This window comes from Amblyomma maculatum, chromosome 10 (assembly GCF_055883805.1).
Source record: "Amblyomma maculatum isolate TAMU_Amacu chromosome 10, ASM5588380v1, whole genome shotgun sequence".
Lineage (NCBI taxonomy): Eukaryota > Metazoa > Arthropoda > Arachnida > Ixodida > Ixodidae > Amblyomma > Amblyomma maculatum.
The window spans coordinates 141,526,720-141,598,808 of NC_139353.1; the positions used below are offsets into that span (position 1 = coordinate 141,526,720).

The following is a 72,089-nucleotide window of genomic DNA, read 5'->3' on the forward strand; positions in this document are numbered from 1 at the left end:
CGGCCGCAAGTGGCGTTGAGCCACCAGTCCCTGCCCCGTAGGGCCAGAAACAGCCACCGGTCACCCCCCCCCCCCCCCCTGCCCGCCGATAAGAGGCAATGATGAAAGGCAAATGATAGAAGAGGAAGAGTAGGCTTTCGGCATTCGCCTCTTAACAGACATCTAAGAATTCCTTTAATTTTGTGTTTATTTTAACAGCACATCCATACTCATGATCACATGACTTGGTATAACGTCTAATGACTGCTTATTATGCTATATTGCACAGCATTATACCGATAAATACGATAGATTAGTGATGAGACGACATATCCCTTCACATGACGACGTGTTATTTCGGGATCATGCTCTGTAGAATCTTCTGGTGACGCCGTTTTTGACTTGTCAGATATAGAGTTTCGGCTTAAAATTTGTACACTTGCTTTCGAACAAATATAGATAGAGATTTATTGTCTATGAGAGAAAGGAAAGAACTGCGCATACGGATGCAATGCAAGCGTAGACTTTAAGATGTAACTGAATGCAATCGTTAAAGTGTACGCTGTGCACTCGGATACTTAACATACGATGGAGCGATGCTAGTGCAGCCGAACGAGAAAAGTGCGCATGGACAAAGAGGTAGTGTGAAAAAGATGGACTCTGAAAAACGTGTCGGACAAGATCCTGGAGCACTGTCGTGTAGCGGCCACAGGAATTGCTTGATAACGTGTAGTTCCTTACCGAGACTTGATGACGCTTACGCGTTCTAAATTTAAGAGTGGTATTCACAACGCTAACTGCGCGCCTACCTAGATTTCTCAATGCGTTTATATAGATTTCTCAATTTACACCCCAGAGAGCCACAGGCCCTATCGCGCTATACCTTCTAATTTTTTTTTCTCTCTACCGCAAGCGCCTGCGGATGCCTGCGCCTACCAAATACTGCTTGAAATCTTATTTGCACACAATGGCATCGTCTTGCAGACAGCCTCGGAAGCATTTCAAAAATACCAGGGTCCATGCTTGTAACGTAAACAGCCTAGAGTACATTATAATTAATTGCAATACTATCGTACGAAATATAATAGAATTCCGAGGTTGAGCAGAGATGTTGCGGCGGACAGTTCAATGCTAGTGTGCGTGAATGTTAAAATATTTATGTTTTGACGCTCATCTTGCGTTTGTGTCCTGCAGAAGCAACTATAGAAACGCCGGATTGTTGTAGGAGGAGATTCAGGGCTTGCATAGTTTACAAGTACGTAGATAATATGACATGTTTCTCTGCTATAAAAACGTACACCAAAACTGTTCACGCAGCGCATCAATTTTAAATAAAGTATTGAGAAGGCGTACTCCTGCAGCCTAAGTGGCACAATAGCCCCGCTTCAGCTGCTTCAGGTAGAACGAGAGGAAGAAGATGGCTCACATGGTATGAAGGAGCAGTGAACAGGGGTAAAAGGCGGACGCCTAAGTTCACAGGTCAAGCCATTTCATTTTCGCCTGGCACAGCTGACTAGCTACAAGCAATGTATCTACACCTATTTCTCAAGTAAAATGCGCGCGAAATATAGCCTGCTATTTTTGTGACCTTGCGGACATCTTACCGCCAGCACAGGAATCGACGGCAGCAGCAGTGAAAACGGTGTGTCCACGTAAGTAAGGTTTGCAACTGGGCCGTAAGCAACCAAAAGGTTGACCTGCATGAAGAGGAGTAACATCGGCTGATGTCGACGAACATATCAAATATACGCAGGTAATCAAATATTAAGTGCACAAAAAATGCCAGAAATTCGGTATCCTGAAAACGCATGAGTGGGCACGGGAACAGTGACACCGGCATGCCTCAAATGCTTCGCTTCTTTACCGTGCAGGCTATGCTGGCGCTCGCCATATCAACTTCGCCGGCTGCAGGTACTGACTCGACGTTTTTCCCTGGTCCGGTGGTTGCAAGATCTGGGCTTCTGTTCACCGGCAACTTCAGCGTTCCACCCAGCCAGGCTTTCCCGCTCATCGAATCCCTCGTCCACACCCGTCCAGCGTCATCGACGATGGCATCACCACCCACCCCGGATTTAAAGCGACAAACACGCTGGCTTTCCCTTCAGTGGGCACGGGAACAATGACATCGGCATGCCTCCAGTTGCTTCGCTTCTTAACCGTGCAGGTTGGTACGCGCTATCCCTTACACGCTAGGAAATGCGACGATCGCTGTTTACTTCTGTTCCCGTGCCCACGGGTGTGCTTTCATGTTGCTTGTGAATGCATTTCAATGATCTCTCTGCTTTTGCGCTCTGGCGACATCGAATCTAACCCGGGTACGATGACTCGCTCCGAGACCTCCCTTGACATAGATAACCTGCCAGACAATCCGTCCGAACAAATGAAAGTTATGTTTAGGCTGCTTAAGGATGTACATTCTCGCACGTTGCAAAGCTCGAAAGATCAGGCCGAATTAGCCTCTGATATTAAAGACATTACGAGTAGTCAGAAGAACATTGATTCAAATTTAGCTGGCATGCACAAGAGGCTCGATGAACTCGAGAAAACGACAGAAATTCGACGACATGGATCGGGAACTTTCATCTTTAAAGAAATCTGTAGAAGATCAACGTACTCGAAATGATTTGCTGCAGTCTCGCCTTGATGAAGCCGAAGATAGATCGCGACATGAAAATCTAATATTCAGGGGTCTACCCGATGAGGAAGAGACTTGGGCAGATACTGAATCTAAACTCTTGGAAGCCTTGACTAAGATTGTCGAGTCCAATTCCCTCGAGTCCAATTCAGCGTGCACATCGCTTGGGTGCTTTTCAGACGGCAAGTGCCGACCAATCATAGCTAAATTTTCTGAAACTAAAATGATAGACAAGTTATTAACCCTTCGTAACCAACTTAAAACGGATAACATCACTATCAGTGAAGGTTTCTCATCGGCTACGCGCCATGCTCGGAAAAAACTTTTTGATTCGGAAATTATCATGCTGGCCCTCGCTCTTTTAAGATACGCTATAACAAGCTTCACATCAATAAAAAATGCTTCATGTATAACCCTACCTCGGACACTGTTGAAGAAATCACGGAGAATCGTGAAGAAAATGAAGAAATCGTGGCACGTGGCGAATCGTCTGGATCGGATTCTGTGGCTCTATCTTCCGCTTCACCGTAGAGAATCGCGAGGGGTAGTGGACAGTCGATATCTGTTCTTTATACTAACGTCCGCAGCCTACTTAACAAGCACACTTCTTTATCCTCTGCCATAGACACATGCTCAGCTGACATCATAGCGCTAACGGAAACCTGGCTCCCAACGCATGTTTCAGATTCCGAAATTTTCCACAACGCTCATCGCTACTCGGTATATCGTTGCGATAGAACAGGCAAACGTGGCGGCGGTGCTTTACTTGCGATTTCTAAATACATTCCATCTTCATGTATCCCTGTCTTCAGCGAATTAGAACTAATTTTTGCGTCGATAGTGATAGGTCATCTTAAGTTGATTATTGGCGTCTGTTACCGTTCTCCCGCTTATTCGTCTACATTCACTAACGACCTTCATGATGCTCTAAATCCCTGTTCGCGCACGATTTCCTTCATCACCACTTTTTCTACTTGGGGACTTTAATTTTCCAACTATTTTATGGACTGCTCAGCCGCCTTCTTCATCTCCCCCCTCGTATCAAGCTAAATAATTCTTACATCTATGCACCATATTTTCACTAACTCAGTAACAAAAACCACTAGGACGCTAAATAACGCTTCGAACATTATTGATCTAATTCTAGCGACTAATCCAGAGTTAGTTACTAATATAACATATCTTTTAGGCATCAGTGATCATGTCCTGCTTAATTTTTTCATTAATATACCACGTCCAAAAGCGGAAAAAATAAAAAAAATTCATCCTAGATTACAATCGCGCCAACTTTGCCGCTATTAACCATAAACTCTGCATATTTGTTGATTACTTTATTGCAAACTTTGACTACTGCTCTGTCGAGGAGAACTGGATATCATTCAAAACGAAGGTTCACAAACTAACTGATAAGTATATCCCTAAGCGCATCGTCACCTCTAATCCACAATCATGTTGGCACAACTCTTACACCAGACGACTATCTAACAAAAAGAAACGTTTATACCGCCGTGCGAAGCTTTCACCATCTAACACGCGATGGGCGAAGTACAAGTCTGCTTCCGACGCTTACGTCAACGCGATCAAACTAACAAAAAATAACTTTTTGTCTACCACATTACCAACTATTTTGAAAACTAGTGTTAAGAAATTCCAGTGCGTTATACACCCGGCGACTGACCCATTAATTAGACTACAAGATGCCTCCGGTAAACTTATCCCCAGTAATCTTCGTGCTTCCGTGCTGAATGGCACATTCGTTGAAAGCTTTTCCTCCCCTTCAAGCGTTAATCTGCCTTACATACAGCACCACAGGTTCCCGACAATGCCACCTATAACAATCGAGCCACCTGGCGTAGCCTAATTAATTGACTCTTTAAAAATTGATTCTTCACCTGGTTTCGATGCGATTAGCGCTAAATTCTTAAAAAATACTTGTGCTTATAGTTCAGTTATACTAACCAAACTTTTTCAACAGTCACTCGACACAGCAAGCCTTCCTAACGACTGGAAAATTGGGAAGGTGGTTCCAATTCACAAGTCCGGTGGTAAGCACTCCCCTCAAAACTTTCGTCCCATTTCCCTCACAAGCACATGCTGCAAATTACTAGAACATATCATTTTCAAGCATGTCGTTACCTTTCTCGATGAGAATTCATTTGTCACACCTGCGCAACATGGTTTTCGTCAAACATACTCATGTGAAACTCAATTACATGCCTTTACTGATAAGCTATACCGCATACTTGACAACTCATGGTTTGCTGACTGCATTTTTTTGGATTTTTTCAAAGCTTTTGATAAGGTATGTCATAAATTGCTGCTACATAAATTGAGCCATCTTAATCTCAATCCTAACGTCTTCGACTGGATTAAATCTTTCCTTCTTAACCGTTGGCAATCTGTACATGCTAATGACACTAATTCACCGATTACTAACGTGCTATCTGGTGTTCCACAGGGATCAGTCCTCGGACCCCTCCTATTTTTAATCTATATTAATGATCTCCCTTCTGCCATATCCTCTAACATTCACCTTTTTGCTGACGATTGTGTAATATTTCGGGAAATAAATAACGTTAACGATACTGACACTCTCCAGTCAGACCTCAGGTGGGTGTCAGACTGGTGCAATGCATGGAATATAGAATTAAACATTAGTAAATGTAAAGCTTCGCGTGTTTCCCGTGCATCTAACGCTCTTCCTTCATATTATCTTAATGGCACTCCTCTCGACTGGGTAAAAACATACAAGTACCTAGGTATTCATATCACTCAAAATTTAACATGGTCTATTCATATTGACTACGTTATTAATAACGCTAACCGCATGTTAGGATACCTACGTCGGAATTTCTCTGCCGCTCCCTCATCTCTTAAGCTTTTACTGTATAAAACACTTATACGTCCTAAACTTGAATACGCATCATCAATATGGGACCCTACACATGAAAACCTCATATATTCCTTGGAACTAGTCCAAAATAATTCCGTCCGCTTCATTGTTTCAAATTACAATCGTACGGCAAGCATCACAGCCATGAAATCTAACGTTTCACTTCCACCGTTACAATCTCGCCCTAAAATTGGTCGCCTAACGCTATTTCACAAGCTATATCATCACGTTGCGCTTCACGACTGTTTCATGTCAACCCCCAGAATACATTTCACATCGCATCGATCACCGCCACAAGGTTGGCATCCGAACATGCCACACCAAATCTTCTTTTCAGTCATATCTTCCCCACACATCTGTGGAATGGAACCGCCTTCCCCCCGATATTGCAGCCATTTCAGATAACAAAACCTTTCATGACGCAATAGCTAACAATGTTTATTCTGAAGGAATTTGATCATATGTTATACCTGTTTCCACTGTGTTGTGTAAATTGATTTTATGTTATTTACGCTTTGTGAATGTTGTTTGTTTTATTCTGGAGGAATTTTATTTTGTACTACTTGTTTTCACTCTATTATATTCATTGTTCTGTATCATAATTAACCCACTTCCCTCTGTAATGCCTTTGGCCCTGAGGGTACAATAAAAAATAAGTAAATAAATATTCCAAATACTCTCAGTGTCTCGCGAGATCATATTTTTAGGGAGTAGTGGCAAGCGCCAAGAATGCAATGTAGAAGGCTATACACGAATAAGACAGAGACAAGAATAATAATAGCTTGTCTACACCTACCCTTCAACAAGCCAATAGGATTCATTCAAAGCAAGCAAGTGTTCAAAATTATTGACACAATAGGCAAAATCGTAACCGCTCCTGTATTATATCTACCACCACCTGCAACATTTAAAACAATGCTTTTCTGTTTCGTATTCTGCGTTTTCGCCACCTATGTAAAACAGTATAGTTCAGTTCTCAAGATGGGGGGAAAATACTTGCTATAGATGCTAAGGTGGCATCCTTGTTTTGCACTGCATTCTGCGAATGTGGTTTCATTTCAGTTTACTGCTCTCAAGCAAATACGTTTCCTGCACACACACACACACGCGCACACACACACACACACACACACACACACACACACACACACACACACACACACACACACACACACACACACACACACACACACACACACACACACACACACACACACACACACACACACACACACACACACACACACACACACACACACACACACACACACACACACACACACACACACACACACACACACACACACACACACACACACACACACACACACACACACGCACACACACGCACACACACACACACACACACACACACACACACACACACACACACACACACACACACACACACACACACACACAACAGCGTAGGTTCACTGCTCAAACGCAGGGGAAAACGTTTTGTATAAAGGTGACAACCATTATTTTAGTTTTGCTTCATAAAAAGACGATTTCTCAGCTCGCCAGTAACTACGACGTGCGCCCGTATCGAACTTTTCTTTTCACCGTTGCTGAGGAAATTTCCAGCATTTAGAGCCTCTCCGAAAGGAGAAAGAAAGTTATGAGCGCACTATCAAGCAGTACAGGAGACGAAGCTTTTTATAAATTGCTCTCGAATGTCACCACTGCAGAGCAGAATAGCACCACTCGTTAGCGCGGGAATCTGTTTTTTTTTTTAATTTTTTAATGATACCGAAGTTTAGCATAAGAGTGGTTTGGTCGTTTTTTAGGGTTTGATTTCCCTAAGCGCTTTGGCTATGAGGGACACGTAAGTGGAAAGCTTCAGTAGTGTCGACTTCCTGCAGTTTTTTAATGTGCGCTGTTACTGCACTGTACATGGGGGCCTCGTTTTTGCTTGTATCAAGAAGATGCCGCCGCGGACAGAATTCGATGCGCGTCGTCAGGTTTACTAGTCGACCGCCATAACCACCCAGCAAGGAGGAGCTCTTTAACGTTTAATACTTGTTTCTGGGACAGTAGCGAACAGAACATGCCCTTTATATTTCTTCTTTCTGCCATTTATACAGGGTGCCTAAGCTAACACTATCCAGTGTTAAAAAATCAAACATTTCAGGTAGACCAGAAAAATAAACTGTATAGTTAACAGCCATCTGGCGCACCACAGGCAATGTTTTTTTTTCTCATTAACTAATTATTTAGAGACGCATCTATTTATACATTAGTGTCTTTAGAAAATAAATCTGATTTCCAAAGTTTGAGAGCACGTTCGTAAGCTCCCATTTGATTTATTCGCGATAAAGAAGGCATCACGTGCATCTTTTTTCCAAGCTCTAAATAAGGCCTGCGAAATACAAAAAAAAAATCACGTGACCAACGCATTCGCGCGCCAGTTTTTGGTGCTCTCAATCGTGGTTTAAGAGAACAATATCAGCTGCGACTGTGACTCGACAGCCCGTTGACAGCGGTAGGCAACGTTGGCGACGGTTGTAGCGAACGCGGTGAGCTCGCTGCAGCTTGCACCGTCATGTGCGCCGACTTATCAGACTTATCAGCATGCCGCTGCAGGCCATGAAGCTACGGCCGCAGCTGGTTTGAACGTTCAATCAAACCATTCTTCAGCGCAGCACATTCGAGGCTCCCGAATGCCCCAGTCACACGATATTTTTCAGCACTTTGAGGGCTTTCTTTAGAGCTTCATACACGTGAGAGTTTTCTGATGAGAAATAAATCGTATGGAGGCATCACAAAGGTGCTCTCCAACTTTGAAAATCAAATTTATTATGTAAAGACAGTAGTTAGTAAGATAAAAAAATATATTAATTTCTGAGTATTTATAATTGCAAAATATAAAAATACCTGTGATGCGCCAGATAGCTCACATTTGTATAGATTTAGTATTTCTGTCTATTCGAAATGATTTAATTTTAACCCATAGCTAAGGTTAGCTAGGACACCCTTTATATTGTCAAGTGGTGGTTACCAGGGTCAATGACACAAATGAAGAGTCGGTGATTGTACTGAAGAAATTGTTTATTGGGCTGACTTGCACCCGCAAAAGAACTAATCAACTCAGCGGCGGCGATAGCAACAAACTGGCTATATTCGGTCGTCGAACAAAGAATGCCGGTCACACTCGTCAACGCTGAATTCAAAGGCTCCTCAGAAAAATATGGATAACGTCGCCAACTGCTACTAGTACAACCTGGAACATTGTAGAAACATACGCAAGTGATCGGGATCTCCGAGACAGACCTCGGCGCATCGTTCGCGACAAAGAAAATTATAACGCGTCGTATCGCGACAACGAGTATGAACAAACACGGTATACAGAACTGATATGCGATCCAGAATCAGAGTGATAAGGCCGCATGCCCGCGGCTGTTAAAAAACAACAAATACAGTCTTGATGGTTTCGTGCCATTACTCCCTCCTTAAAGAAAACATCGCCTCGATGTTCCAAAACAAACAAAGCATTTAAACAGAAACATTACAAAGTTTAAACACCACGGATTCATTAACGCGGGTAATAAGGCTTCAGACGAACAACATGTACAATTTCTGGGTGTGCGCGTCGCCGTTGTGATGCTGACGTTCCGTCGGGAATGACTTCATAGTCCAGTGGTCCGACGCGGCGAATTATTTCGTACGGCCCAAAGTATCGACGCAACAGCTTTTCACTTAGTCCGTGACGGCGAATTTGTGTCCAAACCCACATTTGATCCCCTCAATTGTACTCTGCGTGGCGTCGTCGTAAGTTATATCGTCGGCTGTCGGTGCGCTGTTGGTCTTTAATACGCAGCCGTGCGTGTCGTCGGGCTTCCTCTGCACGCTGCAGGTAGTCGGTGATGTCAAGGTTGGCCTCGTTGGTTACGTTCGGCATCATTGCGTCCAGCGTCGTTGTGGGCTCCGTGCCGTACACGGGCTTGAACGGGGTCGCTCCGGTCGTCTCCTGGATTGCTGTGTTATACGCGAAGATCACTTACGGCGAGATGGCGTCTCGTCTTGTGTTCAGCGTCGACGTATACATAGCGTTCATGTCCGCAATCGTTTTGTTCAGGCGCTCCGTAAGGAGATTGGTCTGGGAATGGTACGCAGTTGTTCGTCGATGGCTTTTATGAATGTATTCTAGGATGGCTTGCGTCAATTCTGCCATAAACGCCGTTCCCCTGTCCGTTATGAGCCCATCTTGGGCGCCGTGTCGCAAGAGAATTTGTTCGACAAAAAATTTGACAACTTCTGCCGCGGTACCATAGGGTAGTGCTTTTGCTTCGGCGTAACGGGTAAGGTAGTCAGTGGCCACATTGATATATTTGTTACCCATAGACAAAGCTGGAATGGGGCCAAGGAGATCCATCCCAATTTGTTGTAAGGGCAGGTGTTGGGTCGGAATCGGGTTTAGTAGTCCTGCTGGTCTGATAGGCGACGTGTTGTGTCGTTGGCCCTCACGACATTTCTTCACGTAGTGGGCAACTTCGGCAGGCAGTCGCGGCAAGTCGTACTTCTCCTGGATTCAACGCAACGTGCGTGCAAACCTGAGATGGCCTGCTATGGGCTCATCATGCAACGCCTGCAGAATTTCCTGCCGGGGATTTTTAGGCACTTCAAGAAGTTGCGCGGTCCAGTTGGGTGCGAAGTTCTTCATGAGGAGGCCATTGCTTAACGCGAACGATGCTAAATGTTCCCTGAACACACCAGGAGGGGAAGCGGTGTTTCCGTCTAAGTAATCGGCTAACGCTTTCAGCTCAGGGTCTGATCGCTGTTGTTCGAAACTGGTGGCGCTTACCGGTCCCAAAAAGGTGTCGTCGTCATCGCCCTTCTGGGAAGGTCGACGGGAGCGCATGATAAGCAGTCTGCGTCGGAATGCTTTCGGCCCGACATATACACTACAGTCAAGTCAAATTCTTGATTTCGTAGGCTCCATCTGGCAAGGCGGCCGGAGGATCTTTCAAATTAGCCAGCCATCAGAGCGCGTGATGATGGCTTACCACCCTGAAAGGTCGGCCGTATAGGTATGGACGAAACTTAGAAGTGACAAGATGATCGCGAGGCACTCCTTCTCGGTCTTCAAGTAATTGACCTCGGCTTTTGTGCGGGACGTGCTAGCGTACGCACTTACTTTCTCCTGTCTGGCACCTTCTCGACAAGAACGGCTGCTAGGTCCACACTGCTCGCGTCGGTGTGAATTTGGTCTCGGCGCTTTCATCAAAGTGGCGAAGTACAGGAGGGCACTGCAGGCGGCGCTTGAGTTCATCAAAGGCTTCCCCTTGCGGCGCTTCCCATTTAAAAAGTACGTCAGCCTTTGTAAGCTGCGTCAACGGTTCGGCGATGTGCAAAAAGTTTCTGACAAATCGTCGATAATAAGCATATACCCCAAGAAATCGGCGCAATGTTTTCCTGTCGACAGGCGGTGGGAATTGCGTGATTGCAGCTGTTTTCTCCGGGTCTGGGCTAACACCTTCCTTATTAACGATGTGGCCTAGGAACCGTAGTTCTTCGTAGGCGAAGTGGCACTTCTCTGCTTTTAGTTTTAGTCCCGATGACTTGATGGTTTCCGGCACTGCATGTCTGCAGTCGTTTTAGGTGGTCTTCAAAGTTTGACGAGAAGAAAACAACGTCGTCCAAATATACCAAACAAATTTGCCACTTCAAGCCTGCCAGGACTGTGTCCATTGCGCGTTGAAACGTGGTTGGTGCGGAGCAGAGGCCAAATGGCACGACTTTGAACTCAAAAAGGCCATCTGGTGTTATGAATGCGGACTTCTCGCGATCTCTTTCGTCGACCTCAATTTGCCAATATCCGCTCTTCAGGTCCATCGATGAGAAGTACATTGCATTGCAGAGCCGGTCGAGAGTGCCGTCGATGCGGAGAAGCGGGTAGACATCCTTCTTAATTATGCTATTCAAGCGGCGGTAATCAACGCAGAAGCGAAGTGTGCAGTCTTTCTTCTTCACCAAAATTACTGGTGCCTCCCAGGAGCTGTTCGAAGGCTGAATTGTGTCATCACGCAGGATTTCCTCAACTTGATCGCGTATGGCCTGGCGTTCTCGCGGTGATACACGATAGGGGCTTTGGCGCACAGGTCGGGCGTGTTAGTCCGTTATAATATGGTGCTTGGCCAGTGCTGTTTGTGGTACCTTCGAAGATGACGAGAAGCACTCCCTGTAGCTTCGAAGAAGACTGCGAATCTGGTCTTTCCTGATGTGGGTCAATGCGGGCTGATGTCAAATGCGGGCTGACGGAATTGGTCCGGTGCGTCTTCCAGTAGTTGATCGTGGAAGGAGAATACGCTTTAGAGGTTCGCTAATTCGTTGAGAAAAGCGAACGTCGTGCCCTTGTTGAGGATGCCGGTATTCTTCGGTGAAGTTTTTTACCAGCGGCTGAGCGTGTCCTCTCCCGAATTTCGCGATGCCTTTTGCGATGCCAACACCTCGTTCCAAGAGCAAATCGATATTTTCTTCGACGATGCCTTCAGTGGTTTCGATGTCTGCGCTACCCTCGCTGACTGCGACGCTTGATCGGGGCGACAAGGTCAATTCTCCGGCGAGGACGTTTAGAGCGACGTGTTGCGTCGAAGTCGTCGTAGCAGGTATGGCTTTGTCTGCAGAGAGCTTTATGAGCTTGGCTTGGAGGCCGATGATAGCCCTATGTTCATTTAGGAAGTCCATGTCTAAAATGACGTCTCGGGAGCACTGCTGCAAGACCACAAAGCTGGTTGTGTAAGTACGTCCATGTACGGTTATTCTTGCAGTGCATCGTCCCGATGGAGTAATCAGGTTGCCACTTGCGGTGCGAATCAGCGGGCCATCCCTAGCGGCGGTAACTTTCCGGAGCTGAGAGGCTAACGGTCCACTGATGACTGAATAGTCGGCTCCGGTGTCTACTAAGGCAGTGACTCTGCGACCGTCGACATCAACTTCAAGGTCGCTTATTCGCGTCCTCGCATTTCACGTGCGCCTTGGTGTCCGATCTCGGCTTCGTCATTTCTTGAGGTCATGGCCGGGGCATACCGTTATTTCGCTGGGCGGCGGTGTCCGCTTGCACTATGGTCGTGTTGTCATCGATGTCGTCGTGTGGAGCGCCAATGAAATGGCTGCGTCGTCGTCAGTGGTCGTCGGCGGCGGAGGATCTTCGCCTTTTCACCGTTGAGCAACTTCACCTTCAAAGATTGCTGCCTTTAGTTTCCCCTATGGGGGCTAGGAGACCGTCCTTGCAAGTAACCACGGCTCGGCGACGCAAATCGGAGATTTTACGGCGATGGGGAGTGTGACAGACGCCTTGGTGACGAGTGCTCTCTGCTGCGCAGGAAGTCATTGATTTCCTTTGGTCGTTCACCAGGACGGGTTCGTGGGGCGTCGACAGCGAAACCACGGAGGCCGATCCGCCTGTACCGGCAGTGACGGAGGATGTGTTCTGCCTCACCATTATGGAAGCAGAGCGATTGGTTGTTAGATGTCCTCCAGGCGTCGCATTTCCTGGGGCTTGGAGACCGTTGGTAGACTTGACGGGCGGGGGCCAAGGGGCGGCGTTCGAGGGCAGGATGGTAGCGACGAGGGCTTGGAAGGTCGCGTCGGGGTGCAGAATGACATAAGGCAGCAGCATAGTTCATCGCTACTGATTCATGCATTGGAGCCGTTGGAGTCATCGCTTTAGGAACGCCCAGTGCCTGCTGGACTTCTTGACGTACGGCGTCCGCGAGCGTCGCCACCTGGGGTTGTTGTGATGATGGCAGCAATCGGCGGAGCTCCTCTCGCACGATATCCCGGATGAGGTCCCGAAGATTCTCTCCGCTTGCAGATGCGCTGAGGTAGTCACTAGGCTTGAGTAGTCCGGTTGAAGTGGTCGCTCATAGTGGCGCATCCAGGTGTCCAACGCCTTCTCGATGGTAGACGCTTCCGTTTCAATTTCCGCCACGGTTTTTGGCGTATTTAGGACAAGACCTGCAAAAAGCGATTCGTTACGCCTCACATTAAAAATTTGACTTTCTCACCGTCGGTCATGTAGGGTCGGCGCGGCGAAAGAGGCGCTTCATCTCCGCAACGTACGCCAGGACAGGCTCGAAAGGGAGTTGGCCTTCTTGCCGGAAGGAGGGCCTGCGCTGTTTCTTTTCACACGACGCTTCTAAAGGCTGCAAAAAACGCTTCTTTGAATATCTCCCAATCCTTCCTAGCTGCCTCATGATTTTCGGACCAAACTCGGGCATGTCCTTGAAGAACAAAGTAGACTTGCCTGAGTTTCGCGCCGTCGTTCCAGCCGTTGATCTACCACACGGTCGAAAATGTCCATCCAGTCTTCCGCATCTTCACTGGCAATGCTTGCAAGATGGGGGGCTCCTTTGGTTGCATGAAGACGACTAGTGCTGTTGACTGGGCCATTTCCAAAGTTGATGCCTTCCGGAGTCGAACGGGGTCAGGCAGGAGGCTGTGTTCGGGTTGTAGGCCTTGTAGTCGGTGGCTGGCTCGGTGACCTGTAGGCTGGTCTTCCAGGGCGACAGGAACAAGAACAAGGCTGAGGTCTTCGCTTGAAGGATCAAGGCAGCACATCCACCAGATGTCACGAGGTGGTGACCAGGGTCGATGACACAAATGAAGAGTCGCTGATTGCACGGATGAAACTCTTTATTTGGCTGACTTGCGTCTGCAAAAGAACTTAGCAACTCAGCGGCGGCGATAGCAACAAACGTACTCGTCGACCGTCGAACAAAGAATGCCGGTCACACTCGTTAACGCTCAATTCAAAGGCTGCTCAGAACAATCTAGATAACGTCGCAGACTGCTACTAGAACAACCTGGAACAATGTAGAAACATACGCAAGTGATCGGATTCTTCGAGACAGATCTCGGCGCACCGTTCGCGACAACGAACATGATAATGCGTCGTATCGCGACGACCAGTATGAAAAAACACGGGATACAGAATTGTTACGCACGTTAGGATCACAAGCATGGCTGTTAAAAAAAAAAAACAAATACAGTTTTGAAGGTTTGGCGGCAAAATGATTCTTCCAAAAGTTTCCTCAGTTGCGTGCTTCTGCTTATTCAGAAAATAGCCCCTCTTTACTTTATGCAAATAGATATGCCATATAACATTAGTAATATGCAACAAGCATTAGAAGATTAAATACCTGTCGCAAATGGATTAAAGCTGGCTGCTTTCATACGACGATCAAATCGTAAAGCTTACTTTTGTTCTCGGAACATGGGGAATGTTTCACTCGACTAAAACTTCAAGACGCTCAGGCGTGCCCAAAAATTCATAGAAACTACAAATTGCCATTTGAAGATAACAGCGTTGGGTCTTGTTAGGCAGTTTTAGGAAAAAAAGCAGTTTTAGGCAAAAAAAACCTTGTTTATTTAATAAACTCTCAGAACAATGTGTGTGACACTGAATGTTAGCTTGTGAGGCACATATTAGTAAATATTTGAGAACTGTTTTACCTACCGAACTAATCAGTACTGTTGCGAAAATAGGGAGAGGTAGAGCAGATGGAGAATTTTAGAAATTCATTACGTAAATGTGTTTGTTGAAAACCTCATCAAAGAAGTAAAAACTCTCACCTTCTCATTGTACTCTGGCCTTCTTGAAAGCAGGACAAGAGATACCATCACTCCTTGCGAAAACCCCAAAATCGTAATCTTGGGAGAGCCGCTAATGTTGCAGATGAGATCGACAGATGCTGCAGTGTCAAAGCGTCCCATTTCGTCGAAACTGCGGCAAAATCAGAAATATAAATTAAGAAATAATAATGTAACAATTGGTTTAGAGAAAAGGGAAAGGCGCAGTATCTGTCAAACTTGTTGCTGTGGACATCTGCACCGCGAAGTAAGGGAAGGGAGGAAGGTGGATGTGAAAGTGCAAAGAGAGAAAAAGAAGCCGTAGTATAGGGCAACGGAGTAATTTCGACCACCTGGGGACCTTTAACGTGTGCTGAAATCGTACAGCACACGGATACCTCTTCGTTTCGCCGCCATGAAAACGCAGCCGCCGAGGTCGGGATCGAACCCAGGTGCTCCGTAAGAAGGGTTTTCTGGCGTGGTAGTTGGTGCTTATCGTTCATGATTAAACTGCGCGAAAAAACACCGACAGAGATAGAAAACACGCGCACACACAGAGCGCAGAACTTCCAACTTTTATTCGAAAAACGCTTCGAGCATTCCTTTTATACGCTCAAAACAACGACCGCATGACAAAGCCGGGATCAAAAACAGATAATTATTGACATATACGTGTACATGATGCTCGGACCCGCCAGGGCGCCAATCTAAACTACATCAGTGTATGCAAGCTTGCGCACAATTGAACCTTGATAAAAGGATAACAAGCAACCAGAAAAATAAAAATCCTGATAGTGAAGATACAACCAATACTACGAATGAGCGCATCAGCAAAACGCTGTATTACTAGCGAAACTAATTCAACCAAATGGGATGAGACTCGGAACCGCCAGTAATAGCAGAATACGATGAAGATGCATAGCCACTAAAAGACGTAGGCTGAAAAAACTAAGAACTAAGAACACCGCCGAGGCTAAAACTGTGAAACAGAGTGAAAAATGGAGACAACAGAAAACAAAGGTAGAGACGACGCGAGTAATGAAAAGGCAAAAGACCGGGCTAAAATCTATTAAGGATGAAAAAAAAAACAATTAACAAGAGTACAGGTGCGGGTTTAAAAAGAACTGTTTAAAGTGTTCCTTTCTAAATACGAGATTTCTTTATCAGAAAGCATAATGGACGGTGTGCTTACGCATTTCTTCGAATTCTTTGCGATTAGGAACACCTCAATTATCTCCCTTTCCGTTTTAGTTATAGCCGTCGCTAAGAACTCTGTGCTTTTAATAAACGGGTGGTTGGTTGGTTGGTTGGTTCATAGGAAGGGAAAGGCGCAGTATCTGTCACACTTGCTCTGTGGACACCTGAACCGCGCCGTAAGGGAAGGGATGAAGGTGGGAGTGAAAGTGGATAGAGAGAAAGGGGGGCCGTAGTGGAGGGCTACGGAGTAATTTCGACCACCTGGGGATCTTTAACGTGCGCTGACATCGCACAGCACACGGACGCCACTTCGTTTCGCCTCCATCGAAACGCAGCCGCCGAGGCCGGGATTCGATCCCGGGAACTCCGGCACAGTAGTCGGGCGTCTACCACTGCACCACCCCGGAGGGGCGAAGAAACGGGTGGCAATCAGGTTTTTCGCACTTCTTACAATGTAAAGCTAAATTTCCTCCTGAGTTGGTAGACAGGTACCGAACATGTTCAGCCGCCCTCTTATTAAAAAACATCGGCGAAAGTACTGCGCCTTGCGCCATGCCACGATTTCCCGGAGAGATGATGGAAGAATCTCCCGTGCCGGCTTTCAGTTGCACTGCGCGGTTGGTGAGGAAGTTTCGGATGTACGCATACGTGCGCTGTCCAACATCGAGAGCCTGAAGTTGTTGAAGGATCGCTTCGTGAAGGGCGTTGTCGAATGCCTTGGCAACATCGAGGCTGACGATGACTTTCGTATCTAGTGTACGTCTCATGACTACCTGATGATGGAGAAGAAGCATAATGTCCTGGGCTGCTAAATGAGGGTGCAAGTCGAACATTGTGTCTGGTAGAAGAAGGTTGTCTTCAAGGTATCATGAGGGTCTGGTCTGGATAACGTGTTCCATCAGCGTCCCAACGCAGGACGTGAGAAAGATGGGACGGAGGTTGGCTAAGGTTGGTGATTTGCCCGGCCTAGGAATGAGGACTAGATTGGCGCATTTCCACTCCTGGGGGATGGTACGCTGGCCCAACATTCTTGGAAATAGTTGGTAAGAGCATGAATGGATGCGTCGTCTAGATTTCTAAGCATTTTATTTTAAATGCTGTCAAGGCCGGCCGCCGAAGTCGTCTTGAGGCGATTGAGTTCTGCTTGGGCCTCCAGAAAAGTGATTGGAGCGTCTAGACAGAGATTGTCCGCGCCCTGATAGAAGGAGAGGTTGGTTGCTGGTTCGGGGCGGATGTAAGTATTTACAAGCTCTCAGACGTCAGACGTGCCAGGATACTAGTGGAAGATTCGCTCGAGCTGTTGGCTTGTTTGGAGTTAGCCTCAATCTGGGTCGAGTAAATGTCGAAGGAGGTTCCACGTGCTACGAGCGTTTGGAGTCTTGTTCATCTAGTCACAGATGCTGTGCCAGCTCTGTCGAGTGAGTTCTATCGCATAGTTTTTGATATTCCTATGTGCGCACGCCAGTCTGCGTCGGATATCGCGGTCCCATTTCCGAGTGGCAGATAGAGCTTCGAGGTACTTATTGCGCTTCCACAGATGGGCGTAGAAGCGGTCGCAGTGTGGGACACTGTCCTCTAACTCGACGGTTTTTGTGGCGTCGGCCACTTGTTTGACAATTTAGGGTGTCCACGCCTTGAGGTTTGTCCTGCTGTTTCCTGTGCGTCCGGAAGGAGTTCCGGTCAATCACATGAGCCGGCCGCGTACATTGTCTGGTGGGCTCGCGTATCACAATTTCGACTACGAAGTGATCACTCCTAAAGTTTTCGTGAGTATTACACCAAGTCGCTTTAACTCCGGAGGTTGTAAAGGCAAGATCCGGCGTTGCATCACGGCGTAGGCCCGTACAGTATCTAGTGGGGTAGAACAGGTCCGTGATAATGATCAGCTGGTGCGTATGCCAGTCATTCCAAGGCGTCGATCCTTGGCATAGTCATAGTGGTAGCCCCAAGCGCGGTGATGCGCGTAAAAGTCACCTAGAATGAGGAGGCGTTGCCCCTGCGCCGGCTGCTAGGCTTTATTGAAAAGGGGACCGTAGATGTCCTTACGGGCTAGGGGAGGGCTGTAGACATTAATTATGAACAGACTAGCTCAACGTTTACGCGCGGGTCGAGGTAATGTTTCTAAGAAGACGCATTCGGGGAAAGTTGGATCTCAATTCTGTTCGAAGACAGTGAGATTACGTTTGACGAGAGTAGATATTCGAGGATTTACTCGTTCCGATAGGTATGCACTGTAACCGGCAAGTTTCGTGTCCTTGTCGCATTCCTGGAGAGCTATTAGTTCGGGGCGATTACTCGCGGCGAGGAACTGCTGGAGGACCAGACGCTTACGCGCGAACCCACGACAGCTCCACTGCTAGATGGTGGTGTTACCCGAGCTGCTCGCCATGATTAGGCTGGGAGAGTTGTGGGGTGTGAACGTGTGTCAACGCAGGGGCCGCGGGTACCACGTCAGCGAGCCGTTTGCCTTGTGTGTCTATAGCTTTGCTCAGCATCTCAAATTGTTGCGTGACCTGTGAGCCGATTGTGTGGAGTGAGCGTTCGATGTGTGCTTCTGAAGCCTTGATGCGAATTTGACTGAGATTGCAGCTTTCCTAAACTTTGGCAAAACGCACCTGCCAATCCTCCGCGGGTGTGCCGGGGTCGGACGTTGCTTTGCGCTTTTGTTCGGATCGGTGCAGACTGATAGGCCTGCCGAAGCTACTGGCCGATATCCCTCACCTGCATCACAGCATTTATGCTTCTACCTCACTCATTCGATCACGCGCGGCAGTGACAGCCAGATTTAAGAGACTTCACAGACCGCCATCGAACGGATTGGAGATTATCTAAGTACAGTTGGCCTCACCCGCTTGGCGACAAAGTCCGAGTATATCATCATTCCTTCTCCGAGACGACGCTCTCCAAAGGTACTTCCTCACAGCAACCTCCGGGTGCAAGAAAAACCGATTCCTCGAACAGATAACATCAGGATCTTGGGCTTACACCTGCAAGCTAACAGCAGCAACATCACGCTCCAACGCACCGACCAGTCGGTGGTACAGATCGGACGCCTCATTAAGCGAATCTCCAACAATCATCATGGCATGCGAGAGTCCAACCTCCTGCGCCTCGTTCAAGCCTTCATCTGCTCCCGCATCACCTACTCTGGACCTTACTCACGTCTCACACGTGCCGAAAGCGAGCGGCTAGAGGCGTCACTTCGAGAAGCATACAAGACGGCCCTAGGTCTTCTCATGTCTACAGCTATCCATAAGCTCATATGGCTCTCGGAATCTCCAATACCGTGAGCGAACTGATCGAATCAACCCTTACCGCCCAGTATGAGCGGCTCTCACTCACACATGCTGGCCGAGCCGTACTGCAGCAAGTTGAGATCTCGCCGAGATCGACCCCAAGTTACGCTGAACTCACACCGGAATATCGCCTAAATCTCCGCATTCCTCCCATTCCCAAACGGATGCCCCCGGAACACCACGCCGAGAGACGGATCGACCAGGCTTGTCAATTTGAGAAACGATTCAGCGGATGTCCGGACGTCACGTATTCGGACGCCTCTTACCATCCATCGAGGCCAGCGATGGTGGCGGTAGCTCTCGCCCTTCATCGCAGCTGGTACACAGCCTGCAGCATCCGCAATGCAGAAGCAGTCACCGCAGCTGAGAAGGTTGTCATTGCGCTAGCGCTAGCTGACCCTAATGTCAGAGTCGTCATCAGTGATTCTCAACAGGCTATTCGCAACTACGATGCTGGCCGTATCTCTTGCCAGGCGTTACACATTCTACGTTGTACAGCACCATCTTTCACATTTTGCTTACTTCTTTGGGCTCCAGCCCATGAGTCGTTCAGCGGAAGCGCCCAGGCGCACACTCTCGCTCGTGATCTCAGCTGCCGAGCCGAGAGTATGATCAGCCACCCTGCTTCCGCTGACACCAAGATCTCACGCGCTAACACGGACATACTCCAGCACTACCGACTCCAAAGATGCACATATCCTTCCGCACACCGCGATCTAACAAGACGCGAGGCCGTCCAATGGCGCAGACTACAAACTGGCAGCTTCCCGTACCCCATCTTATACAGCCGGATTTTTCCGGAACATATTGCCCCCATGTGTAAACCCTGCTCAATTCCGGCCACTCTCATACACATGGCGTAGACCTGCACCTGCTCAACACAGACAACTCAAACACCCCAGAGACGTGGGAGTCTATCCTGCGTACTTCCGAGCCAGCAGACCAACGCTGGCTTATCCAATGCGTGGTGGAGGCCGCGGCATCCCAAGAGATCCCCGCCGAACTCCTCTAAGCCAGCGCAACCGGTCCTTTAACTGGTCATCTGTTTTTTGGGGCAATAAAGAGTTCACCACCACCACCGCCCTCATCATTGAAACATCACAGGGTTTGACCGATGTACATCTTGCCACAGGATAATGGCACCTGATAAATAACTTCTCTGACACATTCAGTGTACTCAAGGCTGTGATTTGAGGTGCATCTTTGCTGCCTATCATCCCGGCTCATGATTGCACACAGTTTAGCGAGCTTACACGGCGCCGCAAATACGAGTCGGACGCCGTATCTTCCTGCGGCTCTCTTTAAATTGTGAAACACTCGGTGCAGGTAAGGCATAACACACACTGGTTTTCAGTCTTCGTTCATTTGGCGGTTCAAATTGTTGATCCTCTGCAGCAGACTTTCACAAACACAGGCTATCGGCTGCGGCGGATACCCAGTGGCATACATCTTCTGAATCTGAGGGCTAAGATGTCAAACCATTCTGTGCTCACATGACTTTTCTAGGGCCGAACGGAGGCTAGGTGAATAATCGCGGTTTTGCCCAACTTTGAATGTGCACTGTCAAAGAGTAGTGACTGCTCGTTCATTCTGGTGGGGGGCGGTTCCGCTCATCATGCACACGTATCTGTCACTAATTATCTGCTTTTGATCCAGGCTGTGTCATATGGGGTTTTTTTGAGCGTATAAAAGGCATGCTCGAAGCGTTTTTCGAATAAAAGTTGGAAGTTCTGCTCTCTATGAGTGTACGTGTTTTCTGTCTCTGTTCGTGTTTTTTCGCGCAGTTTAATCATGAACTCTGGCGAGTAGTCGGGCGTCTTACCACTGCAGCACCCCGGCGGGGCTCAAAAATTAAGAAAGAAATGAAATTCACGCATCTGATTACAGAACAGGGATGATAAAAGACAATGGCCATACATATTGCGGGTATTAATTGTTAATCGAGTTAGGCATATCTAGCATCTTAAAGCAAGTTTTCTCGCCTGCTGAGTGGCGGGTACAGGAAATGTGGCTCCAGAGTGTTACGATTGTTGGTTAAGGACACATAGAAGATCCACTTTCGAAGAAACGTGGTGGTGGTGGTGACAACCTTCATTAAAAATAGTTACATGGAGGTCGCTCTAGGGTCAGGCTTAGTGCCCTTCCCCTCAAAAACACTAGGTGGAGTCCCTAGCACGGGACTCCAGTGGTGTCCGCTGCCGCCATTGCTCGTTTGACCAACGCCTTTAGGGCTTTCAGGTCGGAGCACGCAAGTAGGGTTGCCTCTCAATCCTCCCGGGTGGGGTTTGGGTTAGGCTCAAAGGTTAGGTTTATGATACACAGAAAAGAGTCCACTGTACTAGAAATATATTGTAAGAGTACAAGGCAGAGAACACTGAACGGATCCGTTCCACGCTCTGTACACAGTTTCGTCTTCTTTCTCGGGTCCGAGAAGCACGCGGCATTACACCCTCTTCGAAAGCGGCGACTCGACGTTGGGAGTGTCATCAAGCTATATGCACGCAGGAGAAGCAGGGAACCCAAAGCTGCACATGCGCAAAACGTCGCTGCCTCTCATATTACGGTTTCATCCGCACTACATGAACAGTTTAAGCATTTGAGCGCCGCCGTATTGAGGGTCGTTGACCCCGAGGGACAACATCGTATGTCACGTTACTAAGACGTCAAATGACCTCGTATGGCCCAAAGTAACCGCGAAGTAGTTTCTTGGAGAGGCATCGACGGTGCACAGGTGTCCACACCTATACAAGATCGCTAGCTAGGCTGGTAGTGAACGTCTCGGTGTCGGAAGTTGTACCGACTGGGATAGCGGTGTAGTCGATGTTGAATACGGCACCCTGCGAGCTGGCGCGCTTCTTCTGCCCGCGGCAGAAATATGTCGACGTCCGCATAGACGTTGGTGGCATCGTCGCCGTGACTTATGGGTAGCATAGTATCCAACATTGTGGTGACGGGATGACCGTAGACTAGCTGCAATGGCGCAAGACGCTTCGTATCCTGTTCAGCCGTATTGTATGCAGAAATTGCATATGGAAGGACTTCATCGCACGTGCGAGGTTCAACGTCGACGTACATGGAAATCATGTCTGCAAGTGTGTTCTATTAAAGCGTTTTGGTCATATACTGATAGCGCCTGTGCCGCGCGTCATGTGTCTGCGTTATCGGATGCCTGACACATTGTCCGTGACGTCACTGGTGACATGAGTGCTTGCTATATAAAGATGCTGTTTGCGTGAAATAAAGGGCTGTTGTTATCGTGCCGGGATCGGGGCCAGTCTCAGTTCCTTCCTGCCCGCTGCCCCGCCGCGCTCGGCGTCCGGCAAGGGACCGAATGCTACACGGCCGCGCTCGGCGTCCGGCAAGGAACCAAACGCTACACGGCCGCGCTCGGCGTCCGGCAAGGGACCAAACGCGACATGGTGTCAGAAGTGGGGTCCTCTGGCTTTTGAAGGGCGTTGCCTTAACTTCGTCAGTGGGCGCCATATCAAGAGGACAACGCAGTCAAGCCCTCCCACGGCATGTTCGTGGTTCCAGCTTCGCCAATGTTTGACTTCGACCGGACGTCCGAATGACGTTCTTGGATCCAACTCTTTGATGACTACGGCTTCGCCTCGGGACTAAATGAGCGGAATGAAGAAGCGCAGGTCCGGACTCTACTTTGTACGATGGGCCGGCAAGCAAGAGAAATCTTCTCTACTTTTTCATTTCCCGAAGAAGAACAGAAGCAATACGAAGTCGTCAAAAAGAAGTTCGACGAGCACTTCGTCGCCGCAAGGAACCTTGTTTATGAGAACGCGTGCTTTCACCGTTGCACTCAAGAACCTGGAGAGTCAGTCGGCCAATTCGTTACCGCGTTGAACACGATGACGGACCGGTGCGACTACAAGGAAAAAGAACGCATGTTTCGCGACAGGTTCGTGGTGGGCCTCAGGGATGCTAAGCTCTCTGAGTCGCTCCAAATGGATGCGAATTTGACTCTTGTCAGCGCTTTGGCAAAAGCGCGTTTAAGAGAGACCGTCCAACGACAGCAGCTGCAACTGCGAGAAACCGGCGACGAACCCGTGGTAACGGCGACCGGCAATCTTGACGCGGTCAGCAAGCAAGGGCAGCCCAGAAAGTATTCCTCAGGACATCACTAGGACAGCTCGTCAAATAACTGTTCATCTGGAATACAAGGTACACGACCCAGAGTCCAGTCCTACCGACCAGGCACTCCTGAGTCATGCCCCAACTGCGCTCAAGAAACGCACCCCAGAGCGTCGTGCCCGGCAAAAGCAGCCAAATGCAACTAATGTGCTTGTTTCGGACACTTCGCTGCTGTATGTCGAAAAAAGGCTGCACGTGATGGAATACACATGTGGATACCGTAGTTGCAAAAGCCGCCAGGACCTTAAACTTGATACTGCGAAATCTGAAGCACGTGCCGCCTTTTTTGAAATCAATAGCCTACTTAACGTACGTTCGACTACTGCTCGAATACGCTTGTGCCATGTGGGACCCTTGGTAAATAACACTGAGCAATAAAATTGAAAACATCCAAAATAGAGCAGCAAGGTTTGTCCTGTGTCGGTACTCGAGAACTGATAGCTGCACCGTTATGAAAAATGAATTAGGACGGGAAACCCTCTCCTCTCGCAGAAGGAAATTACGACTTAAACTGTTGTACCAAATTTACAACAAAACAGGAATTCGAAAGGAAATATACTTACATAGGCCACATTATGTTTCTGCTCGCACAGATCGTTGTTTAAAAATTTTGGAATACAGTGCCAGAACTAACATGTATGCCAGTTCCTTTTTTGTTCGATCCATCAGTGAATGGAATCGACTTTGAAGTCGTCAAGTGTGCTTCCTTAATGGTGTTTTTTTTCACTCTGTAAAGCCCTGCTGTAGCGCCCTCGGGCTAAGCGGGGTAATCATTCAATAAAGAATAAAGAAGAAAAGAAGGTGCAACTTTCTTCTCTCCATATGGACAAGGGGGCATACTTCATTGGCGCGGTGAACGGGGAGTACTCTAATTCTCGGTATGTACAGGTCGTCGTTAACGACACTCCGGTGTTCGCTAAAGTTGATTCCGGTGCCGAAGTTCCTGTTGTGCCCTTAACGTTTCTCGGTTTACCTACCAGGCAAGAAAAGTGCGACCTTATCTTAACAGGCCCGTCGAATGAGCCACTGAATGTTTTGGAAAAGTTTCATGTCACTATTCAGTGGAAACAAAACACTATGCAGTAAATCGTGTACGTGGTTTCACCATTACGCTCCGTACTTTTGGGTCTCCCAGCGCTTGAGGCTCTGGAAGTTATTAAATTTGCGGACTCGGTCAGTAGCGCAGCAGCCGTCGAAGCTTCCTACCCGCAGCTTTTCAGTGTTCTAGGAGCGATAAAAGGAGAATACAAAATTAGACTAAAGCCGAACTCGACATCTTTTGCAATTCATGTTGCGCGTCGCATAGCTTTACCCTTGCGTGACCGAGTTAAGCAAGAGCTCGAGCGTATGGTGCGAGATGGCGTGATCCGCAAAGTAGTAGGACCAATAGAATGGTGTGCAGGAATTGTGCCAGCACTCAAACCATCTGGAGCGGTTCGTATTTGCATTGACTTGACAAAATTAAACAAAAGTGTACTTCGCGAACGCTTTGTCATGCCGACTGTGGATGATAGCCTCTGTCTTTTAGGTGGTGCCTCTGTGTTTTCGAAGTTGGGCGCCAACTCTGGCTTCTTTCAGATTAAGTTGTCGCCCGAAAGCCAGTTGCTAACTACGTTCATAATGCCAGTTGGACGATACTGTTTTCAAAGACTGCCGTTTGGAATAACGTCGGCACCCGAGATCTTTCAGAAGAAAATGTCACAGATACTTGAAGGAATCCCAGGCGTGATAAACCTGATGGATGATGTGCTCATTTTTGGCAACTACAAGGCTCAACATGACGAGCGCCAGCGTCTAACTTTAGATCGTCTCGCCAGTGCCGGTGTTACGCTAAACAAAGAAAAGTGTTCCTTCGGGGTAACTGAGATAAAATGTCTTGGCTGTGTGCTTAGTAAAGATGGCATCAAGCCGGATCCTGAAAAAGTTCGTGCTATCAAAGTACTGGCGACGGCAGCTAACGTGTCTGATGTTCGACGACTGCTCGGTATGGGTCATCATCTGGCAAGATTCATACCAGATTTGGCTTCGAAAACGGCGCCATTACATCACTTCCTTTTGAAGGGTTCCGAATGGACGTGGGGACCAGCCCAAGAGCAAGCGCTGTCGTACGTCTAAGACGTTATCTCTTCGAAGCGCGTCATGGCTAACTATGATATAAAGTACCCTACGATTCTTTCTGCTGACGCGTAATCATTCGGTTTGGGGGCCGTATTGAAACAAGTTCAACCAAACAATGAAAAAAGAGCTGTTGCATTTGCGTCACGCTCGTTGACGCCTGCCGAAACCAGATACACTCAGATTGAGAAGGAAGCGTTGGCAATGACTTTGGCGGCAGAACGATTCGAAGGGTACATCAAAGGTCTTGAAATGTTGCTTTAAACCGACCACAAACCACTTGTAACGTTGTTGGGAAAATCACATTTACATGTTTTGTCTCCCCATATTCAGCGCTTTCGCATCAGACATATGCGGTTCAGCTTTACGGTTGTGCATGTCCCGGATTCTGCATAGAGAAAGTAACAAAATTCCCATAAAGAAAGGTGTTAGGCAAGAAGACACAATCTCCCCAGTACTATTCACAGCTTGTGTAGAGGAAGTATTCAGAGACTTGAAATGGGAGCAGTTAGGGATAAGGGTAGATGGAGAATACCTCAGTAATCTGCGATTTGCTGATGACATTGCCTTGCTAAGCAACTCGGGGGATGAACTGCAAATAATGATTGATGACCTATACAGGAAAAGTAGAAAGGTAGGCTTGAAATCAATATGCAGAAGACTAAGGTAATGTTCAACAGCCTCGGGAAGGAACAGCAGTTTACATTAGGTAGCGAAATACTGGAAGTAGTAGGCGAATATGTCTACTTAGGACAGGTAGTAACCGCCGATCCGGACCACGAAAAGGAAATAACAAGAAGAATACGATTGGGATGGAGCGAATTTGGCAAGCACTCGCAGATTATGACTAGCAGCTTACCGGTATCGCTCAAGAGGAAAGTATACAACAGTTGCATCTTGCCTGTACTCACCTATGGGGCTGAAACGTGGAGGCTAACAAAGAGAGTTCTACTTATTTGAGGACAACCCAGAGGGCTATGGAACGAAAAATAGTAGGGGTAACATTAAGAGATAGAAAGCGTGCAGAGTGGGTCAGAGAAATAACTCAAGTTACCGACATTCTAGTAGAGATATTCTAGTAGAAATTAAGAAGAAGAAATGAACATGGGCAGGACATGTAGTGCGAAGAAAGGATAACCGATGGTCGCTGAGGGTAACAAACTGGATTCCAAGGGAAGGAAAGCGTAGCAGGGGGCGGCAGAAAGTTAGGTGGGCGGATGAGATTAAGAAGTTCGCAGGGGTCAAGTGGATGCAGCTAGCACAGAACCGGGTTAAGTGGAGAAATATGGGAGAGGCCTTCGCCCTGCTGTGGGTATAATCAGGCTGATGCTGCTGCTGCTGATGATGATGATGATATCCCGGGTAAGAGCCTTGTTACTGCAGATGTATTGTCTAGAGCCCCAATTCAGGAAAACCAAATTGATGCTCATGCTCTGAGTATTGGCGAAGTCGCCAAATTCGTTTCGGGCTGTGTGACAAATGCCGTCGAGGCTAGCCTTTTTGAACGAGTCAAAGATGAACAAGCAGTCGATGAAGTCTGTCAAGCTCTCGTAAAATTCAGCCTGGAAGGCTGACCCAAGTTCTCATCGCTGTCGATGGTCTTGCATCCATACTGGCAGGAAAGAGCAAAGCTGACAGTCGCTGAAGGCTTGCTACTCAAAGGTGTGCGGCTGGTGATTCCACAAAAATTACGCGCAGAGGTCTTGACGCGCTTGCACGAGAGTTACCAAGGAATGCAGAGCTCGAGCCAACGAGTCCGTATGGTGGCCTGGGTTGAGTTGACAGCTGAGAGCTTTGATGACTGATTGCCCAGTGTGCGCGGAAAACAGGCAACAAAAGTCGGAACGAATGAATACGACAACGACTCCACAGCGTCCTTGGCAAAAGCTAGGTGCTGATCTCTGCCATATTGAGGGAAAATGGTATTTGGTGGTAGTAGATTATTTTTCTAGATACGCAGGGGTAGCCTTGCTATCTTCGACAGAAAGTGTCACTGTCATTATGCACCTCAAAAGTTTCTTTGCAAGACATGGCATACCAGAGGTTGTCATCTCGGATAATGGAACTCAATTTGTATCTCAGGAATTTCAGTCGTTTGCTCGCGACTATGGCTTCCGCACTGTGACGACGAGCCCCAGATACCGTCAGGTAAATAGGGAAGTAGAAAGGATGGTCAAAACAATTAAACGGCTGATTAAAAATCTAAGGACCCCTATCTTTCGCTGCTAGCGTACAGGGACACCCCAGGGCCACTGGGAAAAAGGTCTGCAGAGCTTCTGATGGGCGGGCGGCTGCGCACAACAGTCCCTGTTCCTCCCAAGAGCCTTCTGCCCCAGAAGGTGAGCCTGAAAAAGTTCAGAGATCGCGATGTAACCATCCGACAGTGGCAGCGTAGGTACTTCAATAGTCGTCATAGGGCTCTTCCGCTGCCAGTCCTCAAACCAGGAGCGGAAGTATGGGTGACAGACTGCAAAGTGAAAGCGCGAGTCTTATGTCCTGCACAACGTCCGAGCTCGTATGTAGTTATGTAGTTTAGAACTTCTACGGGTGTAGTTCTAGAAAGAAACAGGAAATTCCTGGTTCGCTTTGTTTCCCAGCCGAATGACTGCGAGGAAGGAGGTGGTAGCTATGAGCTTCCGCAGGCATATGATAGTCGGGTTGAAATGGAACAGGAAACTAATTCATCTAAACCGAAGGAACCTGCCGATCTATCTAATACCCCCTTGCCACAAACTAGCCCTCCTGGATATAGAACACGATTTGGCCGTCATGTCCGACCGCCAGACCGATATGGGTTCAGTAACTGACGGCTATTTTGTTTTGAGCATTGGTTTCATCCATTAAAATGTGTTCATCCTTTGTTGGCGGCAGTTCTAAGTTTGTTGCAAATGCCAGTGTATCTTTTCAGGGAAAAGGGGAGATGTGCTGATAGCGCCTGGGCCGCGTGTCATGTGTCTGCGTAATCGGATGCCTGAAACATTGTCTGTCCGTGACGTCGCTGGTAACATGAGTGCTTGCTATATAAACATGCTGTTTGCATGAAATAAAGGGTTGCTGTTGTCGTGTCAGGATCGGGGCCAGTTTCAGTTCCTTCCTTCCCGCTGCCCAGCCTCGCCCGGCGTCCGGCAAGGAACCAAACGCGACAGGTCACTTTGTTTGTTTGCGAATGGTAAGCAGTAGTCCTACGATGACTTGGGCGGGTAAGACTGAAGAGAGCCGGCATTATATCGGCCGTAAAGGCTGATCCACGGTCAGTAATAATACTTGATGGGGCACCGTGGCGCAGTACGATGGTCTTGAGAGAAAACTGGGCTACTTTAGCACCAGTTGCACGGGAAAGTGCCTGTGGCTCGGCATATCGCGTTAAGTATTCCATCGCCGCTACTATGCATTGGTGCCCTGATGCGGACGTTGGGAAAGGGCCCAGAAAATCCACGCCCACTTGCTTGAAAGGTGTTGTTGGCAGAGGTATCGTCTGAAGGAGCCCTGCAGGCTTCAGCAGAGGTGTCGTTCGCCGCTGGAGATCTCGGCATGTTCTCACGTAGTGCTGGACTGAAGGCAGGAACTTAGGCTTTATAGTACTTTTATCGAAAGCGTGCCTCCTAAATGAACAGCCGAAGGCTCATCATGGCATGTGTGCAAGATTTCTGGCCGGAGGTCGGACGGCACAATGAGAAGAACGGTTTGCTTGTTGGGCTGAAAATTTCTCTTATACAGGAGGCGATTGCGATGCTGTAGGAGTATAAACCCTGTTCGAAAGCACGTGGGACAGCTACATGAAGTCCTTCGAGATGCTCAATAAGCGGGCGTAAACTGAGGTCAGCCCATTGACGCTGGGCAATGTCGGTAGTAGTGACTACAGCGAGAACCGAGAAGTCGTCTTCGCTGTCAGGAGGGGCAGCATCAACTGGTGCACGCGACAAGGGTCGTTGTGCTTACAGCCGCACTTGTATACAACCTTAATGCCGTCTTCTTGGAGACGGAGTCTGTACCTTGCAAGCCTTCCAGAGGGGTCTTTGAGGTTGGCTAACCAGCATAACGAATAGTGGTCGCCCACAGCCCTAAAAGGGCGGCCGTAAATAAAGGGTTGAAACTTAGTTATCGCCCAAACTACCGCGAGACATTTCTTTTCCGTGGTTGAGTAGTTTGCCTCTGCTTTTGAAAGAGAGCGACTTGCGTAAGCGATAGCTTTCTCAGTGCCATTTTGCCCCTGAATCAGAACGCCACCGAGTCCAAAATTACTGGCATCGGCATAAATATCCATAGCAGCGTTTTCTTCAAAATAGGGAAGTATCGGGGCGGCCTTCAGTCGCCGGCGTAATTTGTTAAAGGCTTTCTTTTAATCTTCTTGCCACGCAAAAGGAATAACCTTTTTCGGGTAAGAAGCGTAAGAGGCACGGCAATCGCTAAAAAATTCTCGACAAAACGCCTGTAATAGGCACAAAAACCAAAACCTTCTAATTGACTTTTTGTCGCTTTGGCGTAAGAAGGTTTCTACAGCAGCAGTCTTGTCGAGATATGGTTTCACGCCCTCAGCACTAATAACATGGCCAAAAAAGCGGAGCCCCTTGAATCCGAAATGGTATTTATGTGGTTTATCGTCAGTTGGACTGAACGCAGCGCCTGTAGTACCATTCGCAGCCTGTCGGGGTGCTCCTCAAAACTAGCCGCGAACATCACGGCATCATCGAGATACATTAGGCACGCTTGCCACTTCAGTCCAGAGACAACGGTGTCCATCATTCGCTGGAAGGTTCCTGGTGCAGAACAGAGACCGAAAGGAAGCACTTTAAATTCATAAAGGCCGTCGAGGGCGACGAACGCTGTTTTCTCTGTCCCTTTTATCCACTTCTATCCTCCAGTAGCCATTCTTGAGGTCAAGCGACGAGAAATATTTGGAATTGCGTACCCGGTCCAATGCAGCATCAATACGTAGGAGTGGGTATACGTCCCATTTCATTACCTGATTAAGTATTCGATAATCGACGCAGAAACGCAAGGTATTGTTTTTTTTCGTCACCAATACTACTGCCGAAGCCCAGGGGCTGGTAGACGGCGGCACCACGTCGTCGGTAAGCATTTTCTTCACCTGGTTTCGGATAGCCTCACGTTCCGTTGAGGACACGCGGTATGGCTGTTAGGAAATCGGCTTGGTCTCCGCGTCAACCATAATGCGGTTTCTGGGTAATGAGGTGCGCACAACGTTCGAAGACGTTGCAAAGCATCCAGTAAAATCCTGAAGGAGCTCTACGAGTCGCCGTCGCTCAAACATCGGCAGATTGGGATTAATGTCCACAGTTGTTAGAATGTCGGGTGCATAACATCTGGCTGGCGACGGTGGCGCCAAAGTACAGATATTCGCTGGCTCAATAAAGTCGGCAGAATAAGTGATGGTCGTTTCTTTTGCAATATGCTGAAACTCGCTCCTGAAATTCGTAATCCAGAGCTTCGCACAATAGTCCCGCAAGCGAACAAGTCCTCTTGCAGCGCAGATTCCTTTCTCAAGAAGCAGGCCCACGTTCCTCTTGCCAGTACGTCGCGGTCACATGGTGCGTCGCTTTCTACCATGAATATAATGCTGCACCTTGGCGGGACCGTACCGTCAGCACCTGCAATACGTAAGGCGGTTCGTGAACTGTCGAGCCGAGTATGACGTCTCGCGAACAGTGGGTAAGAACAACTAAGTCGCCAACATAAATAAATCTGTCAATCGCAACTCTCGCAAAGCATCTTCCCATCTTCCAGCCGGGGTAATAAGGTGTCCCCCTGCCGTGCGAATCTGAGGCCCAGTCCACTCGGTTAAAACGTTCTTCAATTTCCTGGCTAACCCAGTGCTCATAACTGAATAGTCCACCCCCGTATCAGCTAAAGCAGCAATGAGAAAATCACCGATAGAAACCGGTATGTTCGAAGCTGCGCAGTCAGGTTCATTGTTACTTGAGGCCGCCCATAGCCGTTATCTTGTACTAAACTTGATGAAGGATGTTCAGCACTTCGCTTGCCAGCGGCCTCACCTCCGCATGTCGCTCTTCCTAGTTTTCCCGATGGCTCGGGGAGCGCGGGCCAGGCGAGTGGAAAGTACGGTATGTAGAGGGACGTGGACTTGGAGAACGATGACGGGAAAAGGTAATGACGCGGGACCCGTATTGTGGGACGTCTAGAGGATCCGTATGGGCCGCCAGGTACTCTTCGATTTCTGATGTTTGTTCACCACTCCGAGGACATCGTGCACGCGGATGGAAGCAGTGATGTTAGGTTCGTGTTCGGCAGGTAGAGAAGCAGAAGACGATGATCTGATGATGGTCAGGAGGAGATATATATTTACAGAAGGAAAATAGTATACATAGGCAAAGTTACAGCAACAAGTCACACAGACAACTGTAACCTAAAAGAAAATGAAGACTCACACTCAGAGAAGTCACTTTACAGGCCCTTACTTTCCTACCGAGCGTTTCGGTTAAAGCCTAGGGGTTGTAAATACGTGCTAAGCACGGAACCTCAATCTTGACTGTCGAACATGGTCCGAGGACCGCTTCTGGATACCAGACATCAACAAAGACCCAAGGGCGGTTACCTTAGGTGATCCGCCCCGAAAATGAAGCAGCCAATCAAATTATTTAAAAACATGCCACAACCCCAGTTGGTTAGGAATAATCTCGGAACCAGGTCCTTAATTACGTCAAATAAAAATACAACATTCAAAACACACACTCTTTCCACCCGGCGGTCCCCAAACCTTCTCGCACGGCGCCTGTCTTTGCCTCCCCTCCTCAGCGTGTTTGCGACGCGACCTTGCAGCTGGCGCCTTTGTGAAAAAAAAACGCCGCGGGGGATCTGGAGGCTAGGCCACTCAGCCGTTCCGTTCGAGGAAAAGGGGGGGGGGGGGCACTGTCCCAGAGCAGTGCACAGTCGCCGTCGCTCGGACCCAATCTCTCGCGACACAGCGGGAGGCCGCTGGGCTGATTGCCTACTTGGGGGGGCCAAGGGTCGCGCCTATTGTCGCCTTCTGCAGGACATTTAGTGAGCGCTTGTGGCAGTGCAAAAAGCTTCATTAACGACGTCTCCGTGCACCCATGCTTGGCGCCACGGCGGGAGATCGTAAAGTGGTTCGCAGAAGCGTGCCACTGTTGTTCCCGGCTGATAATTGGATGCGTCTGTCGTTCGCTTCTCGGCGACGCCTCGGGGCGAAAAGACGAAACAAACCAAGCCTCGCGCGCGCCCGCGCCCAAGAAGAGGGAAGAAAAGGAGAAAAAAACATCAGCGCTCGCTCCTTGGCCTCGGCGCGTGGGGGGTTCGACCGCCAGCTCGACTCCACGTGCGAATCGCTTTTCACTGCGGCCTTACAGAAGCCACGAAGTCCGGCGCGGCGGTACGGACAGAACCTCAACATGTGACGCCCCATCACAGTTGTAACAAACGGGCCGATTGTCAGGGACATGCCAGATGTCAGTGCTCCGAAACCGCACCTAGGCTAGAAGAGGAGGATGGCGCGGGCTTGGGTAAAGAGTAGGGGTGTCCACTCTGGCTCGGGGAGAGTCGTACCCAATATGATGCTGGTTTGTATGAGGCACAGCGGTGTTCGCTCTTGGAGAATCACAGAGGGTATGCGGCTGATGCACAGACGCGTACATTTGCACACTCGGTAGCGGTGGCTGCACACCAGACACAGACGGTTTCAGGACGACTTGCCTAACTTCCTCATGAATGACCTCCGCGAGTGATGGATGCCTCAACGACGACGTTAGACCCTGTAGCTGAATTTGTCTCTGCTGTGCTCTGACCACAGATCAAATAATCTCACCTAAGGCATCATCAGAAACGTTGAAGCAGGAACAATAGACAACCGGTGACATGAAGGACACGTTACAGTTATAGTGCTGAGCCGTGTGTCAAAGTGTTTGTTCTATCGTGGTGGCCTCCGTTAGAAAATCTGATACCATGCCAGGTGGATTGCGCACAAGCCCAGCAAATAGTTCTTGTTTCACCCTGCGCATTAGATGGCACACTTTCGTCTCCTGAGGCATATTTGGGTCAGCACGCCTGAAAAGGCGGATCATGTCCTCGTAATACATTCCAATACTTTCGTTAAGGGCTTGGCAGCAAAATTGCAGGGCCGACTCCGCATGCTCTCTTCGGTCGTTGGCGGTGTAGGTCGCCAACAGCTGGCGACAGAAGAGGTCCCATGAGGGTAATGTCGTTTCGTGGTTCACGAACCACGTCCGCGCTGAATACTCGAGAGCAAAGTACACATTATGAAGCTTCCTTTGCTCATCCCAGCCGTTGTAATTGGCGACCCGTTCGAATTGGTCCAGCCAGTCTTCAGCGCCCTCATAAAGCTCGCCATGGAAGGACGGTGGCATTCGAGACTGGAGGAAGACGAACTGGGGTAAAGACTGTTCGTTAGCCACAATTTTCTTGTTCGATCTATTCATGGTGGCCACAGGCGTGCAGGAAAGAGGCCCAAACTCTGGCGACTGACCTCGAAGGCGGCGGCTTCAACTGCGATGAACCGGTGTCAAATCCGTGGTAGCTCTGGGTTGCCTTTGAGGGGTGGAATTTAGCAAAAAGGGAAGTTTTACCCGGCTGCTAAACCAAAAAATGTAACGAGTACAAGGCAGCGAACGCTGAATGGATCCATTCCACACACTACACTCAGTTTCGCCCTCTTCTTTCTCGGTTCTAGAGCCACGCGGCAGTTCATCGTAAGTTCAAGGAGGAAGTCTGAACTTCGAAAAAGGTGTGCATGAGGTTTTATCCTTATTTCGACAACATGATAGTGGCTTCGATGTTACATGTGAGCGACCCAAGGGCAATACATTGTAGTTTTTTATATGTTAGTATTGAGTTCTGTGAGGATCGTGTTTGTTGGTGATATTGCCGCTTGAAAAACAAAATGGGTTTCTGCATATGACTCTACCAATTCGAAGGTAATAAATAGGGGAATAGCAACACTTAGCCTAGAAACCGCCCTCAGGAAGCCATGCCTTCACAAGATGCATGCAAGCTTTGATAACCAATTAGCAAGGCTGTTTTCAGCTGGGTTGCATTATTCGCTTATGACTGACGAGGGTCGCCAAAAGTCTTCTGCAGAAGATGAAAACGAAGACATTGAGAGCAGGCGAAGACGTTACTCAAAAAGAGGCAAAGAGACCTGTGGTGCTGCCCTACATTCACAAGGTGGCCGACAATTTAAATAAGGTTGCGAGCAGGCATGTGTGCGGCTCGTATTTTCCGCGCCTAATAAGCTAAGAGGTGATGTATGAAATCTCGCTCTCCTGTCGCCGCTCTTAAGTTGGACAAGCTGGGCGCTGTGTTAATGAGCGAGTCAGGGAGCACGAGAGAAACATTGAACAAAATAAAGAAGGAGCAAATTACCCAAACGTGCCATTCACGCTTTTGTGAGCAATGGTTTTCCGGAAAGTGGATGCTGTCAAGAAGGGAAGACACAAAAGCTAGGAAAATAATTGAGGCATTTTTATCTATAAGAAAGCAAGCATGTGTGTCAGCGATACATCGATATCTCTGTACTACGCCGTCAAGAACTACTTCGCCCACGCGGTATCATATCAACCTTAAATCACGATGATGTTCGTTGTGCGTACAACTACTATATATTTCCGTGTTTTTCCTTCAATAAAGCAGTTGTGAGTGACGCTCTTCCCGTTGCCTTTCTTGTGTCCGTGTTATTTTCGCGCATTGAACTTACGATAAACTATCATCACCTAGCCTAAAAAGACGTTTTTTCAAGAAGAGATTCAAACTTACCGCATATGTAACTCCAAACACATGTTGTTAATTTTAAGTGCAGGTGGGTCCATCGAGAGGAGAGAGAGACAGTTAACCTTAGCTTTCTTCGAAAACTAAACCAAGCAAAATGAATCGCGGAATGAAAGGGCGGCATTAAGGCACTGCCATTTTGTTAATGAATCTGACTAGTTGAAATTATTCGTGTGGTTTATACTATTGTCTGTCTTCACTTCCTTCCTTTTCTCCCTCTTCCACCGTTTTTTTTTTTAAAGCGGTTCAAATTTCACTTCAAGCTTTTAAGGCGAAAGGCTTTCGAGGCTACCCCGCCGGGGTGGCGCAGTGGTTACGGCGCTCGGCTACTCTTCCCAAGGACGCGGGATTGAATCCCGGTCTCGGCGGCTGCTTTTCGCTGGAGGCGAAAAGCAATGCGCCCGTGTGCTGTGTGATGTCAGTGCACGTTAAAGAACCCCAGATGGTCGAAAGTTTCGGGGTCCTCCACCTTGCGTCTTCATAGCCTCAGTGGCTTTGGGACGTTAAACCCTACAAACAAACAGCCTTTGAAGGCTCATTATTGTACACAGAAAGTGCCCGGTCCCAAAAACTGTTCATCATATCTAGCGCCGAAACTGAAAACGTTAGAAGAAAAATAATGATTTTAATAGATAAAGCAGAAAAATGATCCTAGAATTTAAGTTTGATGCCTGTACATAATTACTTAATAATTAGGGCCAACAGGTGATATTTGCGACGAAGTAGTGCGGATATAACTATACCCACGCCAACGTGCAAACAGCGTGAATGTCAGAAAAGCACATAAATATAAACTAGGGTCCACGACCGGCCGTTTTGTTCTGAATCGAATTAGGAACATTAAATTTTGAGTCGCCAATGCTTACGATCACTGAAAAAAAAATAATTTTTGTGAAAAAAAAATGATAAACTTTGCTATGACATCGCATGAGCCGGGCGTTGTTGGAGCATTGTGAAAATATCACATAATAAGCGGAAAATGGCCATATTTGTATAGAAGTACACTAAAAACGCGCAATTAGGAGTAATAATACTTATCATCACCGGATTATCTACCCTTTAGGTTCAAAAACGAATAAACGTCCCATCCGGCGGAAAACGTGCACGTAATGCGAGACTTCACAAAATGAATAAAGGTAGCCGCATTTCGCCGTGTTAGAAAAAATTGCTCACAAAAAGAACAAAAAATGAGCACAAATAAAAACAAAGCAAACAGGAAGGAAGCAAGTGAGCGCAAATGAAACAAATTAGGTCAAAGGCGGTATATGAGTGAAAAGGGTCCCATATTGGCTTTCGCCTTAGTGTATTTGTGAGGAAGCTAAGCGCCTACCACGAATTTTTTCCTTATGCCGTGCACATACGTCGAGAATTTCTAATTATTACATCCGCCATCTTTTCTAAGTACGGAGAGTTTCTTCTGTGCGGTCTGGTGAGGTAGCTTTGGCAGAACGGCAGCCATTATTTACGTGGTGTCACACGAATGAAAGAAGAATAAATAACAAAAATAATATATTCGGCTTTCTTAACTAGAAAGCCAACAGTCAAGATGAAATTTCGAAGTTCATGGCCATCACTATCAAAGACAAGCTGCCGTTTTTCAAGAAAACGTGCATTCGCGGCTCGCTGTTTCAATATAAAAATAACATTTAATACTTGTTCACAGGAATTTCCTGCTATATGGTTTGACAAAATGGCGGTGCTTCAGTGCAACACAGACTCTGTTCACACTCTTTACAGCGTACAAGGCGTTTGAATTGTTGCCGTAGTGATATCCCACGGAAGGATATCATCTTAGCCACGTTAGCAAATCAATGTTAGCCTGTTCTTGTTAAAGAAACTAAAATGCCTTTTCTTAGACGCTCCGTTTCTCACTGAAATTCAATGCGTGTCGCGGAATTCATTGAACCCAATGAGGACATTGGCTTTGGGTTTTTTATAGATATTCAAGACTTTTTTATTCTGTGCCCAAAGATCAAATTTCACTGTCTGTCAAGGAATGCATTGAAGAAAACGGCGACGTGCTTTTCAAAACTTAGCAGGTCTGTCTGTCGATAAATGTTTAGCTTTATTGCAGTTTTTATTTGAATTCAACTTTTATTGTTTTGAACGACCAAGCTTTTTTGCAAACGAAATGGAATCTGCATAAGATCATGTGTGGCTCAAATTCTTTGCGACACCTTTTTCTCTAAGGTAGATAAGCGCTTGGAGCAGATATTTAATGCAGGGGGGGGGGGGGGGGGGACGGTTGTAAAGGTTTTTAGGTATGTAGATGACTTTTTAGTTCTTTTAAGAAAGTAGGACTCCTCCACCTACCCCTCTACAGTAGGTGAAGTTTTAAATACTTTTAACACACATGGCCTTGGATTGAATTTTACCCATGAACTGCCCAAGGTTTCGGTTTTACAGTTTTTAGATCTTGAATTAACTTTCGGTGAAAGACACGTCTGCTGGGGCTACTACCCACGAGCAAAAAAGGAGTTGTTGCCATTTCACTGGGCGCATTCCAAGGCCATCAAGAGAGGGATAGCGTTATAGTGCTTGGAATCTGCTCTCCGAAAGTCGTGCCCACATCAGATGTCTCGGAGTTTTGACCGTCAGATAAGCCGACTTCTGGCTGCAGGGTTCTCCTGGTCGATTCTGACAGCTGTTGCCGAGGCCATGCTTCAGAAGTTCAAGCGTGGACCGGAACAAACAATGACTGGCGCTCAAAATAAGGCCCCTAGGCCTGAGTTTATACCATACATTCATAAAATGTCGCACTACCTCAAAAACGTCGCTGGCAGGCATGGCGTGCGTGTATTGTTCTCGGCAGCCAGAAAGCAGGGAAAGCTTTGCGCGCATTTGTAATGCCAAAAACGTGAGTGCCGGAAGAAGCATGATAAACCGTTTGTTAAATGTTCCACTGGAGTCGTTTATTCCATTCCCATGTCATGTGGAAAGTATTACGCTGGCCAAACTTCACGTTTTGTCAATGACTTCCTAGGGGGACATGACTGAAAATGAATAAATAATGACGACAATTATAAACATCTTTTTGCTCACGTCAGTAAATGTCATGCATGTGTGGTCCGGTTTGAGGAGACGAAGGTTCTTGGCAAAAGTAAAGACAGGATGGAACGGATTAGCCTAGAAGCCTATCACATTAGAAAACTTGGTAACGATCGATTGCATCAGCGAATCCTCGTTATCTCTGTTCGCGACTGAGATTGACTTTTTCAACTCCACTATACCTGTTGACTCAGGCAAAAGTGTCTTTTCAAGCGTAACTAGACGCCCACCCGCACATGCGTCTTGATTTCCTGGCTTTTACCTTGCGATTTTTTTTATTGTTTTTAGCTTTCGATTCATTATCTCCCACCTTTCGGCCTACATATGATGCTGCCTTCAACGAATAAGCTCAGTTGGCAGTTAGCACTTGTATGTGTACGTCTCGTTTTTCTTGTCCTTGTCTTTGGTCGCGCTCAAAAACCCTTCTAACCCCAAGATTCCATCCTCTCTTTCCATGATCATTTACTAGCTTTGGGTTTTTAGAAAACGCTGAGGCGCACTATCTGTCTCATCTCTCGATGGAGCCACCTACATTTATAATTAACAATGTACTTTCGGAGCTACATACGTGTAGGTTTGTATCCCTACCGTCAGCTATTTTACTGCAGCAGCTGAACGCTAAGAGGGAAATGATAGGGCATGACACACCGCTATGCGTTGCATTCGGAATGCGAACGTCAGAGATTTGATAGAAATTCCGCGTCTGTATCTTTTGTTCAGTAATCTAAATGCGAATGCAATTGTAGGCGACGAAAGCTGCAGTGGTTGTCACAATGTATGCTAGACAGCTGATCCGAGCCATAAGGGAAGGAAGTAAAATGGGAGGGCAAGATTGAACGGAGAAATAGGCGTTGTTTTGGATGGCTGCAAATAATTTCCACATCCAGGGGATCTTTAACGTTCACTTACACCCCACGGAAGGGAAGCATTTATATGGGGCTTCATTAAAACGCGCCCGCAGTGGTAGGGGTCAGATACGGATGCTATGGTTCAGCAGCCGAGCAGAATATTGGTTCAATAGCGGAGCAGCTGAGCACTGAGACACTATCGCGGGTATTTACAGGCTAAAGCTTTCATTACTCCCTTCGGCCGCTTTTTCGCCTTGTACGCTTGTTTGAACTTGTACCAACGGGAAACCACATGGAAACTATAAAGTCACTTGGCCACCGCGGCCGAAATTGAGGTAACTCGCGCGCGCGCCTCCGCGTAGTCACATGACAACCATGACGTCCCTCGAGCGCAGCTATGCTGGAGCTGTGGCGCTCGCTCTGTCTAGGACTCGCCGCTTCTATTGCAAATAAAGACAAAGCGTCGCCTTGGCCCGAACTTGCGTGCTACCTTTTGGGCTCGGGCAGATACTTCCACAAGTGGATAGGACAGACGGCTGATTGCGAGACTATTCGATTCCGCCATATCTTTTGGCACCGAAAGCAGGGCCCAAACAATTGACTTGAAATGGCGGTTTAAACGCCGTTAAATGCTTTTAGCTGGTGCCAACGAAACGCACCAGCCCTCGGCCATTCATGGCAGCAGTCGACTTGAATTATGCAGGCAAGACACCTCGTAAAAGATGACAGACTCAACACGACGATCTAGGGGACGTAGTTCGCCGAGAGCCTGCAGCACAGGGACAAAGAGAGGCGCATCTTTTTCACTTAGATTTAGCGTGGTAAAACCTTTGCCCATGTTTACGGCCCACGTTCCTCAATTCTTCTGCAACTTAATAATCTGAATTTGGGACTCTATTCTAGTTTACTTCGCAGCAACATTTTTAGAGAGCAAGCAACACGTCTTGGTGTACAATTTCTGATTCAGCCTCACTGTCACCCAGCCACGTTCACCTACTTAATGAACCCTAAAAACAAAACAAGTACTGCTCTTAGCTTCCTTCCCCTTAAAAGCTGGCTACAAACAACTATACAATGATGGCTAAATAAAGATGTTGCATTTAAGTTGCTGTCGCGTCTACTCCCCATAAGTGAAGCCTAACATTTTACTGACATTCTAGTGGAAAATCAAGAACAGATGGTCCAAGGATAACCGATGGTCGCTTAGGGTAACAAACTGGATTCCAAGGAAAGCGTAGCAGGGGGCGGCAGAAAGTTAGGTGGGCGGATGGGGTTAAGATGTTCGCAGGGTCAAGTGGATGCAGCTAGCACAGAACCGGGTTAATTGGAGAAATAAGGAAGAGGCCTTCGCCCTGCAGTGGGTATAGTCAGGCTGGTTATGATGACAAGTGAGACTACCTACATCATTACTAAACCCTTTCACGAAGATGCTTAGGAGATCGTTTGCTCCTATAACCGGACAAATGCGGGCGTTAAGCCCCACCATTTTTATTCTAGCACCGAAGTCCTTGATGACGCCTTCCGTTTATGATTTATTTTCTGTCACTCTTCACTTGCTTTTCTTGCCTTGTGGTTGAAATGCCCATCAGGAAATGGCACAAATGCAGCGCAGTTGTGCCTTTAAGAACAAATTCCCAACTTCAGGACAAGGAAGGTGCCCGAAGTGTCGCGGATGCCACGTAAAATGAGCTTTCATGAAGGTTATTCCAGCTTTGGCGTGAATATGAAAGTGAAACCTATGAAAACTCCACTGGTCAAAGGCGAATTCTTGAGCGTTACTGCTGCTGTTCCGGTAGTGAGCGCGCTGTCATTGCTTTGTTCATAGGGTCCTGCTAACGTGAATTTGTCACGGGATATGATGAAATCATGACACTATTTAAGTCAACCCAATTATGTTACTGTCATTTGACTATTTTATTCATCCTCGTCGCCAGACTTACGTGACATGACGACAGCATACAACATTTCGCATTTTGCAAGTAAACTTTCCCTTACGGAAATGCCATATCTGGACTTATAAAAAAAATCCAGATCAGGTATATCAGGAATTGGGCAGATATGGTATATTAAGACAGATCTAGGCCAGATAAGGCATATCTGCCCAATTCCTGATTTTGAGTGCCAGATAAGGCATATCTGGTTGTATATGCCTGATCTGCCCATTTCCCGATTTCAAGTACCAGATAAGGCATATCTGCTCAGATATGCCTTATCAACCCAATTCCAGATTTAAAGATCTAGCCAGCATGGCATGTAGGTTTTGAACTATAGATCTATATATCAGCATATCAACATAACACTTTATTGCAACACACACAAGACAATTTCAGTATTGCAGCTAAACGCACGCTCAATCAAGTTTGCCAAGGCAAACCTGAATTTCCTCTTTTATTTCAAACCTTACAGGAAAATAGCTATGAAACCACAGGTTTTTTTTTTCTCCTGCCTATATGGAATTGCTCAAAGACGGGCCTTAATTACGTGTGTATACCGAGGTTCAAAGACATGCTCATTCGTTAGTAAATATTGAGATTCTACTCATTTAGGCATGATACTATAACAAACTAATGGGATATCTGAACAAAATAATGTCTACACGAGAAGCTAAAGTGAAAGGCATTAGCCTATTAAATTAGATATTACGTTTTTATTCTACTCTTTTACACACAGAGCTTTAACCAGTAATTATTTTAGTTTTAGCTGGTTTATTTGCGAAGCTAAATGAAATAAACGGCTAATAATCGAAATAGACTATTGAAAGGGAATTTAACAGTTTGTCGATACCCGGGAAAGGTACCGCTAAACCGCAGGGCGATAAAACACAAATTGCTGGGACTACTGATAATACCTAAACCTTAGCAAAGTACATATAGGCTGTCAGGAAGTACTGGTGTTACCTTAAGCAGAGACTGCAGTGCAAACTGAGCGAACGTGCCTAACTCGTGATTGCTTTTGAAATTAAGAAAGAAAACAAAGAAAAAAGCATGTCCGATGGCATTTGTCATGACAGCGACAGCTCTGCCCCTAAACCAAATCACGCATGAAGCTACTTAGGTAGTGCTAATAATAATAATAATATTAATAATAACAACAATAATAATAATAATAATAATAATAATAATAATAAACAACGAAGGACCCTATACACCCACTGAAATTCGTTAAAATTGCTGGAGCGAAAGACAAATTAGCAACGAAATGTACGGAAAATATATCACATACTGGCAATTACCGTCCAGCTTACTGATTCGAAAATTTTTCCATCAAAATAGTAAAGTGAGCAATATCCTGAGGCTGGCAAGTGCTAGTTCCCGACAAGAAGTCTCACGCTCACGGTTTTGGTGATCGGGCGTGAAGATGAGGCGGCACGATAAGGGTGCGATCCGACACAATGGTGAAGATTTGGCCGGGCCACCCAGGGCAGAAGCCTCGAAAAGCTCAATCGACCATCAGGTTCGCCGCCAAGGCTGAGGAGGCAGCTTCCACTCGCAGTGGGACACAGTAATTTCTTCTTTGCCGACAGTCATACTGAAGCTCTTGTAGGTTTGCTGTCGCATTCTTGTTACATGCACACAGCTAATAGCGAACAGGCACTGGCACACCGAAACCAGCATACAGAACATGCAGCACTCCCGCCAGCCGCACCGAACTCCGATGTCTGCCACCGCGAAAGGAACGAGACAAGTGCTTAGGCGCAACAGCATTGAAAGGGGGAGGGGAAAGAAGCAAGCACACACAAAACGGAGAGCTCGCGGCCTACGCGGTATAGAGCATGGAAGCGAGGAGGAGAGATGAAATGCGAGCCCGCGACGCAGGGGCCGCCACTGTTTGAGAGGGAAGCGGGGAACGCGGGAGGGGGAAGAGTCACTGTCTAGCCAGTGCGGCCCTCCACGTAGCAACCGCCAGATGTCTCTGAGGGTGAGTCACTGTCTAGACAGCTCGGAGGGGGCCGTATACTGAACTGTCATCATTGTCTTGATATTTTGAATCGCTCAACTTAACCAACCATGCGTTTGTGCACCGGACTGCCGCCGCATTTTAAATGAAAATGCGAGTTAGTAGACGGAAACAGGAGCATGTAGCCATAACCCAGCGCCCTCCTGGATTAAGGAACACATGGTGTAATAATTATAGTGCAGCGAAATCTGCAGAATATTTGAAATATTAGGAGTCGTAGCTATTTTCTAAATTAGATGCAATTAACACTAAGGATGCAGGCCATGCTGAGTGTAGAAAAATTGAAGCTCGACCACATGATGCCAATACTGAATATTTACAGAAGGTGGACGAACACCATATATTGCTAATATACAATCACTATGGCGCCGCATACATAATTAGGGGCCCGATGAGGTTATATAAAGTCCTGTTGATGCCAGGCATATGGCCCTGGTCTGTCTATATAAGGTCATGAGGATGCCATATATGCCCTTTATCAGGCCACATAAGGTCGCGAGGATACCATATATGCCCCTGATCAAGCCATATAAGGTCCCGTCACCTGTTCAGATATGGATTATAAGTTGCATGATATGGCCAAATCTGAGCCATATAAGAGCAACATTTTGCGCATATATGACCTTATCTGGCCCAGATAAGGTCTTATTTGCTGCCTTACATATTTGTATCTGGCAGCATATGTTTCATATCTGGATCAGATATGGGATTACCATAAGGGTCCCAGGCAGCACAAAGCATTGGGCCAATGTTGTGAGTACGACGGCAAACAGTGGCCCTACATTGGGCCAGCCTAACCAGCATGCTCCCAACATAGGATAGGCCAGTCAACACCATGCCCAACAATGGCCCAGACTAGCCAATGCTCTCCCAGTGCTGGCGCTGCCAGTAGCCAACACTGGCTAGCTTGGGCCAAGATGTACAGTGAGTGCCCGATATTGGCACTGCCGTGGATACACAATGTCTATATTGGACCGAGATTGCCATTGTTCCTCCAATAATGGTCGCACCGGGCTTTAATACTGGCTATAATGGGCCAAGCTGTCCTGCGTTCCTCCGTCATTGGGCTTTCCGTTTTTTAAAACTGGCTACAATGGACCAAGTTGTCCCGTGTTCTTCCGGCATTGGATGTTCCGGTTTTTAAACATGACTACAATGGACAATGTTATCCTCTGTTCTTCCAGTATTGGATGTTCAGTTTTTTAAAGATGGCTACAATGGACCAAGTTGTCCTGTGTTCCGCCGTCGTTGGCCGTTCCTTTTTTTAAAACTGGCTACAATGGACCATGTTGTCCAGTGTTTTCCGGCGTTGCCCGTTCAGTTTTTAAAACTGGCTACAATGGACCAAGGTGTCCTGTGTTCTTCCGACGTTGACTGTTCCGTTTTTTTAAACTGGCTGTAATGGACCATTGCAGTTAGTCTTGTGTTTTTCCAGTATTAGCTATCCCTGTATGAAATCTGCCCACGATTGACCACTTTGTCCCCTGATCTCACAATTGTCATTGCCGTCCTAAAAACGCAGCTTTAATGGGCTGCCGAAGTGAATATTTTCCGTTGACCATTCAATCAAAACAATTTCTCCATTTTTATGGTTGAATACACGTGCGCTGGACGCCAAACCGCGGCATTTAATTCCGACAACATTTCAGCCGATCGTTCGGTCCTCACAGAGTACCACGTACAGGACGACAATTACTATAACGCATTCAAGCACGGACCGCTGCAACTGTCTGGATTCGTCTTTTCGGTGCGCTCATATGCGGCGCACCTTTGGGGGTCAGCTATATGTGTTTACGGTTTTAGCCTATTGGCATGCATTCAGATTTCGTCGCAGGCGCATACGTTTGTCGCACAATTATATCTAATGATAGCACGACCGTGCGACCACATATGTATACCCCAAACCGGCTAGCACTCACGACCCAAGATGCCTGTATTGAACGCCGATTACATCCCTGCATCTATACTTAACCTATAGTACAAATCCAGTTGTCAGTGAGAACGCGCATAAAAACGAAATCGTGTCGCCATAGCATGTTCATGTGACATTAAATTAGTGATTAGAAGGTAGCTTTTTCATTGCCGAGAAGGAAAACGTTGCCTCAAGTTCAAGGAACAAATGACCATTTTCTCAGTGATGTTTTTGTTCTAGTGCTTTTCTATTATCCATAAGGAACTACGCGCAGCATCGTCTGTTTACCTGCAGAAAGGACCGAATACGATGTGTGCACTTTCTAGACGCAATCACTGGAAAATGAAAAGCCGGAAGACTCGCGAGGTTACCGTTTTAGTTTTGGGCATTCACACGGTGGTAAAAAAAATGACAGTTTTTCGTGCAGACAGCGAGCATGAAGGCCCCGGTACATTTATATGGCGCACAACATATATATCGCCAATAAACAAAAAAATAGTTTTTGCCGCCTATTAGTTTAGAGTTTGACAATTCCAACCGCGCTAGGCGGTGGCAAAAGAATAAAAAAAAACTGTACAGGAATGAAAATAATGTGCGCTGTCGAGTCATTCGAAAAAAGGAATGCAGCCTAGAAACACTGTTTTAATGAGGCAGTTTTCCATGCCCTTTCGAATTCTTTCATTCTACTAAAATGATTTAAAATACGTTGCTTGCTCATTGAACGTTATCGTCTTTTTGTGCAATCCGCGTTAAGGTGAAGGTGATTGCGAAAAACGTCTGTGTGTTGCCTGATGCCACAGCGCATCAGGACCACGACGCGCACAAAATTGATTCTGAATCATTCATTGCTGTGTCTGTCACCGTCGATTTGCGAAGTCGAGGCAAAACATGAGCGAAGAAATATTGTTACAGCTGGAGAATGATGAGGACGAAGTGGCGCGCTCGTTTGTGGAAGATTAAGAAAAAGAAGTGCGTCGAATGGGCGGCCCTCGTAGCCTGGCTCCTTGGCTGTTCCTCAGTGTATATATTGTGACCGGCGGCCAAATCACGCCGGCTTGCTCGCGTCAACACGGAAGCTAGCCAGGAAGACCGCAAGTACCGCTATGATGCAACCCATCGCCAAGTTTCGTTCCGTCCCGGCGACGAGGTGTTACTTTGGACCCCATTACGCACTCCTGGCCTTTGTGACAAGTTACAGCACCGTTACATTGGTCCTTACACAGTTCTTGCAAAAACCTCCCCAGTCAACTATCGCGTCTCCCCTGTTTACCCTCCTCCGGACTGTCGTTACCGCGGCACTGAAGTTGTCCACGTTTCACGTATGAAACCTTTTATTCGGCGCAATCCTGCGGACTAATTGCGGCCAGGCTGGCCGCTTGAACTGCGCGGGCGAAATAGTGTGAGCACTGTGTGCCGCTTCATCTTCCACACTGCTGAACGTGCTGCTTCATCTTCATCCTGCTCCCTCTTGTAGATACCCATCGTCATCGCGGAGTGTGTTTGGCTGCAGTGTGCGACCAAGGCTTCAGGTCTGTAATAAAGCCTGATTCCCCAAGTCCGACCTTCGCGTTGCCTTACAATATCTTTAATCCTCGTTTGTAAATATATTTCTGCCTGTTGCAAAATTATATGCAAAAATTTAAAAACCTTGAACAATTCACAAATTCCGTAGAATGTTCAGATCAGCGCGGTGCGCTATAATTGGACAAAGGCTTTATCGAAGTGGCCATAATTACTTGCGCAACAAAATTATGCAAGGTGTTTTAATGGTTTTGAAAGCTGAGGTAGTGTAGAATAGGTGGAAAAAGTTTAAACAATGTGAAAACTGTTTTTGTTTTCCTAAAAATTTTCAATGTTCGCTGTTTTCTGTAAATTAGCGCGATCGTATCTCTGTATCCAAATGTCATAAAAATATGAGCTTTAGCTGTTTGCGGATAATTATGCTGAGAACATATTGTGGAATTATTGCTGCTCTACCATGAACCTTTTCTGAAATACAGGCCTGCAAATTAGGAAAATTTTCGTTTCCTGGGCCGATGTTGAGAATGTTTATAAAAACATCTACTCATACCCGAAAAGCGAACATTAACTGAATACAAATAAAAACATGTATATATTTAGTCGGATAATTTTCAGCTAGCTAACTTGAGCATAATTTGTATAATCTATAACCAAAGTTGGCCAGAATAGAAGAGAAGGTCGGAACTCCGCCTCTTTGACATTATTAATCAGTCATCACGCAACAATACATAATATTTTGAAGTAAATATAAAAGGTCGAACGACCATCCTTTGTTCGATCATAGGTGGCGAAAGGGAGGGGACGCGCTCATTTGTCGATGCACCAACTGTATGGATTTACGCAAGAATGTGGATGGTAGATGGGGAGGCTTTCTATTTTTTTAGAAAATGTGATGTCCGTGGTTGGCTTGAAGAAACAATGCGTTTGCGAGCACACAAAACAAAACTATTTATTAGAACTCGACTCGAGCGGTGCGCGCTGGCGGCCGCTCATCGGCACGGTCCGAAGTCACGGCTGGCCGGTGCAAGCAGAAGAGGGCTGGGTAAAGGAGGAATGGAATGTTGAGAGGGTCGTTGGTCCTTCGTTCCCACGCGCAGCCCTTGCGAACACAACACCGCGGCGGGAATCGCCCACTAGTTGAGCGGTTCGTTGTTCCCCCTGGCCTACGCGTCTACGTGCAAGACACAAGAGACAGCATCCCCAGCTGCGCTGCTGTGCGGCCTCCTCCCGAAGCGTTCATTTCAGAGCTTGTTGGAGACGCTACAAGACTTGGGACAGCTTTTTAAACCTTTCTTTAATTTCTTCCCTCATTAATTTTCTTTTTCATTGTGCTGTGCATAATTTTCTCTTCCGCCTATACATGTCCATGTGCTCCGGTTTGTGCTTGCTACATATCAGTGAATAGCTGAGCTGTGAAATGTCGCCGGAGTACGGATTACAGCAACGGCGGGAAACCATCGGCATTATCGGACTCAGTGAACGCCGTCATCTTAGACCGTGAGTATATATCTTTGCAGCATGCCATTGCTTCATAATTGGTTCTATATAATCTCCCAAATGTTCTCTTTCTGTATTCTCCTCGAAGCAACTGCGCGAAGCATGACTTCAAGAACTAAGCGAATTTTCGTCCGGGTTACATGCAAGCAAGTGCGTGGACTTATTTGCTGGCTGCGATATGAATAGCATTTGCGCCGAAAATAGAGGAGCCGTGCGTAACAGGTGTGTATGCCACCAACACGTGACAACACTGCAGGCAGCCATTTGCGCAGTTTTTTGACTGTGCAGCGCGCCGCAATCAATTAGTAGCCATGTACTATGCGCCCGGTTTTGTACATATATTTTGGACAGCCTCTCTTCTGCGCGCAGGAAGCCATGTTCACACAGTTTTTGGATTTTGCTAAGAGTTAAGGGCAGTTTTTTGTTTTCAGATGTACAGACGAAGTTTTGAAAACTGTTCGTGCCGTCTGTGCAAGCGAATTTTACAGTGGGGCGGACATTATGTGCGTGATGCCGCTTGATGATTAGGCTATAATTAAGTCATAATGAACCTCCACTTTTATAATGGTTAATATCATATTGAGGAATTGAAAGCCGTGAACAGTGCAAGTGAGTCCCTTTTCAAAATTTTCTTAATCGACGCCCCCCTTTTGAGCACGTGCCTTCAGGTGAGGGCGTTATCAGAAAGCGGCGACAATAGAAGAGCGATTTCGCAGACGAGACGCGCTTCGAAGGCGGGGGAAAATAACAATACAAGCAAAAAGGCACGTAAGCCGTGTGTGCACTGCGTCCCTGTCACTGCAAAGTAAACAACGTGCACGCGGGACACAATGTACAAAACATTGACGGCCGGTATGAGGCAACCATATCGTCCGAAATATATTGCTCGCGAAGCGCTCGATCACGGCGCGCACTTTCAGGCGAAATGGGACAGTCCGTCAGGTCCGCCTGTTCGGCAATTACAGCTCTTTGTACCTCACGTGCCGTACCGTATGCATGAAGTGCACGCCATAGCCATCGTGCAAGAATGTTGAAACCGAAGCAGCGATCCACGTATTCTAATTCTATAGGAAATCATTTGGGAGTAGAAAAGAGCAACTTAATATGATGTGCATGGTTCTTTAATGAACGATATGTATAAATGGACGGTTAAATAGTTACAGTAATGGAGTGTTCCGCTAGAATTGTTTACGGCCGTGACCGCAATAAATATTACTCATATTGCTCTTAGCTTTAAGCTCTGGCATTGATAAGCCTATCTCAAGAACCGACTGGCAGTGACAGGTTGTTTACAGCTGTTGATCAAAAGGTAGGCCATCATGCTATTATTGCAGGCATATTTGCTTCTTTTTGTACCTCTGTTTACTAAAACTTAATTTTGTTCCCCATTCCTAGGGACGCTGCACCTCTTGCAACACTCACTGTTCAGTCGCTTTTATTCAAGGTACAAAAGGGAGGAAATGCGCATGCACTCATAGGATAGCCTGTCTTTCCGTTAACAGCTGCAAATAACACGCCACTGCTCCTCGGTACCTTGGATGAAGTTTTCAATGGGGTTACCTGAGATGCCTAGCAATTGCTGTAATATTTATACCAATCACTGCAGTGAAAAAGAAACGTAACACTGCATCGCTTTAACTGCTGCATGCACCTATAAACGTGCCTTAATTTATTGCCTATTCTTATAGACGCAGGACTTCTTGCTATAGGCTTTGTTCAGTAAGCAACCGTCTTTCATTGCTTTAATTTCTATCTCTCCACCACTTTCTTGTTGCTCTGGGTGTGATCATTTGATTTCATTGTTCAAATCATATTGTTTTATCACGTGTGAATGATTTAGCCTACACATACATGCTTTCATTTTTTTAGATGCGCATCGGGAGCGTTTTCTACGTAGAAATGGATCGATTGAGTTGTATCACTGGTGCGAAAACCGACAACCCCCCGAAGATATGTGTCCTGTGGTTGGAAGGGCAATAAAGAAGAAGAAAATCAGCGGAAAAGCCTGCCTAAAAAAAAGGTAGCACTGCATCACTGTAACTGCTGCATGCACCTTTAAATATGCCTTATTTTTATTGCCTATTCTTATAGACGGTGGACCTCTTGCTATCGGCTTTTTGCAGAAAGCAACCGCCTTTCATTGTTTCCATTCCTATCTCTCCGCCACTTTTTTGTTACTTCGAGTGTGATCCTTTGATTTTATTGTTCAAATCATATTATTAAATCGCCGGTGAATGATTTCGCCTACTCATACATGCTTTCATTTTTTTTTTAGGTGCGCATCGAGAGTGTTTTCTACGTATAAATGGATCGACTAAGTTGTATCACTGGTGCGAAAACCAAACGTTCGGTACCCCCTGAAGATTTGTGTCCTGTGGGTGGCAGGGGTATAAAGAAGAGGATAATCAGTGGAAAAGCCTGCCTAAAAACTTACAAAGATGGCGCAAAAGCGAAATGCTGATCAGGGTTAGAGTCTGATTACTTCTGTTATCCCATTTCACTTGCTAGGTGATGTGTGTGGTTTCTACGTGGACATAAGCCACCAACCACCGCGGGTTCGAGCGTCACGCGAGCCGAAACCCCGATCAGCCGTCACCACGCGCACAGTGAAACACCGCAGCGCGCACTCAACCTCCACCGGGAGGAGAGCACTTCGCTGCAAGGACACAAACCTCCGAGTTCACAAAGGAGACGTTTATTGAAACGCCATCCTCCAGCGGCACACACACACACACACACGCACACGCACACGCATATTTACAAACGCACATACGCACACACATATTTACCAACGCACATACACGCACGTACGCACACACATACACATATATACAAAACGCACATACACACACATACGCAGTCACCGTGTCAAGGGAGCGCGCGAGGAGCTAGGCTCCCCTGCGCGCACGAAGTGACACGGAGTGCGCGCCGCAAGCACGCAAGGGCGTGCTGTGATCTCTCTCTCGCAGTAACCAAAGGGTTCCTTTGAGAGAGATTGGGCAACCACCGCAAGGTACGCCTGTCGCGGATCGTTGGATCACGATCGACAGGCTCGAGTTGCGCTCTCAGGTACGACCCGGAGCAGACGAACTCGAGTACACACTGGTCTGCGCGGACAAAGGCCGGCAGACAAGAACAGTAGCGTACGCACCTTACGATGTCTCGGAGGAGTCTCTCACTGGGCCCCGCTCGGACAGTCGCGCGAGCGCGGCTGTCGAAGCGGTGCCGTATTCCCGCCAAAAGGCGCCAATGAGAACAGCCACTGGGACGCCATGGCGGAGCTGGGGCCCGAACGACCGTGACAAGTCGTTCGAGCCCCTCTCCGCCGCCTCAGGCGGGAGAAAGGGAACGGGGAGAACAACTGGGAAGCGGGCGGCGGCCGCGCAAAGGGCAGCCGCAGCAAGCCCGAATCCCACATCCTCCTCTCCTTAATTGCCCTCCTACCCATCAGTGAAAGCACGCGGCAGGTCCCCAGCAGGAGGAAAAGAATGCTATCCTCACGCAACAAGTCAACTACACTTCCGTTCCAGCAAGAAAGATCTCGAAAAGACAGACACTCAAGAAAGGCAAACATTAGCAAGGCGCACAAAAAAAAATGAACAAGATGACATGAAGAATAATGTACAAAGTTCCGGAGGCTAAGTAACAACGGCTATGTACAGAACACAATCATGTACAGAACACCACTATGTACAAAATAACTATGTACAAACACATCTTTGTACAGAATTTCCAAAGTTCGTCGGTGCAGCTCAGGGAGCCTGCGGTGACTCACCGCTCGTTGACTTCTGGGTGGCCAACGTTCATCCTTGGCTGCAAACGATCTCGGTCGGTGGTGGTACAGGTTAGGTGCAGGGACAGCGAACACGCGGAAGGGGCCCCGGGTGTGGAAAGTCCGTGACTCCGTGGCGATCCAAGGCGCACATGGGAAGACCGCGCGGGGCTTCCTTTCCACCGCGCTCCGCATACGCCGGCAAACACACATGGCGCGACGTCGTCGCGTCCACTCCCAGGCACGCACACGCACAGCCACTCACACACCAAAGGGTGATGCCGACCTTCCGCTGCGAACCTGTCCCGAGCACCTTCTCAACCACGGCGGCCTTGGGTGAAAGGGGCATCGTCCATGCTCCCCGTTCCCAAACGGCCCCAACTTCATTTCCACACACACCGAAAAAAAAACCGCGCGTCGGGGCTGCCTAATGAGCAACCCTTGCAATTTCAAGAAGAAAGAGGAGAGAAGACGCGCTGTACAAAAGAAGGCACTCACTGTACAATATTTACAAGTTAAGAAGCAAGAATGGAAACAGAAGAAAGCGAAAAATGGGAACAGAGGCACACACACAAAAAAATAAATAAAGCACACAGGCTGGAAATGAGCGAGCCAGAAAAGGGGGAGACCAACCTTGCTTCCGGGTAGGGTTGAACGAGCAAGCTCGCTCGGACGGTGAGGCGGTGTGCCTTCGGTTGCGGAAAAAGGCCCGCCGTCCGGCATCAATCACACAGGTGAACGTCGCCTCACCTTGTACCGGTGCGGGGCACGGCTGCGTTCCACCGCATCGGTTGTGCCTTGACACTTGCCTGTGGTGACAATGGGCACCAGCGCAAGCTCGTCAGACCGTTACGCATGGGCCTTCAGGTCTGCGATGTAGGCACGGCTGGCTTTCCCCATAGGGGGATTCTCCAGCAATGAGCCCCTGCTTGTTACTTGGGAAAATGCCCCAAGAAATCGCAGGTGGCCATCTGCCACGGACGCACACTGTCAGTTGGTTTCGTCATGCCCGGTGGCTTGCCACCCCTCGACTTCTCCATTTGACAGACATGGCAGGAACGGCAACAGCGCAAAATGTCGCGCTTCATGCCGGGCTGCAGTCACCGATTGACTCAGTTTCTTGAAACCTTGGAGCCACTCAGATGACCAGCTAATGGTTTGTCGTGAGAGAACGCAACAGAGCGCCGCTCAGACATTGGGGAATAGCCACTTCAAATGGTTCATGGACTCATCATCCGTGGCTATGTATTTCAGCGCGAGCCCGTCGTGGCCCAGCAAATATGAATCCCCGGGCACGCCGCGACACACGCTGGCTCGTGCCCCCCTTGCGCCCGCTCAATACAAGTAGCGTAACGGCGCTGCGCCCGCTGCAATACAAGCAGCGTAACGGCGCTTCGTCTCCCAGAGACCGTCGCTGACATCGCGACAAAACGGGTCCTTTTGCTGGACCGTCGTAGCTCTTCATGGCCGAAAACGATCCCAGTCATCTCAAAGGAGAGCCTGGTTTCGTCCCCTCGCAGGTTCGCAGCAAAACTTCCGCTAGCATCGGCGTCTCAGATGTGCTCACAAAGAGCATTCACCCTCGCCTGCTTTGCGAAGCGCTGCTTACCCGGATAGCGGAATGGGGAACCCGTCTGCGGGCGTCCCCTCCGTGCCGATCCTGCGGCTCGTCCGCTGTTTCGCCCCTTTGCCCGCCGGCGTAAAGACGCTGTCGCGGGCGAGTGGGGCACGGGATAGCGCGTCAGCTACCACGTTCATTCTCCCCTGTAGATACTGCACCGAAAAGTCGAAATGCTGTACCAGGAGAGAATGGCGCACCAGCCGGCTCGCAAGTTCACGGAGCCGCATCAGCCAACTGCGCGCGCTGTCGGTGCGGTTTCCAGAGGGAGCCCGGCCGACGCCTCGCCGTTCCCCGAAAAGAAATGACTGCAAGCGGGGTACGGGTGCTGTTGTGCGGAGATGCCGGCAGCGGCGGCGTCGCGCACACTGCTTCCGCAACGGCGTACAGCTGAAACAGCGGAGGCATATGGTCAACGGTCGCACCACAGGGTGGTCCGAAGAACCATGTAGCCTGTTTCAGTGCCTTTGCCGAGTGCCGCGCAGGGGGCGGCAGGCATGGCGCATGAGCTTGATCGTCAAGGCGACCGGCTCGGCCGATGTGCTGTCCAACGACTCATGGAGCCAGGGAGAAATCACGTTGGACGCCAGTTGTGGTTTCTTCGTGGACACAGGCCACCAACCACCACGGGTTCGAGCGTCGCGCGAGCGGAAGCCCCGATCAGCCGTCGCCGCGCGCGCACTGAAACACTGCAGCGCGCACTCATTCTCCACCGGGAGAAGAGCACTGCGCTGCAAGGACAGAAACCTCCAAGTTCACAAAGGAGACGTTTATTGAAACGCCATCCTTCAGCGGCACACACACACACACACACACACACACACACACACACACACACACACACACACACACACACACACACACACACACACACACACACACACACACACACATATTTACAAAAGCACATACGCATATTTACAAACGCACATAAGCACATACGCAGTCACCGTGTCAAGGGAGCCCGCGAGGAGCAAGGCTCCCCTGCGCGCACGAAGTGACACGGAGTGCGCGCCGCAAGCACGCAAGGGCGTGCTGTGATCTCTCTCGCAGTGACCAAAGGGTTCCTTTGAGAGAGAGTGGGCAACCACCGCAAGGTACGCCTGTCGCGGATCGTTGGATCACGATCGACAGGCTCGAGCTTCGCTCTCAGGTACAACCCGGAGCAGACGAACTCGAGTACACACTGGTCTGCGCGGACAAAGGCCGGCAGACAAGAACAGTAGCGTACGCAACTTGCGATGTCTCGGAGGAGTCTCTCTCTGAGCTCCGCTCGGACAGTCGCGCGAGCGCGGCTGTCGAAGCGGTGCCGTATTCCCGCCAAAAGGCGCCAATGAGAACAGCCACTGGGACGTGTGGCCCGAAAGACAGTGACAAGTCGTTCGAGCCCCTCTCCGCCGCCTCAGGCGGGAGAAAGGGAACGTGGAGAACAACTGGGAAGCGGGCGGCGGCCGCGCAAAGGGCAGCCGCAGCAAGCCCGAATCCCACATGTGACATATATGAAGCACCTTAGTATAATTTGTGGTATACTCACTGAAAATTGTGTAGACATTAACTTTTTTCTCATTCAATTATTTTGAGTGACGCACGAATTGGAATAAAACGAAGTCATCCACACATCTAATGCCCATAGACATTAGATGCGTGGATGAGCTCATTAATTGTGTTCCTATGTGAGCATGCAAAAGTTTGTCGAATATATTAATATGTTAAATGTTGATTTTTTTACTGTTAATCGGAGTAATACATATGCTCCATATCATAGCATTATTCACCTGTAGTTTGTATCTGCTCTTTCCTAAATTGTATTCTACAAAGTATACGTGTGTCATCTCGTACGTCTATTTAACTAGCGAACAATTTGCAATCGAATCCCTTTTGTGATGTTGTTTCAGCTACAAATAATGTATGACAGTTGTGACAATATAGGTAGCTTTAGGTATAACATATAGAGCGAAAATCTTTAATATATGCGATGACATTTTTATTCACCGCATTGGCTAAACCAGCCTGTTTGAAGAGACGAAATGAAAACAAATATGGATGTCTTCGGACAGGAACAGTAATCGCGGTGCCATGACTATTTTTTTTAATTAAATTTTCATATGTCGTGGGCTAATGTCTCGACACAAAGGAATGACTCTTAGGTTTGCCAGATGCGGCGTAGTATTCTCGAAAAAAAAAAAACGCCTATCACTAAAGCTGGAAAACGCCGTTTTTGTCGTTTCAAAAAGTTGCACGTTTGGAGGCCGGCTGGTTGCGTAAAATTTTGTCATCCACTGTTTTTTACTCACCTCATTTGGGTAACGTTTACTTGTATAAGAAGTATTAAAAGTGTTTCATTGATGCAGTTGATTTAGTAAAAAATCGCAAACTTTGCTTCAAGAACAACGCGCTACAAAAATGGTAATGTTCAACCTTACATACTGGCGTGACGCATTGCGTTGTTTGCACTAAAACATTCTGTGTTTATTACGCAGGTCATATTGTTAATTTAAGGCAGAATTTGGAGCTCTAAGCTGCTATGTGTGTTCTCTGTAACGCCACTAAAAGTATTATGCTGGAAAGCAATTTGCTTATGATTGTAATTATAAAAATTACACATTGAAAAATCATCTTCAAAAATATAGTATTGTTAGCAGTGGCCAAAGCTGAGAAATGGAATAATATATTAACCTAGATTGAATACTATTGCACCTAGCAATAAAAAAGAATGCAGGACAGAGAAAAAGTTCAGCCTTCACTTGCGTTCTGCCATGAAATTGGCAGAAACAGTGAATTAATACCATTTTAAGCTATATTAAGTATTTGTCCCAGAAGCAGAAAAAGGGTGTATAAATGCTGACAAGGTTTTAAATTTTACTTAAGGTAAAATGTAACTAAATTCAGCAAATACTAAATTGAAGTTTTGATACCTACTCCATAAGGGGGAGCCATATAAGCACATCTATAGAACAAAAACAAGCATTTTTATATTTCTAATATTACATTTTGCAGAATTCAATATATTTACAGACTCAAATTAACAAAGTACTTTGCATTTTTGCACATATTTTGATAAAAATTGATGTTGCGGCCGTTTCTTCAATTCTAATCAGTTTTCCTTAATTTACCATTTTCTTACTTTTGCCCAATTTCAAAATAATATGCAGATACACACACAAATCTAGAGCTTCAAATTTTTTCAGAAATAAAGAATGGAACCTAGATAATGTAGAGAAATAGTTTCTGTGCCAAGGTATTATTGGATCTTGCAAGAATGCAGGCTGAGTTTGGCCATTATCAGCACAAGCACTCGGTTTAATGTTTAATGTTATATTTTTAAACAGTATAACGCAACACTTTTTAGTCCGTGATATTTTTGAGGTACTGAAGATTTTTGAGAGGGATTTGAATGAAAATCGAAGATGATCTTTTTTTTATTGCAGCAAATTTGCCCTTTACTGCTGTTTTCGAATTCTGAGCAATTTTGATGCGTTGTGGAGAACAAACCTAGTGGTCTGGAGCTCCAGATACTGCCTGGAATTAAGAACATGTGTCAGGAAGTGAAAACATATTTAGTGCAACCAACCTAATGCATCATATGCCAGTACATAAGGTTAAAAATGGATATTTTTGCAGCGTATCGCTCCTGAAGAAAAGTTTGCGATTTTTTAATAACTCAACTGCAAAAACAAAATAGGTTTCTAATAGTGTTTGTAAATATAAATCCTGCATATATTTAGTGAGTAAAAAAGAGTAGATGACAAAATCATTGTATCCAAACTTGCAACATTTCGAAATGGCAAAAACAGCGTTTCCCAGGCAGCACAAAGCATTGGACCAATGTTGTAAGTACGACGGCAAGCAGTGGCCCTACATTGGGCCAGCCTAACCAGCATGCTCCCAATATAGGACATGCCAGTCAACACAATGTCCGACAATGGCCCAGTCTAGCCAGTGCTCTCCCAGTGTTGGCGCTGCCAGTAGCCAACACTGGCTAGCTTGGGCCAAGATGTACAGTGAGTTCCCGATATTGGCACTGCCGTACATACAGAATGTCTATGTTGGACCAAGATTACCGTTGTTCCTCCAATAATGGTCGCACGGGATTTAAAACTGGCTATAATGGGCCAAGCTGTCCTGCCTTCCTCCGTCATTGGGTTTTCCGTTTTTTAAAGCTGGCTACAATGCACCAAGTTGTCCTGTGTTCTTCCGGCATTGGATGTTCCGGTTTTTAAACATGGCTACAATGGACAATGTTACCCTCTGTTCTTCCAGTATTGGATGTTCAGTTTTTTAAAGATGGCTACAATGGACCAAGTTGTCCTGTGTTCCGCCGTCGTTGGCCGTTCCTTTTTTAAAACTGGCTACAATGGACCATGTTGTCCCGTGTTCTTCGGGCGTTGCCCGTTCAGTTTTTAAAACTGGCTACAATGGACCCAGGTGTCCTGTGTTCTTCCGACGTTGACCGTTCCGTTGTTTTAAACTGGCTGTAATGGACCATTGCAATTTGTCTTGCGTTTTTCCAGTATTAGCTATCCCTGTATGAAAACTGCCCACGATGGACCACTTTTTCCCCTGATCTCGCAAATGTCATTGCCATCCTAAAAACGCAGCTTTAATGGGCTGCCGAAGTGAATATTTTCCGTTGACCATTCAATCAAAACAAATTCTCCATTTTTATGGTTGAATACACGTGCGCTGGACGCCAAACCGCGGCATTTAATTCCGACAACATTTCAGCCGATCGTTCGGACCTCACCAAGTACCACGTACGGGACGACAATTACTATAACGCATTCAAGCACGTACCGCTGCAACTGTCTGGATTCGTCTTTTCGGTGCGCTCATATGCGGCGCACCTTTGGGGGTCAGTTATATGTGTTTATGGTTTTAGCCTATTGGCATGCATGCAGATTTCGTCGCAGACGCATACGTTTGTCGCACAATTATATCTAATGATAGCACGACCGTGCGACCACATATGTATACCCCAGACCGGCTAGCACTCACGACCCAATATGCCTGTATTGGACGCCGATTACATCCCTGCATCTATACGTAACCTATAGTACAAATCCAGTTGTCAGTGAGAACGCGCATAAAAACGAAATCGTGTCGCCATAGCATGATCATGTGACATTAAATTAGTGATTAGAAGGTAGCTTTTTCATTGCCGAGAAGGAAAACGTTGCCTCAAGTTGAAGGAACAAATGACCATTTTCTCAGCGATGTTTTTGTTCTAGTGCTTTTGTATTATCCATAAGGAACTACGCGCAGCATCGTCTGTTTACCTGGAGAGAGGACCGAATACGATGTGTGTACTTTCTAGACGCAATCACTGGAAAATGAAAAGCCGGAAGACTCGCGAGGTTACCATTTTAGTTTTGGGCATTCACACGGTGGTAAAAAAAAATGACAGTTTTTCGTGCAGACTGCGAGCATGAAGGCCCCGGTACATTTATATGGCGCACAACATATATATCGCCAATAAACAAAAAAATAGTTTTTGCCGCCTATTAGTTTAGAGTTTGACCATTCCAACCGCGCTAGGCGGTGGCAAAGGAATAAAAAAAAACTGTACAGGAATGAAAATAATGTGCGCTGTCGAGTCATTCGAAGAAACGAATGCAGCCTACAAACACTGTTTTAATGAGGCAGTTTTCCATGCCCTTTCCAATTCTTTCATTCTACTGAAATGATTTGGAATACGTTGCTTGCTCATTGAACGTTATCGTCTTTTTGTGCAATCCGCGTTAAGGTGAAGGTGATTGCGAAAAACGTCTGTGTATTGCCTGATGCCACAGCGCTTCAGGACCTCGACGCGCACAAAATTGATTCTGAATCATTCATTGCTGTGTCTGTCACCGTCGATTTGCGAAGTCGAGACAAAACATGAGCGAAGAAATATTGTTACAGCTGGAGAATGATGAGGACGAAGTGGCGCGCTCGTTTGTGGAAGATTAAGAAAAAGAAGTGCGTCGAATGGGCGGCCCTCGTAGCCTGGCTCCTTGGCTGTTCCTCAATGTATATATCTTTAATCCTCTTTTGTAAATATATTTCTCCCTGTTACAAAATTATATGCCAAAATTTAAAAACCTTGAACAATTCACAAATTCCGTAGAATGTTCAGAACAGCGCGGTGCGCTATAATTGGACAAAGGCTTTATCGATGTGGCCATAATTACTTGCGCAACAAAATTATGCAAGGTGTTTTAATGGTTTTGAAAGCTGAGGTAGTGTAGAATAGGTGGAAAAAGTTTAAACAATGTGAAAACTGTTTTTGTTTTCCTAAAAAGTTTCAATGTTCGCTGTTTTCTGTAACTTAGCGCGATCGTATCTCTATCCAAATGTCATAAAAATATGAGCGTTAGCTGTTTGCGGATAATTATGCTGAGAACATATTGTGGAATTATTGCTGCTCTACCATGAACCTTTTCTGAAATAAAGGCCTGCAAATTAGGAAAATTTTCGTTTCCTGGGCCGATGTTTAGAATTTTTATAAAAACATCTACTCATACCCGAAAAGCGAACATTAACTGAATACAAATAAAAACATGTATATATTTAGTCGGATAATTTTCAGCTAGCTAACTTGAGCATAATTTGTATAATCTATAACCAAAGTTGGCCAGAATAGAAGAAAAGCTCGGAACTCCGCCTCTTTGACATTATTAATCAGTCATCACGCAACAGTATATAATATTTTGAAGTAAATGTAAAAGGTCGAACGACCATCCTTTGTTCGATCATATGTGGCGAAAGGGAGGGGACGCGCGCATTTGTCGATGCACCAGCTGTATGGATTTACGCAAGAATGTGGATGGTAGATGGGGAGGCTTTCTATTTTTTTAGAAAATGTTTGTCCGTGGTTGGCTTGAAGAAACAATGCGCTTGCGAACACACAAAACAAAACTATTTATTAGAACTCGACTCGAGCGGTGCGCGCTGGCGGCCGCTCATCGGCACGGTCCGAAGTCACGGCTGGCCGGTGCAAGCAGAAGAGGGCTGGGTACAGGAGGAATGGAATGTTGAGAGGGTCGTTGGTCCTTCGTTCCCACGCGCAGCCCTTGCGAACACAACACCGCGGCGGGAATCACGCGCTGGTTGAGCGGGTTGTTGTTCCCCCTCGCCTACGCGTCTACGTGCAAGACACAACAGACAGCATCCCCAGCTGCGCTGCTGTGCGGCCTCCTCCCGAAGCGTTCATTTCAGAGCTTGTTGGAGACGCTACAAGACTTGTGACAGCTTCTTAAACCTTTCTTTAATTTCTTCCCTCATTAATTTTCTTTTTCATTGTGCTGTGCATAATTTTCTCTTGCGCCTATACATGTCCATGTGCTCCGGTTGGTGCTTGCTACATATCAGTGAATAGCTGAGCTGTGAAATGTCGCCGGAGAACGGATTACAGCAACGGCGGGATACCATCGGCATTATCAGACTCAGTGAACGCCGTCATCTTAGACCGTGAGTATATATCTTTGCAGCATGCCATTGCTTCATAATTGGTTCTATATAATCTCCTACCAGTCCCAAATGTTCTCTTTCCTTATTCTCCTCGAAACAACTGCGCGAAGCATGACTTCAAGAACTAAGCGAATTTTCCTCCGGGTTACATGCAAGCAAGTGCGTGGACTTATTTGCTGGCTGCGATATGAATAGCATTTGCGCCGAAAATAGAGGAGCCGTGCGTAACAGGTGTGTATGCCACCAACACGTGACAGAACACTGCAGGCAGCCATTTGCGCAGTTTTTTGACTGTGCAGCGCGCCGCAATCAATTAGTAACCAGATACTATGCGCCCGGCTTTGTACATATATTTTGGACAGCCTCTCTTCTGCGCGCAGGAAGCCATGTTCACACAGTTTTTGGATTTTGTTAAGAGTTAAGGGCAGTTTTTTGTTTTCAGATGTACAGACGAAGTTTTGAAAACTGTTCGTGCCGTCTGTGCAAGCGAATTTTACAGTGGGGCAGACATGTGCGTGATGCCGCTTGATGACTAGGCTATAATTAAGTCATAATGAACCTCCACTTTTATAATGGTTAATATCATATTGAGGAATTGAAAGCCGTGAACAGTGCAAGTGAGCCCCTTTTCAAAATTTTCTTAATCGACGCCCCCCTTTTGAGCACGTGCCTTCAGGTGAGGGCGTTATCAGAAAGCGGCGACAATAGGAGAGCGATTTCGCAGACGCGCTTCGAGGGCGGGGGAAAATAACAATACAAGCAAAAAGGCACATCAGCCGTGTGTGCACTGCGTCCCTGTCACTGCAAAGTAAACAACGTGCACGCGGGACACAATGTACAAAACATTGACGGCCGGTATGAGGCAACCATATCGTCCGAAATATATTGCTCGCGAAGCGCTCGATGACGGCGCGCACTTTCAGGTGAAATGGGACAGGACGTCAGGTCCGCCTGTTCGGCAATTACAGCTCTTTGTACCTCACGTGCCGTACCGTATGCATGAAGTGCACGCCACCCACGAAACACAAAAAGAGCTAATTGACATCTAGAATATGTCTAGGCCAAGAAATGGGCACTTCTAAAAGAAGACTCATTTGAGACGTTCTGTAGACCCAAGAGCTACAAGCCTTCCTGTAGCTCCGATTTAGCTCTGCTAACGCTACGCCAGTAGAAGTCTTGAAAACTTTTCGCCTAGAAAATTTTTATGCTTGTTCTAGACATTGCTTCTAGCTGTAGCTCTGCTATAGCTGTGCTTGTAGAGATCTTTAAACCCTCTTGGCTAGAACGTTTCTATTCTTGTTTTAGATGTGTAACGATTTGCAGTTTGTGCTCATTGTCCTCAATTCTGCATGTGAGGTCACAGTGCTCTGCTTTGAGAGCATTTTTTTCTAAATTTAATGAAATTACACAGTTAACTGGGGAGAAGGCGAATTGATGAAGGCTTGCACTTTGTACAACACAATAAGACACAGCTAGAGATGGCGAAAAATCAGTTGGGCTGAAGAGAATTAAAATTTAATTTTTTTTTGTAGAATTTTCAATTTTACTCTTTTAACACCCCACCGATTATGTACCATCTCTAGCTGTTTCTTAATGTGCTGTAGAAAATGCAAGCCTTCAACAATTCACCCTCTCCCCAGTTAACTGTAATTTAAAATTTAGAAAAAAAACGCTCTCAAAGCAGACTATTGTGTGATCTCACATACAGAATTGAGGACAATGAGCCCAAACTACACATCGCTACACTCAATAGTGAATGCACATGCTGAATGTATAAAGAACACATGCTTTTCCAGTCCGAATTTTTATTGCACTCCATCTACAAAAGTAAAAGCAATCAGCAAATAAACTTGACAATATGGATTTGAGATGCCTTTTTTGAAGGTTCTTCTGCAAAAGTAAATTCCAAACAACCTGCACTGGCAAAAAAAAAACAAACAATTAAGTTACAGGCATGCATGCAAATGCACCGGTGTAAACTCTCTGGAACGATCCGCCCAGAAAGTTCTGCATAAAAATATTTTTTTTAAAACTTGCATAGATATATAAAATTAATGCACACTCAAGGCATTGGCTGATGAGCTAAATTCAATGGCTTATCGTAAGCTCCAGGTTCTGCCTTTTCCAGGGGTCTTTAAGACAGACAAGATTCCAGCAACCTGCAAAGACACAAAAAAAGCTCAAAATAATCAATCGAGCCAAAGGCAGTGGCAGTTGAGCTACGTGCCTGAGATTTGTGGGGTTTTTAAAGAAAAATATGCACGAAGAAAGGACATACCAAAATACGGTGACACCACTAGCATCTATTCAAAATGCCCGGACCTGCCATGAACGCCATTGAAATCATTCACCTAGTAGCCCCCCCCCCCCCTATGCATGAAAAAAAAAATCCCTCATAGCTCCCACCACAAAACGAGGTCGAGGCAGTGGCCTTATGCTTCTGGCATTGACCTACCATGAACTGAAAGAACAGTCTTTTCTAGTGTGTTTTAAGAGAAGAAAGTTTTATTCACCCTGTACATACACAGAAAACCTTAAAGTGAGCTGAGGTTACTGATTTGAAAACGCTACGGTGCAAAGATGACAACAAAAACGAATAGGACACCATATGCGCACAACTACCAATTATTTATTGGAAGAAAACACGAATATTCTACATCTGATGCCAGTGAAGTGCCGGAATTTTTTCAAACAGACTCATATAGTTCCACATCTTCAACACGATCATTAGCAACAAAATAACTCAGATATATTACTTCAGTTCTACATTTGCTACCGCACATACTTAGCACGCATCAGCGAAGTTAACAAAGCCAATACAATACAGCTAAGTTGCTTGTTGGGCGAGTTGGTTGGACAGTACGGTAAAACAGCGCTAGAAACATGGACAGATAGAAAGACAAACACGCATTGCTATCTACCCGTGTTTCTAGCGCGCTAGTCAGCCGCATCTGCGGTTCAACTTCGGCGCGCTGCATTCACCGTACAAGAGAAGTGGAAAGTTACTTACTGTTGAGAAATATAAGCTCCATATCACAGCGCAGCAGTGGTTGTAAAATACAGCGCGGGAAAGCTGCAAAATCAGCGTAAATGTCCAAACGCGGGAAACAAAGACAGCACACCGAACACACACCATTGAGAGCACGTTGAGCAACCGTTGAGCATGTCGAAAGACGAGAAAAGATGAATGATCGGTGCGCGCGGGTAGCAAGCAGTCGCTAGCGACTGCAACGCCAAAATGCTAATAAAGCAATAACTGCCTACAAAACCCAACTATTACAAAAATAATTACGAGTTTAGTTTTATTTTGTTTTTCAATTTAACCTTATGCTTTGCAAAGAAACAAGAAAAAAAACCTGAAATAATAAAGCAATGTTGACAAATTGTAAATTGCATCGGCATCGAGCAGAGCGCCACCACGCAGCAGGCTTTAGCGCGCGGAACGATGTTTGAGCGTACGATCGGCTCTCCTGCTGACTGTTCTCTTGCCCAAGCAACAAATTTCCGGCAGTGCGGTGGTTTTCTCGTGCTCTCAAGCAAGCCGGAGTAGAAGCATGTCATTCGCGTGCCTCCCGTCTTTCAGGACCCGTATGCTACCCCAGTGCGGCCTTACGAGCGGCAATACGGTGGTTTTCTGGTGTTGGCCAGGCAAGCTGGAAGGAAGAGGCATTCGTAGCATAAAAAAGTGTTGTCATTCGCGTGCCTCCCCTCGTCTGTCAGGACCGGTGTGCAACCCAGTGCAGCCTTACGAGCGGTAGGTTAGCTGGACCGTAAATGACGGGGCTTTGGTTCCCGCTAGAACGAACCGCAGTTTCAAAGTTCGAGGTTATTTTAAAGCGGTCTCTTACCTTCTGTTCCTGATTATCAAATCATCGAGTTGAGACATTGGAGTAATGCAAAGCTGTCTAACAATTTGTGCCGTAATTATTGCTTAATTCCGTGGCTGCAATAAACCATGCGTAGAAAATGTTCGCTGTGATTCGTGAACATTCTTTGAATAGGGATTCAACATTCTGAACAGGGGAAACATGGAGTATTTTTTTGTGGACATTTAGAAGTTAGTAAACCCTTTCTACAATAGTATTTGTGAAACGTTTCTGAATAAAGAGGTGTTTGGAAAAATATCTAATTGATGTCTCTAAAAAACATATCTGAGACGTCTTTGAAAAGGCGTCTTAGTATAGACGTGCTAACGAAGTTTTCCAGGAAACTTCTTTCCGTCGACGTCTGTGAGAAGTTTGTTCCAGAACAAGATGTTTGTAGCCTTCCAGAGCAGTTTAAAGAAGTTTATTAGACGTTATGTGTTTCGTGGGCATAGCCATCGTGCAAGAATGTTGAAACCGAAGCAGCGATCCACGTATTCTAATTCTATAGGAAATCATTTGGGAGTAGAAAAGAGCAACTTAATATGATGTGCATGGTTCTTTAATGAACGATATGTATAAATGGACGGTTGAATAGTTACAGTAATGGAGTGTTCCGCTAGAATTGTTTACGGCCGTGACCGCAATAAACATTACTCATATTGCTCTTAGCTTTAAGCTCTGGCATTGATAAGCCTATCTAAAGAACCGACTGGCAGTGACAGGTTGTTTACAGCTGTTGATCAAAAGGTAGGCCATCATGCTATTATTGCAGGCATATTTGCTTCTTTTTGTACCTCTGTTTACTAAAACTTAATTTTGTTCCCCATTCCTAGGGACGCTGCACCTCTTACAACACTCACTGTTCAGTCGCTTTTATTCAAGTATACAAAAAGGAGGAAATGCGCATGCACTCATAGGATAGCCTGTCTTTCCGTTAACAGCTGCAAATAACACGCCACTGCTCCTCGGTACCTTGGATGAAGTTTTCAATGGGGTTACCTGAGATGCCTAGCAATTGCTGTGATATTTATACCAATCACTGCAGTGAAACAGAAAGGTAACACTGCATCACTTTAACTCCTGCATGCACCTATAAACGTGCCTTAATTTATTGCCTATTCTTATAGACTTAGGACCTCTTACTATAGGCTTTGTTCAGTAAGCAACCGTCTTTCATTGCTTCAATTTATATCTCTACACCACTTTCTTGTTGCTCTGGGCGTGATCATTTGATTTCATTGTTCAAATCATATTGTTTTATCATGTGTGAATGATTTAGCCTGCACATACATGCTTTCATTTTTTTTAGATGCGCATCGGGAGCGTTTTCTACGTAGAAGTGGATCGATTGAGTTGTATCACTGGTGCGAAAACCGACAACCCTCAGAAGATATGTGTCCTGTGGTTGGAAGGGCAATAAAGAAGAAAATCAGCGGAAAAGCCTGCCTAAAAAAAGGTAGCACTGCATCACTGTAACTGCTGCATGCACCTTTAAATATGCCTTATTTTTATTGCCTATTCTTATAGACGGTGGACCTCTTGCTATTGGCTTTTTTCAGAAAGCAACCGCCTTTCATTGCTTCAATTCCTATCTCTCCACCACTTTTGTGTTACTTGGAGTGTGATCCTTTGATTTTATTGTTCAAATCATATTATTAAATCGCCGGTGAATGATTTCGCCTACACATACCTGCTTTCATTTTTTTAGGTGCGCATCGAGAGTGTTTTCTACGTATAAATGGATCGATTAAGTTGTATCACTGGTGCGAAAACCAACAGTTCGGTACCCCCAGAAGATTTGTGTCTTGTGGGTGGCAGGGGTATAAAGAAGAGGATAATCAGTGGAAAAGCCTGCCTAAAAACTTACAAAGATGGCGCAAAAGCGAAATGCTGATCAGGGTTAGAGTCTGATTACTTCTGTTATCCCATTTCACTTGCTAGGTGATGTGACATATATGAAGCACCTTAGTATAATTTGTGGTATACTCACTGAAAATTGTGTAGACATTAACTTTTTTCTCGTTCAATTATTTTGAGTGACGCACGAATTGGAATAAAACGAAGTCATCCACACGTCTAATGCCCATAGACATTAGATGCGTGGATGAGCTCATTAATTGTGTTCCTATGTGAGCATGCAATAGTTTGTCGAATATATTAATATGTTAAATGTTGATTTTTTTACTGTTAACCGGAGTAATACATATGCTCCATATCATAGCATTATTCGCCTGTAGTTTGTACCTGCTCTTTCCTAAATTGTATTCTACAAAGTATACGTGTGTCATCTCGTACGTCTATTTAACTAGCGAACAATTTGCAATCGAATCCCTTTTGTGATGTTTCAGCTACAAATATTGTATGACAGTTGTGACAATATAGGTAGCTTTAGGTATAACATATAGCGCGAAAATCTTTAATATATGCGATGATATTTTTATTCACCGCATTGGCTAAGCCAGCCTGTTGAAGAGACGAAATGAAAACAAATATGGATGTCTTCGGACAGGAACAGTAATCGTGGTGCCATGACCATTTTTTAAATTAAATTTTCATATGTCGTGGGCTAATGTCTCGACATAAAGGAATGACCCTTAGGTTTGCCAGATGCGGCGCAGTATTCTCGAAAAAAAAAAAACGCCTATCACTAAAGCTGGAAAACGCCGTTTTTGTCGTTTCAAAAAGTTGGACGTTTGGAGGCCGGCTGGTTGCGTAAAATTTTGTCATCTACTGTTTTTTACTCACCGCATTTGGGTAACGTTTACTTGTATAAGAAGTATTAAAAGTGTTTTTCATTGATGCAGTTGATTTAGTAAAAAATCGCAAACTTTGCTTCAAGAACAACGCGCTACAAAAATGTTAATGTTCAACCTTACATACTGGCGTGACGCATTGCGTTGTTTGCACTAAAATATTCTGTGTTTATTACGCAGGTCATATTGTTAATTTAAGGCAGAATTTGGATCTGCTATGTGTGTTCTCTGTAACGCCACCAAAAGTATTATGCTGGAAAGCGATTTGCTTAAGATTGTAATTATAAAAATTACACATTGAAAAATAATCTTCAAAAATATAGTGTTGTTAGTGGTGGTCAAAGCTGACAAATGGAATAATATATTAATAACCTAGATTGAATACTATTGCACCTAGCAATAAAAAAGAATGCAGGACAGAGAAAAAGTTCAGCCTTCACTTGCGTTCTGCCATGAAATTGGCAGAAATAGTGAATTAATACCATTTTAAGCTATATTAAGTATTTGTCCCAGAAGCAGAAAAACGGTGTTAAGCGCTGACAATGTTTTAAATTTTACTTAAGGTAAAATGTAACTAAATTAAGCAAATACTAAATTGAAGTTTTGATGCCTATTCCATAAGGGGGAGCCATATAAGCACATCTATAGAACAAAAACAAGCATTTTTATATGTCTAATATTACATTTTGCAGAATTCAATATACTTACGGACTAAAATTAACAAAGTACTTTGCACTGTTTCCACAGATTTTGATAAAAATTGATGTTGCGGCCGTTTCTTCAATTCTTATCAGTTTTCCTTATTTTACCATTTTCTTACTTTTGTCCAATTTCAAAATAATATGCAGATACACACACAAATCTAGAGCTTGAAATTTTTTCAGAAATAAAGAATGGAACCTAGATAATGTAGAAAAATAGTTTCTGTGCCAAGATATTATTGGATCTTGCAAGAATGCAGGCTGAGTTTGGCCATTATCAGCACAAGCACTCGGTTTAATATTTAATGTTATATTTTTAAACAGTATAACGCAACACTTTTTAGTCCGTGATATTTTTGAGGTACTGAAGATTTTTGAGAGGGATTTGAATGAAAATCGAAGATGATCTTTTTTTAATTGCAGCAAATTTGCCCTTTACTGTTGTTTTCGAATTCTGAGCAATTTTGATGCGTTGTGGAGAACACACCTAGTGGTCTGGAGCTCCAGATACTGCCTGGAATTAAGAACATGCGTCAGGAAGTGAAAACATATTTAGTGCAACCAACCTAATGCATCATATGCCAGTACATAAGGTTAAAAATGAATATTTTTGCAGCGTATCGCTCCTGAAGAAAAGTTTGCGATTTTTTAATAACACAACTGCAAAAACAAAATAGGTTTCTAATAGTGTTTGTAAATATAAAACCTGCATATATTTAGTGAGTAAAAAAGAGCAGATGACAAAATCATGGTATCCAAACTTGCAACATTTTGAAATGGCAAAAACAGCGTTTTCTACCTCTAGAGATATACCATACAATTGTTTTTTTTTCGAGGAAACTACGCGTATCTTGAAAAACTAAGGTTAATTCTTTTGTGTCTAGATGCTTGCCCACCACATATAAGAATTTCATTGGAAACGAAAGATGGCCATGGGACCTCGATTATAATTCTTATCTAAGGCACCCATAATACGCTGCGAGAAAGCCAATATCAAAGGCTTTTTTTAATATTCCATATTTCGAAAGGTTGTGCCATCTAAAAAAATTAGAAAGCTAGGCACACCTTAGGTGTAGCCAGCCCTCACTTTCTGTTACAGCTGCATTTGCTAAGCTGAATTAATGCGTTGATTGCTTTATTTTAGCCACGAATATAGCGCTATTACGTGTCAATTTTAAAGAAAGGCCGCAGTGATGCGATTCCTGTAGAATTTGCAAGTGAAATCTGTAAACCTTACAAATCTACCCATATATATGATCTCTTGCAGGTTTTATTCAAGCTACATTACACCTGCTGCGCCCCATAGCTTGAGCCAAGGGTTATAAATAAACCATTAGAAACAGACGATGGAAACCGGTGGTGCATTGCTGGCAGCCACTTAGGACAGCGCAGAAAATTTTTATTTTGTACGTGAGGAAGTGAGGTTATTCGCTTCAAGTACTAAATATTCACTTTAGACAATAAATAGGACTTACAGAGTCGGTGAGCACGTTCGGAAACCCCTGTTTCAATATTTGCGGTTAGAAACCTCATGTGTACCTTTTTTTCCAGCTGTAGATAAATTCCGGGTTATGTAGATACCGAAACCGTTACCAGCCCATTCGCGCACCTCAACTGTGCTGCTCACAACATGATTTTGAGCGGACCAAACAACCTGCCGCTAAGATTGCTAGCCCCATGCATGAGTAAGGGTGATATGCTGGCGATGGTTGCTTCGCGTCGGCCCTTTGGCGCACATGAAGGCTCGAGTTACAATGAGCGCGCCGAACTTTGCAATGCGGATAATGACTACAAAGCGGTAAGGATATAAATTAGTTTAACAGTATTTTTCAGCTGTAAAATACAAATACAGTCTTGTTGGACGATGTGCTGGCGCGGACGAAGAAACCATAGGCAACTTGTAGGTCTAACGCTCGACTGTTGGTCGAGCGTTAGACCTACAAGCGTCCCCCTCGACTGCAACAAACGAAAGTGCATCATTCATCGCGTTTTTCAGACCCGGCTGTTCCATGAGGCAAGCGAAAAAGTCTAATGTTTCAGCTAAATCGTATTCACGGGAGATGAGAAACATGCAATGCCGCCTATGCGAGCTAAATGAGAAAAAAGAGGTCTTTAAAGACGGTGTTTCTATAGAAGAAATCATACCTGTACTACAGCCCGAGGAAACCGCCACCTCATCCTCATTCCCTTCCTGCTGCCGGCAGCCGTCGTTTTATGGAGACAGCAGCTGAGCAAAACGTGACAGCCGTGGTGCCAGAGCAGGAACAATGTCTCTGCTGAGGCTACATGGACGAACCTAGAAGACACCCTGGGAAGCGAGACCACTGCATACTAAGCGCACCCATATCATCTACCAAAACCCTACCAAAACCCCGAGGGATCTGGGCGCTGCTCACATCACCGATTGGCCCAAATTCGGCAACGCATACGTCCCATCAGGTCCAATCCTGTCCATACAGGACTGGAGCGAAGACATCAGACAAGCTCACAAGAAAGCCATCGAAATAATACAACGCACACTGGAAGCCCGAGAGGTAGACCGCCATCTTCTCAAGCTATGAAGCGCAGACGCCTTGTGAGGCGATGGAAAAGACAGCGCCTAAAAAGACTTCTCCGTCTGCGGATTGCGCAGCTCACGGAGGAAGCCCAGACATACGCCACTGACCTAGCACAACAAAATTGACAACAGTTTTTCGAGTCATTGAGAGGAACGCTGGGAACGTCCCGTACTTGGGCAATCCTGCGGAACCTCATTGATTCCTATAAATCGAAATTCGCATCTACACGGATCCTGAAGGGTATTGCTCACCTTTTTCCATGGGACGCCGGCACGCTGCTTCAGGCTCTTAAAGACAAATACATCGGCACCAGCCCAGCTCCACCTTGCTCTTATACCTACCAGGGCTAGGAAAATTCGGCAATCGATGCTCCCATTTCTGAAGCCGATGTGTCCGCTGCAGTTCGATCACGCACCCGCAACACGGCGGAGGGAACGGACAAGATCAGCAACGCCATGATCGGTAACTTCAGCAATGCAGAAATCAGCGACCTCACCAAGTATCTGAACGACTCCCTGTGGGAGGAGAATGAAGTTCCCTCTGAGTGGAAGCGCTCGTAGATAGTCGTGATTCCAAAACCGGGCAAGAAGACGGCGGTCGAAACGCTAAGAACCATATCACTCACCGCGTGTCTGGGCAAGCTCTACGAGCGAGTCATCCAGACGCGACTTCAACATTACATAGAAGATAACGGCCTTTTCCATCCTTCCTTGATCGGCTTCAGATAGGGCCTGTCCACTCAAGACTCTTTTCTTCTCAAGGAGGAGGTATTTTCCAACATTCCGAGAGGAGGTGAGCACCGAATTATGGCGCTAGATCGAAAGGGCGCGTTTGAAAAACGTGTCTCACGAGGCAATCCTCTCCGAGCTCAATAACCTAAACTGCGGCGAACGCACCTTCCGATACGTCAAGGATGTTTTGTCCAACCGAACGGCAAAGATAGGAATGAGTGACATGAGATCGGATCTTCAAGACATG

The 72,089-nt window shown here is 46.3% G+C and overlaps 3 pseudogenes; all 3 read left to right on the forward strand.

Annotated features, from left to right (window-relative positions):
* The first annotated feature begins 2,097 nt into the window (after window positions 1-2,097).
* On the forward strand, window positions 2,098-3,145 carry LOC146177585 (uncharacterized; annotated as a pseudogene).
* Window positions 3,146-22,828: 19,683 nt separating this feature from the next.
* On the forward strand, window positions 22,829-24,604 carry LOC146177586 (uncharacterized; annotated as a pseudogene).
* A 3,199-nt stretch (window positions 24,605-27,803) lies between these two features.
* Window positions 27,804-28,641, forward strand: LOC146177587 (uncharacterized; annotated as a pseudogene).
* Window positions 28,642-72,089: the final 43,448 nt, after the last annotated feature.